The sequence below is a fragment of the Platichthys flesus genome, chromosome 9 (assembly GCF_949316205.1).
Source record: "Platichthys flesus chromosome 9, fPlaFle2.1, whole genome shotgun sequence".
Classification (NCBI taxonomy): Eukaryota; Metazoa; Chordata; class Actinopteri; order Pleuronectiformes; family Pleuronectidae; genus Platichthys; species Platichthys flesus.
Window position 1 is genome coordinate 576641 of NC_084953.1, and position 71562 is coordinate 648202.

The window sequence follows — 71562 nt, forward strand, 5'->3', positions numbered from 1 at the left end:
CGTTGGACGTTTGTGAGCTCACACACATGCGTGTCTCCATTTGTCCACACGTGTCCATATGTTCCAGATCCTTGTGTGTGTGTGTGTGTGTGTGTGTCTGCATGCGATCCACCTCACCAGCAGATCAATAAAAAATGCTGAATGAATAAATGAGGCTGTTTAAGCTGAGTTGTCCATTCAAGTGACAACAGGACCCAAACAGAAACCAGCGTCTCTGGCAACATCTGGACCCCCCCCCCCCCCCCCCTGTTTGCATAATGGATGTGCTGGCTGTGTGAGCGGCCTCAGGTGAGAACAGTTGGCTCTCGTCACTGCGACGCTTTTACCTGACCTGGTTCCTCCTCAGGGTCCCAGGACAGAAACACTGAGCTTAACTGAATCCAACTGTGAGTGTCTCTGTGTTCCATTTATTCTTATACTTTTATATATGTATTTTTTATTGTATTTTTTTTATGTATTTTATTTAATCTTGTTTAAGTTTTTTTTAATTTCTGCCTCTTTTCTTTACCCTGAGTGTTTGATTGTGGGTTGGGGGTGTTCATAAACGTTTGTATGTTCATAAATGTTATGAAGTGTATGTTTCTTATATGTAAAACTCAATAAATATATTGTTAAAAAAAAAAAAGACTCTCTGTGTCAACACACTGAGTTTGTGTTGGGCTACGTAACAACACATATATAACACACAAATGATCCAACACATTATTTAGGTCTTATGATGTTTTGCTGCTTTTATATTGAATCTGTGGAGAAGTAAATGAAATCAAAGTTTCCCCTGGACCCTGATGAAGCCTCTTCTCCTGTGGTCTCTTCCTGATTACAGACCAATCAGGAGCTGTAAACAGAAGTCACATGGGCTGACAGGAAGCTCATCTGTTAGTTCACAGTTGTGACGGAGGCTCTCTCACTAATTCAGTTTATCTTCAGCTGGTTCCTGCTGTTCTCCGACATCCTGACGTTCTGCTGAGGTCAGCAAGAAGTCCACCACGTGCAAAAACATCTCAGGACCAACTTTTGATTATTAATTACAAATACATTTTCTCCTGAAACGAAATACTTAAAAACAGGCCTTCAGGAGCCGATCAGTCACTGAGAGCTGATCTCAGACTGTTATTAGTCTGGGTCACATGTTCTTCAGCCTCCAAACTGACCCCACATCAGTGCAGCCGTTTGTTTTTACAGGATCTGGAGGAAATGGCCTCAGGCTGAAGTTTGACCTGAATCATTAGAGACGATGAAACCAGATCAACTGACGTTAATAATCTGATTGTAACAACGAGCATGTGAATAACATCATACTTACACATGAACAAGAGGGCGGTCACGCGTGTGTGTTTTTGTGTGTGTGTTCGGGCTGTTCAGAGGATTTTTCTTCACATCTCCGCTGTCATCTGAGGTCCATCCAGCAGTGGGGGGGGGGGGGGGGGGGGGTATGCTAGCAACGCTGCAGTACTGTAAATATGAACATTAACGATCAAGAATAATTTCAACTAACTGCTGAAGTATAAGATTTAGAAATAGTATATAATGAGTAAAATACTTTCAAAGAGTTAAATCAGAAAAGAACTTTATAAATTAAATCCCTTAAATCAAGCACAAAATTTTGTTTTCGAAAAATGAAACTATTTCACACATGTCCTAAAAATATGTTTGACTGATAGAATATTTTTCTAAAACCAAATTAAATGTTTTAATGTACTTTAAATTCCAAAACTTTTTAAGCTGATTTCTACATTGAAAACAAAAATTCATTAGAAAAGAGTAAATAAAATCCAACATCCCCATAAAGAGAAGAATTTACTAATTATCATTAATTCTTGATTTCAGTAAATCATCACCTGTGAGACTTGATCAAATCATAACCTGGAGATTTTGAAGAAACATAACTTGTACTGCCGTTTATACTTTTCATTAATGTCTTTCTTAAACAAAGAAAATATAAATATACATAAAGAGGAATAAAAAATATATTTAAAAATAACATTATCCTCATCTTCATTTATTTACCTGCAGGACACAGCTGTTGTTTTACATCCTTATCCAGTCGTCTTATTTTAAATCGATTTATTCTCCTCTTTGTAATAAAGTTCAGTTTTATGATTCCGGTGTTAAAATAAAGTGAAATGGTCGATTCCAAAGAACCAGTTCTATAACTGGGAGGTTTGTTCCGTCAACATCTTCAGAAGTTTATTTCTAATTCACAGAAACTTCAGTGAGAATGAAAAGTTTGTGTTGAACCTCGAGTTAAAGTTAAACGACGACTCAGTCGTCACAGCGAACAAAGAAAGTCTGAGTCGAGCTCGAGGTCATGAAGCCGCTGATGAACACTCCACCAGTAATTGATTAAATTAACAAGCACATTTACATAATCCACAGTTTTTATATTCTCCTCTGTGGGCGAGCAAGGCCCAGAGCTAAAGCCCTCCCTCCCTCTCTCCCCCCCCTCTCTCTCTCTCTCTCCCTCCCTCCCTCACTCTGTAGCATTCATCCATCCATCCGTCCGTCAGTCAGGCAGTCCGCCCTGTCAGTCTCCATCAGTCTCGGTGGCGACGGGATGCTGGTGGTGACCCGCGGTGATGGGAAGCCGCTCTATGTAGAGCAGCCGTCTGGACGCGGCCGAGCTGTCAGCGTCCCGGCTGCCTGTAGCTGCGAGGGAGCCCGCCGCCCGGGTCAGCCCAAATCTATGCTAATTTGACATTTCCAAACTCATTTGCATGTTTACACATCAAAGTTTTTTTCTCTCCTTCCTGTAATCGCTGCTTCTTTAACCTCGCCCCTTCTGCTGCGGCAGCTCGTTAACACACGTACACAACGGGATACACAACATTATACACACAATCATCATCACACAAACACTTTCATTTAAACAAATGACTCGGTTCCAGCTTCCTGGTATATCTTCAGAAGTAGTTCAACATGATATGGACCTGCTTGATGAAGAGGTGTCTTCAGGTCTGAAGTTCTGAAGACACCAGGACCTGGAAGATGGCTCCAGGTCCTGGTGTCTTCAGGTCTGACGTTCTGAAGACACCAGGACCTGGAAGACGGCTCTATGTCCTCCTGTCACGTCTTCCCAGTCTCATCTGTCCTCTTACAGGATTTTACCAGTTAACGTTAATGTTTCACTGATATTTGTAGAAAAAGACAAAAATCATCCAAAGCTTTAATGTTTCTTGATGCTTTTATTTTGGCAGGTCTCTTTTGCAGTATTACTTTGAAAGTAACTAATATTTCAGAATAATTAAATTTCTAGTTTTGTTCACTTTACATTTTAAGTTAATTCATTTCAACCAATGAGTTTAAAGTGAAAACAAGATATTTGACAGTTGTGTTGTTTCCTATTCCAAATATGAAGCCAAAGCCTCTCCATCGCCCCCTGGTGGCTGGATGCACCATCGGCCATGAACCCCTCCTCCTCCATGTTAGCAGGTGGGACCTGTCCATCTGTATTGACAGTCTCTGGAGGTGACGTCGTCTCCTCTTACCCATAAGGCCTTGCTGCAGGAAGCTCCTGTGAGGAAGAGAATCTACATCCAAACCTCGTGTGATTTATTCAAACCTTTATTTTAACTTGTCAGTAAAACACTGATTTGAATGTGACCTGAAACCCCCCCGGTCGTGTTTCTGTAACCTGGAGCGAGACGAGCGACAGTGGACGACTGCATAATGAGCGTGTAGCTCGTGTTTGACCTCCGCCTGGTTGACCTTCAGAGGTTTGTTCTGCTGCGAGACGCCGTGTTAGCCTTCATCAGCATCAGGGTTCTCTCGTGAGGAACCTCAGAACCTCAGAACCTCAGAACCAACAGGAAACTCTCTCCATGTCTGATGTGTTGTTTTCATGGAAACACAGAGGTTAATGTGACAGCTGATCAGTCACTCAGAGGTCACGACCCCTGACCTCTGAGGGTTATTAGATACCAGAGTTTATCTCCAGTTCTCAGCAGGAATCTTGAAAACAGGATGAATTCTGATCAGAGTTTGGTGGATCAGTTACAGCAGCTGTTTGTTTCATGTCCATTATTTCAGTTATAAAGTTGATTTCACACGTTTGTTTTGACTCGATTCACATTTTTCAGTTTTTGCTTCACGTGATGGAACGAGTTCAACACGGAGGATTCAACAGGAACAGAACCACTGGGGATGTGACTGTGACGCTGTGCAGCCGCTGGGCTTCACCGGCCAAACTGTCAGCACGTGACGTTTTCACACCTAAAGATCGTGATCACACACACACACACACACACACACACACAGACACACACACACACACAGACACACACACACACGAGCTGGCACTGTGAGCCTGCAGAGCGGCTGGGGAGGAGCGGTGGACGGACGGGTCACCCAGCACGGTTGGCAGCTCGGCTCCGGTCTTGGCTCGGCTCGCCACCACCGTCTGCATGCACTCATGATGTTGGCAGGTCATACACACACACACACACACACACACACACACACACACACACACACACACACACACACACACACACACTGTATATTCCTCCACCCTCCTGGCTGCAGATTACACACCTACATGTTAGAAGGTGATGAGAGGGGGATGGGGGGGGGGGGGGGGGGGGGGGGTCACAGGGGTAGGGATGCCCCGACTCCCCCAACACCTCCTCCCCCCCCCCCCCCACACACACACTGATGTCAGCTGGCTGTGAAAGGCGGAGGCTGACCTCTCGCTGTGATTAAGCACCAACTGGGCTCCGGCCAGCGGACTGGAGCGTCGCCATGCTGCCCTGTCCTGCTCCTCCACCAGCCAACTACCTCCTGCTTCATCTCCTCCTCCTCCTCCTCCTCCTCCTGCTCCTCCTCCTCCTCCTCCTCCTCCTCTCGACATGCCCCACACAGCTGGCTGGGTTTAAAAGCTCTTCTTCTCTGTTCAGGCCGAGCGTGTTGCAGAGCAGTCGTTCAGTCACTTTCTCCACAGAGGGTAACGTGGCTGTACATCAGATGAATGGATCTTCTCTGGTTCCATCCTGGTGACCCTGGAGGGTTCCACCCCTGGCCTCACCTCACCGGTCTGGGGGGGGAGGGGGGGGGGGGGGGCACATCCACAATAAAAACACACATGACCGTTCACATGCACTGGTCATGTGGTGTCAGTTTCAGAGTGTGTGATCGGAGGCTGTTTCCTGTTTCAGATAAATACGTGTTTCTCTCTGACTTCTGTTGTTCTAACGTTTGTCTCCAGACTCCTGCAGCTGCTGCTTCCTTGAGTCCAGAAGAACCAAACCTCCATGAGTCAGAGGAGCCTGAAGCAAACGCAGGTGAACCGTCAACCTTCTGCAGCTTCCACACAAACATCTGAGTCCAGGTCTCCTGATCTGATATTCAGTCTCTGTCAGATCAGCAGAGAGAAAGATTGCTGCCTGTTCAAAGCACACACACACACACACACACACACACACACACACACACACTCACACACACACTCACACACACACACACACACACACACACACACACACACACACACACACACACACACACACACACACACACACACACACACACACACACACACACACAGGGTTCTGGCTGATGATGCATGAGGTCCGGACTGCAGCCAGCTCCTCTCCAGCCTCACTGGTCTAATCTGAAGCTACTGCTCTCCTGCTGCTTCACTGAGCGCGCTCCCAGGGACACACGCCATCCAGCCGCTCTGCCTGCTCCATGGCCTCCATCCATCCATCCAGCCGCTCTGCCTGCTCCATGGCCTCCACCCATCCAGGCCCACGCCACCGACACACACCATGGAGCGGTTTCACCAGGACCCCCGGCGACGCCACGTCACCAGAGTTTAGAGTTTGTGGCAAAGCGAAGCTTCAAGATGGAGGAACAAGACGGAGAGTTCTACTTTCTGATGTGAGATAAATCATGTGACAGGTTCAACGTGGCTGACGTGATGTCATCAGGATAGAGTCGGATCAAACCCAATGAAGCTTTTTAAAAACTGTTATTTCTATGTGGTTAAAAGATATTTATTGATAGACTCTCAGGATCTGAAGCACCTGGCTGAGACCTGAAGGTGTGAACGGTTCTCTGAGATGATTGGTCCTGACTGAGGAGGACTTTCACAGATGATGTTGAGACGTTTGAATCTATGACAAAGCTCCTCATGGCTCCAACATCACCTGGGGAGGCTGGTGCATTGTGGGTAATGTTGGCACCAGGATGAGGAAGGTTCCGGAGTCTCATGACACTTTGCAGTCGGATCAGACCCAGCAGGTCTCACACAGGCCGGCAGCTACGACCCCAAACCACTTGAATATCATGTGTGTTTGGTTGTGTGCCCAGCTCCTCGTGCCATGTGGCCCTCGTGTGTGTTGGTGAGACTGAGCGCCGCCTGCCAAGGGCCCCTGCAGCCGCCTGTTAGATCACTGCTGCTCTCTAATGGCCCCTGTTCACATATTAATCAGATCCATGGAGGCAGTCATCGTTTACATGAGGGTCGTGTGTGTGTGTGTGTGTGTGTGTGTGTGTGAGGTTGTTGGGTCGATGATTAAGGGGAAAGGTCAAAGGTCATGGCTCAGTAGCAGAGGAGCGGGGGGGGGGGCTCTCCTCATGGCGATGAACGCACCGTCGAGCCGCTTCCTCATTTCATGTGGAAAAAACAACTAATTACGTGGAAATATGATAATGTATAACGCTGGGGGGGGGCGCCCGTCTAGCCCCGCTCATTGCCCACAATGCCTTGCTCCTTCGCTCGCCCTCTCTCACCCTCGCGTCTCCTGGTATTTCTCCCAGGGAGTCTTGCCCTTTCACGACTGGAGAAACATTATCGGCCAGTCCGGTTTGTTTTGCATCAAAACGACGCTTCATTTGCATAATCTGAGGATGAGCTCCGCCCCCCTCATCGCTGCCAGGGTAGGTCAGACCCCTCCACCCCCACCCCCATCTTCTTCAGGAGGTGCCCCCCCCCTCACACGGGGTGGGGGGTGTCAGTCAGTGGTTGTGATGTATTGAAGCTGACAGGTTCCCAGTGAGACTCTCCACTGGTCACCAGTACGACTGTGTAATGGGACAAATGGGCCTGAGAGGAGATGAAGCTCGACACTACACTGATGTGCTACACACACACACAGACACACACTTCAGCTACATCCACACCAAGTTTGAGTTTCTTTCCGTTTTAATCTGATAAACCCATAAACACGCCCACTCACGTGCACTGGGTGTGCACGTGCAGTCATACAAAGATTGCTGTAATAACATCTGGTCTCATGTAAACATCTGTATCGTGGTAAACAGCTGTGAGCAGAGACAACAGTAACAGTGACTCTACTCTGAAGGAGGTCATGTGACAGGAGCCGGACCAATCACAAGAGGCTGTGAGCGTCATCGTTTCCAAGCTTCTCAGTTTCTGCTCGTCCAGAATCAAACTCAGCCAATGGTCCGATGGTTCCAAGAGGATCATGTGACACTAACCCTAACCCTAAACCTACTCACTAACACTAACCCAAGACGTCCCCTGAATCTCTGTCCAGCAGTTTCTACTGGTTCATGATGTTTCTACTGGTTCATGATGTTTCTACTGGTTCATGATGTTTCTACTGGTTCATGATGTTTTCGAGACCAAACGATTCATTTTAAAGATCTTTGATGAACTCTAGTGTTTGGCAGATGAATCAGTGATCGCTGCTCGCTGCAGCTCTACGTGCTCGCTCTTGTAGCTCCAGCTCTTGTAGCTTCAGCTCTGACATATGGAGCCCCAGACGGGAGCAGTAATGATGGAGGGATATTCACGTGTCACTGTGAATCTCTTAATAAAGACGTCTCCTCTCTGTGGGAGGGAGGACGCCGCTCCAGCTCCTCTTGGGCCGGTGCTGCCGAGCTGAAGCGGTGCCACGAGCTGAAGCGGTGCCACGAGGCTGGCAGCGGCCCGCTCTGATTCTCCTGCCAACACGCCGCCGGCGGAGAGGCTGCGGTCGACGGCTCCAAACCCGAGCGGCTTTAATCTCTCACGCTATCTGTGGCTGTAGAGCGGCGCTGCAGAAACTGTAGGGGGGGGGGGGGGGGGTCTGCTTACCTGATAATTACTGAACCCCAGAAAAGTGTCTTTCAAAGCAGAGCCGACTGGTTCTCTCTCTCCGGCCAACAGAGCTGTTAGAAGGTGTCGGCCGCCAGCAGAGGGGAAGCTCCGCCCCTGCAGATTCAGCGCCCAGAGAAGCCGCCGCTCCGTGATCACAAGGACGAAGCGCTCGCAGGATTCATGGCCAACAGAGCAGCTCAGTCCAAAGCAGAATAATTCTCCTTGTTTGTTTCCTGCTCGTCGGAACAGACTGTTCCAGGATTTAATTATGGGTCAGTGAGGAAGGGAAATTAATTTCAGGCGGTGGAGGAGTCACGGCGTCAGGCTGACAGGGGCCTCGGGCCCGGGGGGGTGGGCACCAGGCCAAACGCCGTGGCAAAGTCCAAAGTCACCACGCAAAGGGTAGCAGTCAGAAGTGATCAGGGAGCCGGACAGTCGACTGGAAGTCAAGGCCGAGCCGCAGCGACGTCTCTGGCACCGACGCCTCCGAACGGATCTAAATCCAGAGCGACACACACGCTCCGACTCTAACACAACTTCCTGCGTCTGCTCCGACGAGGTCACGGCAGGAAACTCAAAAGTTTGCTCCACTTTTCTGTCCTGTAACGTTGGTAATTTTAATTATTTTGAATCCTCCAAACAAATTCATTCTTATCAGCGGACTCACACTGAAGCTGATGAAAAAATAAAACCACGACACATGATCTGATGGTTTTATTGATTTATTTCCACTAAAAAAAATTTCATCTTGTTTTGACTCCAAAAAGCATTTGACCATTTTGGTATAAAAACATTTTTTAATGATAAATTTGCTATAAAAATAGTATTTTTGAGTTTTTTTCGTGGAGGAGTTTGAATAATCTGCTGATCTGCAGGAGAAGCTTTGATTTAAAAGTCACAGAATCTTCTTGTGTTTTTGTCGCAGGTCACAGTTCAACATCAGTAACTGATGACAAACGGCCGAGCCTCATCACATTCCTGATTGGCCTCAGCGTCGACCTGACCTCGACCAATCAGCTGAGAGACGTCATCGAGGATCCAGGTTCTGGTTCGGGCTGGAGGTCCAGGTGGGAATGTGCTGCTCCTCAGAGGCTCAGGGAGAAGAAGCAGTTTCCTTCCTGCTGGATGTTTTTCTCAGCGATCAGACCGCCCCCCCCCCCCCCACACACACACACACACACACACACACACACACACACACATGCTGCTCTGTGGTTTCTGACGAACATGTGTTGAAACACTCAAACTCAAACACCAGCTTCACAAGACTCATTCGTCTTCAAGAAACTAATTCTATTTCCTCCGAGCTCATGAACGAGTCCTGAGTTAAAACATTAAAAACATTAAAACATTAAAACAATAAAACAATAAAACAATAAAACATTAAAACATTAAAACAATAAAACAATAAAACATTAAAACATTAAAACATTAAAACAATAAAACAATAAAACATTAAAACAATAAAACAATAAAACATTAAAACATTAAAACATTAAAACAATAAAACAATACAACAATAAAACATTAAAACATTAAAACATTAAAACATGGAACAACTCAGACGTTTCTAATCGATGGATCAGATTTGTGGGCAGATCGAATCCCAGTTTGTGTTTTCAACAGAGCGCTGTGATGTCAGCAGGTCGATCTCCTGCTCGGCCTCCATGTTCCTGTTGCTACCGACACGCGTGACGAGAGAGAGAGAGAGAGAGAGAGAGAGAGATGAGAGAGAGAGAGAGAGAGAGAGAGAGAGAGAGAGAGAGAGAGAGAGAAGTCAAGACGGGGGGGGGGGGGGGCTGTAAAAATGTCCTGGAATCCTCACAGCACATTTCCTGTCTGCTCTCTCTCTCTCTCTCTTTCTCTCTCTCCCCCCCCCCTCTCTCTCTCTCTGTGGTTTTGGCTTTAGGACTCAACCAGTGGAGGGATCTTGCTCGCCCTTTGTTCTCCCTATCTCGCAGTGTGCCCCCCCCCCCCCTGTGTTGTTGGATGCCAGACGTCTCGGGGTGCCGGGGAGCTGTTGAATGGGGGGTGGTGTCAAACGGGGGGTGTGAAGTGTTATGTGTGACAGCCCTCCTCTTCCTCTGAGCGTGCACAGAAGGTGAAGAAGACGGAGGCGAACACAGGAGCTCCACACAACTGGAGGTAGGTGCCAACCAACTTCACACTCACAGACACACACTGGGTTGTTGCTCTCGTGCCGACACACACCTCCAGCAGGCCTGCAGCAGAGAGCGAACACAGACACAAAACGAATGGATCTCCTTCCTTTCATCCCGGTTCTTCCGTCTTTGGCCTCTCTCGTTAAACACTCACACTCCTTCAGTGAAGTGTGTCTCCTCAGCTTTACGGGCGCAGGATGTGATCAGAGCAGCGGGAGTTCAGTGGAAACTTTCTGTGAAGCAACAGCACTGAGCTGCTGCCAACCTGCATCTCAACTCTGCATGAACACAAAGACACAAAGACACACAGGAACTCAGGGAGCGACTCACAGTGAAGCCTGCAGACACACAAACAGACACCTCAACTCAGACCTGCTGAGACTCACTGGAACCTGAGGGTTTATTTCATGTTTAAACACATAAACTCACAAACACACAACTTAACTTTTGTACAAACACAAATAAACTTGTGTACAAGGGTCAGCTTCCTTAGAATTTAGATTTACAGAGAAGTAAACTTGCAGATCCACAGATTCACAGACGAACAAACAGATAAAGGAAACACTTGAGTGAGCGAGTGGACGAGTTGATGAGGTTTCTAACACGTGACGTGAACCTGGGAGAACACAAACATCTCAGGGTGAAGAAGAGGAGCCGCACACGTAGCAGACGAAGACGTCCACTTGGAAAGACAGTTTGTGATGAACCAATAAACTCTGACAGGAACGTGGTATCAAGGCCCCGCCCACACACACTCAACCAATCAGGAGTCAGTCTCAGATGTTTATCATGTTTTAATAACATCAAATAACTGATTCAAACCAAACTGATCAGAAACATCAGAGAGACAAGAACGACCTGAAATGACAGAAACCATCTTCAGACCCTTATTTAACATCTACTTTTAGTTTGGTCCGTGTTCCATCTGCTAACATGGAGGAGGTTAGTGTCCTGCACTGCAGCCAGCCACCAGGGGGCGATTGAGATGATATGGTTTCAGGTTTGGGAGCTGTCATGTCAGGTCTGTGGTTCAGACTGAAACGTCAGTGTTTCTCCGGCTGCTGTTTCTGAGGAAATGAGTGGTTAGCCTCTGTATGTAGCTAATGCTAATGCTAATGCTAGTTCAGTTGTAAAGTAAAGAAACCGTCTGGAGTCCCATTAGCTGTGTCTGAACCCAGGGGCCACATCCTCAGGAGGTTTTCACATGTGGATCCTTCTCGGCCCGAGGTGTCCCAGGATTCATCAGACACCATGTAGAGTTCAGTGTCCTCGGGTTCGTCCTCTGAAGGAGATCTGAGACGTTCAAGGACCGACTGGGTCTGAACCTGAACGTGATGTTCCTGCTTCGCTCAGACTGTGGGACTCTGTGTGGTCCATTCAGCTGAGTCACTTCCAGCCAACGCAGCAGCTGCTGGATCAGTTAACGTCTCCGCTCGTCCAACCTTCATCGTCTGTGCAGAGACATCAGGACGTCCAGGTGAGATCAGCTTCCTCTGCAGTGGAGACGTTTCTCTTCTGCTTCAAGATCCTTCAAGAAACTGAACTAAATTTGTTGTTTGATTAGTAAATAACATCAATTCAGCTTCCACCTTGAACTAAAGTTTGGTCACATGATGGTTTGTTGACTCGAGGTCACATGGTTAAACTCAACCCGGTCTCCAGGAGGACGGGCGTCTCCAGCTGAGTCCGGTTCGATCCCCTGCTCAGTGGGTTTCATCTTCAGCTCTGATCAACAGAACTTTGAAACCTCCGGTCTCGAACCTGCTCTGATAGAGAGTCGAACCCTGAGTGTAACTTCCTGTGAAGCTCCTCGGCTCCGTGTTTTCACCGTGAGGTCGATTCCCTCAGTGTGAAGACGTCTCGCCTAACGAAGCGCCGCTCGTCTGGTCGGATGGGAAGTGACACGCCGGCTCCAGCTGGCGCCCTGCTTTGATCTAGAAGCCCCCCCCCCCCCCCCCCCCGCGCCGCCTGTCCCGCTCACCTCCAGCACCTCGGCCGGGTCACGCAGATTAACCCCGTGCTTCCTGCAGTGGGCTCAGCTCTGAGTGAAATGGAGGGTGAAAGCGTTTCCCGGGCAGGAGGGTGCTGTGGCGTCAGTCAGGTGCATGCTGGGAGCTGGGAGGATTGGAGGAGGTGTGCTGCTGGCTGTGAACAGAAGACGAGTTAAACCTGATCAGGATCCTGTGTATTTATGACGGATGAAGTTGATCAGATTCGGGGTAAAGATCAGAAGATTCTGAGTTTGGAAAAGTCCAAAGGTTCTGAGGAGCTTGACTGGATTTACAATTTAAAGACTTTAAAGACAAGAGAATTATCTTCTTTAACTTCTTTAACCACTGCTCTGTATATCAACGGATGAACTGTGTAATGTGAACAGATCCTAGATCTGAGATCAGCTCGGTTTCTGTTTGTCAGTCGCAGATTTAAACTGAAAACTGGATTTTACTGTGAAAAGGAATCTTTCAGAAACAGTTTGTTCTCTTGTTGGTTTTGGTTTATCAGATTCTTCCTTCAGGTGGAGGTGGAGACCAAACACTGAGTCAACAGCCACAGGTTCTTCTTGAGTGAACCCCAGCAGGTTGTGAGGTCAGATGAGGTCAACTCAGTGAGAGGCTCTCACAACTCTTCAGTTCAATTTGTTAAATTTGTTGACAGATGTAAAGAGAAATGTCTCCTGGTCCTATCGGGGGACGACCCTTGACCCCTGACCCCTGACCCCTGACTCCTGACCCCTGACCCTTGACCCCTGTTTCCCCTGCTCGTCTTTATAACGAACACAGTCACAGTGTCGACACGTTTTGATTCCACACAAACTTGGTTTCAGGTGAAGTGACTCAGTGTTCGTGTGGAAGCAGGTTGATGATCTCTCTCCAGGTGGAGGTGACCTGACGTCCTCTCCGTCCATCACAACTTCTTCTCTCCCCTGTGAACCAGAATCCTAACATCCAACATGGCTGCCCTCGTGCTGCTCGGGCTGCTCGCCGCGGCGGCCTCCTGCACCGGGAGTTTGGTGGAGGTGAACTCGGGCGTGGAGGTCTCCAGGGGTCGCTCGGTGTTCGTCACAGAGAAGCAGCTGAAGATCAGCGTGGACCCGGGTGGAGACTGTAAGGTGGAGGTGGTGATGAACGAAGCCGTCACTCAGAGGGTGGGCCGGCTCACGCCTCAGGTGAGGACCATGTGGTGAAGGCTGGTACCAACAGAACCAGCACAGCTTCAGTGTTCTGAGGGTTCCTCTGTCCCCTGCAGGTGTTCGACTGCAGCTTCCTGGAGGACGAGGTCAGATACGTGCACCACGGGAGTCCCCTGCTGGACGAGGACACGGTGATGCTCAGAGTCTACAGGTGAGTGAGGCTGGAGTCACTCACCGGGAACAACAAGTCATTCAAACACATAATTAATAAATCCTTGATTAATAGAGCAGATGTTTTCAGACATGAACTGAACCACTGACATGTTCCTGTAGTCGTGAACGAGTCGGACCCGACGACCTGCAGACATTCAGAATGAGAATCAGAGTGTGTGTGTGTGTGTGTGTGTGTGTGTGTGTGTGTTTGTGTGTGTGTGTGTGTGTGTGTGTGTGTGTGTGTGTGTGTGTGAAGGTTCACGTCTTCAGACACGCTGGTGGAGACGCTGGTCCTGCATGTGCGGGTCCTGGACTCGGGTTCTGCTGTGGTGGAGCTGGGCCTCGTTCCTCTGGTGGTTCCTCAGTTCTACGCTTTGTCCAACGCCATCGACGGCTCCGTGCTCCGCATCAGGACCAGGGGCGACCTGGTCTGCACCGTCCGGACCACGACCGGCGACACCCGGGTCCCGGCGCTGGGTCAGCTGGTGAGGGAGGAGGACGCCGCGCTGAGGAGAGGTACCACACATCTGGACACATCACGTGCTGCTACACACATCAAGTCACCTGTAAAAACATAATAAACATAAAACTAAAGGTACTTACATTGGGAAAAGTGTAATATTAAAACAGAAAACTGTGAAAGTAAGATGAAGCTGTTTGATTGACACGTTGTTTGATTGACACGTTGTTTGATTGACACGTTGTTTGATTGACACGTTGTTTGATTGACACGTTGTTGAACTCGTGCTCAGGACGAGAGACGGAGACGCTCTGTCCTGGAAACAAACCCTGTCGTCATCACACCACGGAGGTTCGGTTCCTGAAGACCAGCTGCCAGGACTTCCTGAGCTCCGGGCTGAAGTACCAGCACCTCAGTCCTCCATCGCCGGAGATCGACTACATCTCCATCCGGGTGGAGCTGAGGGAGCAGAGCACCCGGGCGCTGCTGGAGGTACGAGACCCAGACACCACCTGGATCCACTCACAGAGGAGATTTGATATTTCTCAGGAGAAAACAGAGCGTTGGAGGAAAATAACTTTCCAGAAGAGATGTGATAAAGTGCTTTAGATGATAAAGTTCATTTCTGTCATATCCAGTCTGAAGTGGATGTTTGAGTTCCTCTCAGACGTTGAGAAGCTCATTGGCAGTCGGAGTGTGACATCCCGCTTCACGTACATCTGTGTTGAAAGTCTTCTGATGTCGAGATGCTGGTGTCACCTCCAACACGTCGGGTGTGTCATCATGTGTTGATTTCTTTGTGACACTTGAGTTTAATGTTCACGTCCTAAAAGAGGTTTTTAAAAGTTTTGCTTTCCTGTGCTCCCAGTCGCAGGCGGTGTGGTTACCGGTTCTGATCCACGGTGCGATGCAGAACCAGCCGCCCCAGGCCGCCTTCATGGCCTCCTTCATCCTGGAGGTGGACCAGTTCATCCTCACCCCCCTCACCACCGCCGCCCTGGACGCCAGCGACCACGAGACGCCGCAGGAGAGGCTGGTTTTCAACGTGACCGCCCCCCCCGCTGAGGGCTACGTCACCCACTTGGACGACCACACCCGGCCCGTCGGCTCCTTCACCTGGCAGGACCTCCACGAGATGAAGGTGGCCTACCAGCCGCCCAACAGCAGCCAATCACATCGCAGGAACTACGAGGTACAGGATCGGTTGAGGAGTCAGAGGCTGAACTTCTTCTTGTCAGTGAACATCTGTTAATGATGATGGAGATGTAGCGGAGCAGCAACAACGTGCATGGACCCTGTTTACATATGTAAAGATTCTCCATCTATGTGATTCAAAATAATATTTCCAGTCATTAACTTCCCCTGGATCTTCTGATAGGCGGAGTTCCAGGTTATAGACGGCTCCTATATGACCAGCCCCCCCATCGTGGTGCACATCTCCATCAGGGTGGCGGAAACAAACGCACCCAGAGTCTCCTGGAACATGGGTAAGAAGCAGATCCTCAGGTCCGTGGTGTTGGACTCTGCAGATTTGATTTATCTACTGATCTCAGGTCTGGACCTGTTGGAGGGTCAGTCTCGACCAATCACCTGGGAGCAGCTGCAGATCGTGGACAACGACAACATCGAGGGCGTCCACCTGGTGGCGGTGGACGGTCCCCTGCACGGTCGGCTCACTGTCAGAGGTGAGGGGTCAGAGGTCACGGGGTCACCAGACAAACATGCAGTACTGCAAATATCCACCAGGTGTTCTGAAGGTTTCTGTGATCCTATCTAGAGCCGATGGAATTTCTTCATCTGTTCAGTTGGATGATCTGTACAGAATTCTGTGGTCAGAGATCAGAGGTCAAAGGTCACCGTGACCTCACATGAGTCTGGGCACAGAACATATGTGGATTGAAACTGGTGTTGGTGGTTTAGTTTCCTTCAAGCAGCTCGTGTGCTCCCAGGTTGAAGAAGGAGAAGAAGGAGAAGAACTGTGGAAGCACAATGATAACGGATTGGGTGGAACGTCCTCTGAGGACGGAGGAGCCTCCTCACCAGGAGGAGACCCGGGAGTTAAACCCGGAACCTCTAATCCTGTGCTGGTATCCGACACGCTCACCGCCCTGGGAATTCCCGGAGAACGTCGTCTGGCCTTTCTGCTCCATGTGTCGCCCCCCCGTCAGGGACCGTGGGTGGCTGGGGAAGCATATGTCTCGTGGCCCTGCATGTGTTTCCTAATCAGGTGTAAAATGGGGCCGGGGCCACGTGGGGGCCGGAGGCGGCTGCCGCTCGTCCACGTCTGTCCCTCCAGCCCAGCGGCCGGGGAGACGTCCTCTTTGTCTCTGACGGGGGCGGCAGCGAGCAGATTGGAGGACTTCTGCTGCTTCATGCCACCGTGCACAGGGAGCAGATGCACTGTCCCCACACAGGTTTCATGCTACCAGCTCTGAGCGGGGGGGGGGCCTGAGGGGCTCAGGCAGGGACTTAACCTTTCTCCTTCAGACGTTTAGAAGCAGGACAGTTCGTCTGCTGCTGATTCTCCGTGGCTCACTGAGCAGCTCCTCTGCTCTGTTTCCAACAGCTGTTTCAGTTTTTTAACCACTGAGAATATGAAAATATGAGAAAATGTTCCTGATGCAAATACAGATAAAATAAAATAAATTTCAATAAATGGAAAAATAGACAAAATCCGACCCACATGGTAAACCTTCCTTCAACTGGGAGGTCACTGGAAAGATAGAAAACCTTTAAACTATTTGACCAACTTGCTTTCTATCACAGCAACACAACAGAATCCTCACAACACAACATGTCAACACAAAGTCAACACAAAGTCAGGTGTAAAGAACATGAGGAATGTGTCCACACAAAATCCATCCCACAAATAATACTTGGATAAAGACAAAGGAAAGTTAAAGTCAGCTGAAGAAACAACGAGATGATGTTGAACATCAGGAGTTTCTTCATCTGCTTTCAAACCTGAAACTCTTTCTGCTGCCGTAACAAACACAGAGCAAGTGATGGAGGTTTAGAATAATACTGTACTTTAATACTAATAATTAACTTTAAATTATTATATTATTCCTCTATTGTTTAATTTTCCCTAACCCTAACCCTAAGCCTGAAGCAAAAAGAAGCAATGAAGTAAAGGCGTTATGACAGAGTGTCAGTAACTCAGAGATCTTTAATTCATTAGAGTCTTTCAAAGTTTGAACCTGGTTACGTTTCTGAACATGAAGAATTGTAAACTTTGTAAAGTTTTTAACTTCGACCATGAACCTAAAATTAAACATATTTACTTTACAGATGTGATGAAGAGAAACAGCTGATTGTTTCTGTTCTACAGTGTTTTAGTGTGAAGTTGTTGAAACTTGTCCCATCAGGCAGGTTTCCACCTTCCTCCTCCTCCTCCTCCTCCTCCTCCTCCTCTTCCTCCCCCTCCTCCTCCTTCTCCTCCTCCTCATCCTCCTCCTCCTCATCCTCCTCCTCCTCCTCCTCCTCCTCCTCCTCCTCTTCCTCCCCCTCCTCCTCCTCCTCCTCCTCCTCCTCCTCCTCTTCGTCCCCTTCCTCCTCCTCCTTCTCCTCATCCTCCCCCTCCTCCTCCTCCTCCTCCTCCTCCTCCTCCTCCTCCTCCTCCTCCTCCTCCTCCTCCTCCCCCTCCTGCTCCTCCTCCTCCTCCTCCCCCTCCTCCTCCTCCTCGGTTCATACTCTGTTCATCTGCTGCTCTCGTTCAGAAGCTGGAAGCCGACAAAAGTTTGGCGGCGCTCTACACACGTGTTGTGCGTGCGGCCTGTAGGAGGCAGTTAGTGGGTCCTCCGGTGGAGTTGTGTCTCCGGGACGAGGACGCTGCTGCTGACCCTCGGTGCTGCGACTCGGGGGCGGGGACGCTGAAGCGTGGGGGGGGGACAGTCACTGCAGGCTCCGTCCAACGCCTTCAGCCAAATGGATGAGTGCCTGTCCCACACACACACACACACACACACACACACAGACACACACCCAGTCGTCCCAGCTCGTCGTCCCTTTATGGGCCTGTTGCCCAACGCCACCTTTGGGCCCAATTACCAAGTCGTTTCCTCACTTGGACCAGGAGCCGGTTCCCTCGGTAAAGAGTCTAATGAGGTTCGGCTCGCGACCGCTCGTCTCTCAATCTGTCAGCTGACCTTGCCCTTCTGTCTCTCTGGCAAACGCAGGGAGACAGGAAGCCCCCCCCCCATCCTGGCACCGGGACGGCCACCGGGAAGGACGCCACATTTTGCCCCACCGGTGTTCACAGCACACGCCGCAGCCAGCGCCCCCCCGCCTCCAGGCGCTAAGAGAAACTTGTTATTTCCAAGTGACAATGGGAGAAACGCAGCGCGTGAGTCGGTAATTGAATCAAAGTGCGAAGCGTCCGCTGACAACAACACATGTCCGCCAGTGGGCCGCCAGTCACATGACGCTCTGCTGCTGTACGGGGGGGGGGGGGGGGGGGGGGGGGGGGGGGCAGCACGCAGCTGACAGATGGACCTGGCCTATATTTCATTTATGTAGGACACACAAGTTTCTAGTTTTTAGTCCAACTCTTCATCCTGACATCGATATCAGATCCAAATAGGACTTTCACAATAAAAGTTATTTTCTCCACAATAAAAGTTATTTTCTCCACAATAAAAGTTATTTTCTCTAAGCAGCTAAAGACACAAAAACTGCATCTACACAATATTTACTCATAAATTAAAACCTTTTATATTGACAGATAAAAAAGAATCCTTGAGATAACGTATACCATGATGTGGCGCCACACAGATAAAAGAAAAAAATTACACTGGTGTGTTGCTCTTGTATAATAATTATAATTTTAGAATGTGAAGTTAATTATAATTCATATTAAGCCTTAGTCAGTTGTTGTTTCTGTTTCACACTCTGTGTCCGGCAGGAAGTTTGAAAGCTCTGATTGTTCTGATCATCTCGTGTGTTCACATCCTGATGAGGTTCTCATGAAGAGAACATGAGAACCTCATCAGGAGGTTCTCATGTTCTCTTCATGAGAACAAACCCCCACAGACACACACACGTGTTCCTGGACGTGTGAAGATGTTCTGCTGGTTGTGCGTTTGTATAATCCTCTGTGGGATTGTTTGGAGCTTTTCATTTGTTATCATACGAACAGAATTGAGATTTATCTGCTACACAATCTCCATTTGCCCAAAACGTGATGTGTGTTTCCTGTTTGAGTTCCTCTGTGTTCTCCTGCGTTCCCCAGACAGGAAGGCGTTCATGTTCCGGGTGCAGGACCTCCGGGACGGCGTGGTGGTCTACCATCACTCTGACAGCGACACCACCCGCGACCACGTCGTCTTCCGCATCAGCGACGGCCGTCACAGCGTCCGACACAAGTTCCCCATCAACATCCTGCCCAAGGACGACGCCCCCCCGTTCCTCATCAACAACGTGGCGGTGGAGGTGCAGGAGGGCGGCGCCGTGAGGCTGGAGGAGATGATGCTGCTGGCCTCCGACCTGGACTCCAGCGACGACTACATCCTGTACCAGGTGGTGTCCCCCCCCCGGGCGGGGCAGCTGGTCAGGAAGACGTCCGCCCAGGAGGCAGGTGAGGGAGGGACACAGACACACACCATCACCACCAAGAACATGGATACATGTGGGAGGAGCCCAGGTCAAAGGTCACGAGTTCAGACAAAAGACAGAAATACTGAAAGTCCCAAAAAAATCAGAAGTTTCAAAAGATGATTTCAGAAATTAGATCTGAAGTTTAAACTTCTTCACAGATTTTTAAATGTTTCACTTCACAAAAATCAAACATCTTCATATTGACGCCAGAAAAAGTAATTTTAAATAAAGAAAACCAAAAATAAATAACTAAATTATAATAATGCAATAATAATACAATTTATTAATATAGATAACACACAGGTCCAAGATGCTTTGCAAGTTAAAAGTAAAGAATTGAACGTAACAGTTCTGTCAGACAACTCACGTTTGATCATGTAATATATTTATTACAACAGATTTAGTGTTTGGCGTCTAGGCTCCAACTTAATCACTCCCCTATATGATTACACAGGAATGATGGGAGTGATGAGCAAATACTTGTAACCCCCCGTTTGGAGCCTACAGGTGGATGCTGGGCCTACAGGTGGATGCTGGGGTGGTGGAGGGACTGAAGCAACAGGTAGCAATACTGCAGCAGCAGTGCGAGAAAGAGGGGCTGATGGGAAATGTCTCTCTGGTTAAATAGACCACCTGATAAGGTGGGTGTGTATTATAGCTGGTTGTGGAGATTGAGGTATGTCACATGATGTATGTCACGTGATGTATGTCACGTGATTGGCGCCGCGCAGCTCGAGTTGCCTGCCAGAACTAGCTCGCAGGCGTCGCCATATTTCTGTCAGACAACTCACGTTTGATCATGTAATATATTTATTACAACAGATTTAGTGTTTGGCGTCTAGGCTCCAACTTAATCACTCCCCTATATGATTACACAGGAATGATGGGAGTGATGAGCAAATACTTGTAACCCCCCAAAACTGCACATAGTCGGAGCCTGACGTACGGATCGGTATCTGCTATGTGTGCGCCATTCACCGCCGCGGTGTGGCCATTCTCCGTAGGGGCATTAGCCTGCAGGAAAATATGCTAACTAGTGAACCTGTTATGTGAGCCATTCACCGCCGCGGTGTGGCCATTCTCCCTAGGCGCATTGCCTGCAGGAGAATATGCCACCTAGTGAACTGTTATGTGTGCCATTCACCGCTGCGGCGTGGTCATTCGCTGTAGCCAAATTGTCTGCGGGGGAATATACTACCTGGTGAGGTTCCCTATACGGGAATATAGTGAACTTGGCACATGGCAACATATGCACCGGAATTTCACCTTTAAGCCCAGCAAACCACCTGAAATGCAATAAAATAATCAGTCTGCAAAACACATACAAATTATTCATTCACATGTTTGTTTGTATCGCCAATATCCAAAACATGATTCGTTTCATCGGGCTTAACAAATGCGACATCCTGTCCTTAACCCTCGACAAGAGTAAGGAAAAACTACCAAAAAACCCCCATAAACAGGGGAAAAAGTAGAAACCTCAGAGAGAGCCACATGTGAGGGATCCCTCTCCCAGGATGGACAGGAACAGATGTATGCCATGGCAAGGGTGCAATGAATCCCTTGGCATCGTTCGCATTGTATCGTCACCATTTGAGGGGATAAAGGCGCGCCGAAACATGCCTGTGACTACCCCGGACGCGGATACGTGATGGATCCCGAGATCTGACATGCAACAAAGGATTTATGCAGCGGAGATTACACATTAAAACATCAAGGCTGCAGATGATGTTTGAGAGTCAATATTCCTTCTTGTGGTGTCCAACATAGCATGAGTAGCATTGATGATGGAGTGTTGCAGTCATAGTGGTGCAACATCTTAGTGAGTGCGGGGACAGCATCCAGGTGTTAGGCCTCAGCTCTGGCAGGGATGGCGAAGCTTTGAGGAGATCTCGTCATGCATTTTCGACCATTGTTGGTAGGCAAGGGTGTCGTCAGATGGGTTGAAGAGGGATGCAAGCGTTTGATCATAGAGCAGAAAGAACAGAAAGCAGTATTATTCTTAGCAATGATAATTCAGAAGTCTCGACAAGATCTATCAGACTTGTTGTGAACATGTGTTCTTCTAATACTAGAGAGGATAAGGTCATGTAGAGGATTAAAATAAGCGTCCTTGTCAGATTCCCTATTATACTGCTTCCGTTATCGTATACTCTGACTCACCTTGACAACAATTCCGTAATAAGGAAATATAAAGCCAAGGTAAATGTTAGGTAAGACTGTCATCATTGAGGATTCATAGCTTTCTATTGTAGCAGCATGCAAGTGAAGTATGTCACCTGATATATGTCACATGATTTATGTCACCTGATGTATGGCACATGACTGAAGCAGCGCAGCTCGAGTTGCCTGCCAGAACTAGCTCGCTGGCTTCGCTCCATTTCAGTCAGACAACTTACGTTTGATTATTTATCTTATTTATTACGATATTTATTATTCATAGTAGAACAGGTTTGTGTTTGGCGTCTAGGCTCCAACTTAATCACTCCCATATGTTAACACAGGAATGATGGGAGTGATGAGCTAACACTGTAGCCCCCCAACACTGCACAGATTTGGAGCCTGACGGAGGAATCGGTATCTGCTATGTGTGTGTCATACACCGCCGCGGTGTGGCCATTCTCAATAGGCGCATGCCTGCCAGAGAAAATGCTACCTAATGAGCCTGTTATGTGTTCCATGCCACTGCAGTGTGGCTATTCTCCATAGGCCCATGCCTGCAGGAGAATATGCTACCTAGTGAGCCTGTTATGTGTTCCATGCCACTGCAGTGTGGCTATTCTCCATAGGCCCATGCCTGCAGGAGAATATGCTACCTAGTGAGCCTGTTATGTGTTCCATGCCACTGCAGTGTGGCTATTCTCCATAGGCCCATGCCTGCAGGAGAATATGCTACCTAGTGAGCCTGTTATGTGTTCCATGCCACTGCAGTGTGGCTATTCTCCATAGGCCCATGCCTGCAGGAGAATATGCTACCTAGTGAGCCTGTTATGTGTTCCATGCCACTGCAGTGTGGCATTCTCCATAGGCACATGCCTGCAGGAGAATATGCTACCTAGTGAGCCTGTTATGTGTTCCATGCCACTGCGGTGTGGCTATTCTCCATAGGCGCATGCCTGCTGGAGAATATGCTACCTAGTGAGCCTGTTATGTGTTCCATGCCACTGCGGTGTGGCATTCTCCATAGGCGCATGCCTGCTGGAGAATATGCTACCTAGTGAGCCTGTTATGTGTTCCATGCCACTGCGGTGTGGCATTCTCCATAGGCGCATGCCTGCTGGAGAATATGCTACCTAGTGAGCCTGTTATGTGTGCCATGCCACTGCCACTGCAGGCATTCTTCATAGGCGCATGCCTGCAGGAGAATATGCTACCTGTGAAACTGTGATGCTTACCATGCACCCCTGTGGTGTGGTCATTCGCTGTAGGCACATTGTCGCGAGAGAATATATACTACCTGGTGAGGTTCCCCCCAACTGCCCTGGCTGTAGGAGAATATATTGTGAACTTGGCACGTGGCAACCTATACCCCAGAATTGAACACTCTAAGTCCAGCAAACCACCTGAAATGCAACAATTTATTTTTTTTTCCTCTGCTTCAACTTCTACAGACCTCAGAGTGACAATGGGAGCCACAACAACTAGGGCTGCACAATTAATCGAATTGCATGATCGTCAGCAATATTGACATTTAAAATGCGTGATTTGCTACAAGCGCTTTTTCGACTAACATACGCTAACCACCAGAGGGAGAACAAGATGGGAGTTGTCATGCACGCACCATGCAGCGGTAACCAGAACAAACGTTTTGTCTGCAGCCAGTTCCGGTATTTCTTAGAAGAGTAGAGACAGAGAGTAGCCAGTCACGGTGTCGTGTGAAAGGTAAATCAATTATCAGGAGCAGAAGGCGAGGAGCAAGTCCTTCGAAAAGGATCATCATCCATTGTTTGGTAGTTTTGGAATTTAGGGCAAGTGATGATAACCAAGAACAAATCATGCCAGAGTGCGTTTAGAGTTGTGTTTGCGCCGCATAGCAATACAACTACCTTGTTTAACCACCTGAAAAAAAAACAACCCACAAACCATAGTACAACAAGTGCATCAAGGCCAAAGCTAACATTACCTCCCTGAATCTACGTCCATGTCCAACGTCAACATATAGCGTATCCATCCCCATTCCCAAAGACACACTGGAATAACGGATGCGATCGCATTTCATTTGGCCAAAGACAGGTGTCCCATAAATACTGTGAGCAATGATCAAGCACAACAATGGAGCCGTACATGTCCCTGACAATTCACTGCATCGATTGTAATTTGCAATGAAGAGTCGATGCTTACAGACGTCATTTTTTCCATAAGAACCGACAGGAGAGTCGATTGCCCAGGACCTAATGAAAGATGTGTACATTAGCTGGAATGTAGCACAACATGGGAGTGAAAGCAGTGTTCTTGTGCATTTAAACATAAAAACGCTATATAAAAAAAAAAAAGATGTTGTTCCTAAGATGTATTAATAATCATGATATTAATATTGATCTAAATAATCGTAATTATGATTTTGGCCATAATCATGCAGGCCTTACGACAACGCTGCGCACAGAAGTGTTGTGGTGTCTTGACACAACAGTAAACCACCACTCTCTCACATCCAATGAAAGATGTTCAGAAATTTTCAAAGAAGGTTTCCCGAGACGGACATCGCCAAGACGTTAATATGCGGAAAGGAAAACCCGGGTACTGCTCAGTGTGTCTATGAACTGTTTCTCACACCACAAGTAGATTATGACCACCAACAGTAGATTCTGACATATTTACTTCCTCAAAGTGCACCAGATTGTAGTCGACAATCCGAAGACAAAATAGTTGCCCGTGAATTTAATATTCGATCATTCGTTAGTTACCTCATAGCGCGTGTTATTCGCGCAGCTGTAATAGACTTTGTTTTACCGGAGGTGCTGATGGAAGTAGCTGAGGAGTGAGCCATCTCGCTCCCTTCCTATCCCTGAAACTCGGGCATGTGCAATGGGACAAATATAGCACATGGCACGTCCGTTGCGAAATCATCGCATGCCAGAAGTCATAAGAAAGTCATATATACAAGTTATTTACAATTATTGCATTCAACATCTATGAGGGCCCATTTGAGGGTTCAGTATCTTGCACAAGATTGAACCCCAACCTTTGGTTGGAGGAAGACCACTCTACCCACATATATATTATATTATATAATTGAATTTTCAGGAATAACAAAACATTTTACCTGCAGCATTTGATACCTTTGGGAAAGGTACTGTTGTCAGGAGACAGGAGCTTCAAACCCATGGCTGGAGATTAGACTACAACTCCCATAATCCTGCTGGAGTGACGTACCAGGAAGTACTATAGCACAAGCCGGTACCGTTGTTTACATCACGTGCAGGGAAGATGGCGTGTGATTCGAGACTGAATTGTTTCATTCATAACGTTCAGTGCAGACTTCATTCAGCAGAGGAGACAGGATGAAAGCCCCAGCGGATCCAGGCGCGCTTCCTCTGCCTCCGAGGGACAACATCCCGCGGTGAGGGAGAAGTTGGTAGAGCAGAGATGTCCCGGGAAGAATCCGTCAGCGAAGCTGCCGTCAGTGACGCTGCCACCGGCGTTTGTTCGGCCTCGCGGAACCGCCTTCAGTCAAGAAGTAGTTGAAACTAACTCGTGGCTCAGACCGGATGAATTAAACGCTTCGGGTGCGCAGCTCCTCCAAGATGTGGTGCGCGCTGAGAGGCCCGCGGGAGTCGTGGTGCAGACGCTTGACGTCCGTTTCACACGTAGTGAATCTTAAAGGACCGAGCCGAAATTACGGAAATAATGCGAACTTTTCCGGAGGAGGAATCACGGATTGAGAGAGACAACGACCCACGGAGGAACAACGATCACTTGGTCAACAACTGAGACGCTGAAGCAACAGGTAGCAATACTGCAGCAGCAGTGCGAGAAAGAGGGGCTGATGGGAAATGTCTCTCTGGTTAAATAGACCACCTGATAAGGTGGGTGTGTATTATAGCTGGTTGTGGAGATTGAGGTATGTCACATGATGTATGTCACGTGATGTATGTCACGTGATGTATGTCACGTGATTGGCGCCGCGCAGCTCGAGTTGCCTGCCAGAACTAGCTCGCAGGCGTCGCCATATTTAAAAGTTTAAACGTTAGATGGGCATAAAGCTTTCGAGCAGAAATATAAGAATAAAAAACTAAATGAATATTATATATTATAATATTATAAAATGATTCAGTCTCTCAGATCAGAGCTCGATCAAAAGTAAATCAATAAACAGCTGATCACTTATTCCACAATAGTATTCATGATAATATGTTAATAACATAGACAAGAGAAGATTCTGTAGATATAGTAAGAGTTTTATAATAATGAGCTTGTTGCTGCAGCTCCTCTAACGTCTCCTCGTGGTCGTGCAGTTGTTAACACTGGAGTGTGTTGTGTGAGTGTGTTGTGAGTGTGTTGCTGCTCACGAGGTGTAGTGTCGGCGCTGGTCATCGTGATGTCACTTCCTGTGCAGGAGTTCCTGTGGACAGCTTCCTGCAGAGGGACGTGCTGCAGGGTCACATGTTCTACCTGCACTCGGGAGACGAGCTGTTCGAGGACGTCTTCGACCTCACGCTGTCCGACAGCCACCAGCCGCCCAACCTCTCTCAGACATATGTGAGTCCAACACATGACACCACCAGGACAGACACACACAGCCTCCGTCTCACCTTGTGTCCCTGCTACAGACGGTGGTGGTCCACGTGTTCCCGGTGAAGGACCAGGTCCCGGTGGAGGTGCCCGGCAGCGTCCGCTCTCTGACGGTGAAGGAGACGGAGGTGGTGTACGTCTCTCAGTCCCACCTCCACTTCACAGACAGAGAGCATCCGTCCTCCGACCTGAGCTACACCGTCACACAGCCCTGCTTCAGCCCAATGCATCCTGGGTAAACACGGGACCTTCTCCTCAGGCTCCTGGAGACAAACAGCGTCTCACTGTCCTCTGTGTTTCAGGCTGATGGACGCAGGACGTCTGTTCTACACAGACACCGCCAGCGCCATGAGGAGGGACCACATGGTGCCGGTGTTAAAGTCCTTCACACAGGTCTGCAGCACACACACACACACACACACACACACACACACAATCCTTTAACACAGAAGCCCCCCCCCGTTCTCCCAGCATGCAGTGAACCACATGAAAGTGGCCTTCATGCCTCCTGTGGAGGACATCGGCCCGGCTCCGCTCTTCGTCCAGTTCGTCTTCTCCGTCAGCGACCAGCAGGGCGGCAGCGTCTCCGGAGTCCTCTTCAACATCACCGTGACCCCCGTGGACGACCAGGCCCCAGAGGTCAGAGGTCACACTGTACCACACGGCATAGAGTTAGTGTGAAGATCCAGGTTCTGACCCTGCTGTGGACCTGCAGGCCTTCACCAACCTGCTGCGGGTGGAGGAGGGCGGAGAAGCCTTCCTGACCGAGGAGCACCTCCTGGTCCGGGACCGGGACAGCAGCGAGGACGCGCTGAGGGCGGAGCTCCAGAGGACGACTCGCCACGGCCGACTGGAGCTGCAGGGACGGACGCTGCTGCAGGGGGACGCCTTCAGTCTGCAGGACCTCAGAGGACTTCGACTCAGGTGGGACCCTGTGTGAAGGACAGAGGTCTTCTGTCCACCTGAGGACCTGCTCGGGGGACAGATCTGTATCTACACCTCTGATCCGTCCCTGTGTCAGTAGCTGGTCTGTAGCTCTCTAATGAGGTTCGATGCTGCAGGTACATCCACGATGACTCAGAGACCACGGGGGACGAGGTGGGTCTGAAGGTGACGGACGGTCTGAACTGGGCTCAGGTGGTTTTACCGATACAGGTGAGTCCACTAGGAACAGGGACACACGACCAAACCATAGTGACCATGTGACCACAGTGACCCCCCCCCCCCCCCTCCTCAGGTCCTGCCGATGAACGACGAGCCTCCCCAGCTGGGAGGAGGTCTGCGGGGGGAGCTGATCTGTGAGGAGGGGGGGCGGGTCCAGGTGACGCTGGACTACCTGTCGGCCACGGACCGGGACAGCGAGGACTCCAGACTGACCTACATGCTGGCCCGGACCCCGGGGCGAGGCGAGCTGCAGAGAGCCGGACTGACGGTGGACAGGTTCTCCCAGCAGGACCTGCTGCAGGGACACGTGTACTACGTCCACACAGGTGACCCCGCGTCACGTGACCCCGGGTCACATGACCACGCCTCCTCTTGTTTTTGCTGAGTCACACGTTTCCTTCATCATTCTGAATGTCCTGACCCAGTTGCTTGGTGTGCAGGAGGAGAGGTGGGACCCGAGCTGGTGCTGGACACCGTCACCCTCATCGTCTCAGACGGCGAGGCCGGAGGGACAGACGGCTGCTGCCACGGGGACGCCCCCCCCCCACCTGTCCCCCTCCACGGCACGCTTCCTGTGTACGACCTCAACATCGCCGTCCTCCCCGTCAACAACCGAGTCCCCGCCATCACGCTGGGTGAGCCGTCCCTCTCTCTGTGACCTCGTGACCTTCAGTGGACGAAGCTCCAACACGTTTAATCCATTCATCCAGATTCCTTTATTGATTATTATTTATTATTTATGATCATTAGAAAAATCTCTTTAAACTTATGTAAAGAAGAACAGTCGACCTGAGGAAGTGCAGAGTCAGCTGCTTTAATATGTGAGCGTTCAAAGCTACAGAAACAGACGTGTCTCAGTTCAGCCACTGCAGTGTGCGTGTGTGTGTGTGTGTGTGTGTGTGTGTGTGTCTGTGTGTGTGTGTCTGTGTGTGTGTGTCTGTGTGTGGATGCCAACACCTCCTGGTCTTCACTACTGACAATCCTCTTAATGCAGCAGAGCAGCTCTGACCCCGACGACACCTATCAGTCCAACACACACACTGCAAGGGGGGGTACGCACACACAGACACACACACACACACACACTCTCTCTCTCTCTCTCCTGGGGGGGGAGATAGTTCTCAATGGAGTCGGAGCCAAGAAGAGGGATTGAAGGAGCTCTGTGGTTATCAATGGAGAACAGTGACCACTGGGACACACTGGGATGACTGACTGTGTGTGCGTGTGTGTGTTTGTGTGTGTGTGTGTGTGTCTGGACTCTAAGATCCAGATTTACAAAACAAAGACTAAACCATCGGGCCAACATCATCCAGATGAACACGTTACGTTTAATATAATATATTATATTTTCAAACATAATCCTCTAAAGTAAATCCTGTTGTTTTTCTGTGCAGCTGAAACATAAGTTTTCAATTCTTGAGATTTGATTATTTGATTATTAATAACAGTGAAGTATTCTCTTTGTAGCGTTTGTGTCATCAGATGAAATAATTTAGTTTGGATTATTCCTGCTCTTCATATTGTTAATTTGTTAAGTTTTATAAAACAAAATAATAACCCAATATATAAATACATTATGAAAATTCTTGATTTTAGGACAGAGAATAGAAATGGGTTCCTGCTGATGTTCCTCATCCTGCATTCATACATGTTTATATGTGTAAAGTAAGTATTTAGGATTAAAGTTTACATAAGTATATAAGTTTAACAAGTGATTCTGCAAAATGACTTTATACATTTCATTTGACTAATTGTTCTATGAATGAATTTAATTCTGCAGCTGATGAAGATGAAACTGATTCTGTTGACTTTATAAAAACAGAACCGATTAAATAAGAGTAATTTTATTATTCCAGGGAAATTAGTTTAAATAAAGTTTGAAGAAACACAGTGAACCAAATATATATTATATGAAAGTGTGTGTGTGTATGTGTGTGTGTGTGTGTGTGTGTGTGTGTTGGCATTGATGTGTTTAAGTGAAATCTGTGTATTGTTTGCTGGCAGCCTATTGGGTGAGATAATCATGTCCCTGTGAGTGTGTGTGTGGACAGTGGACAATGAATGTCTTTAGAAAGTGAAAGAGAAAAGAAGCTTCCCTCGGTCACAACAGCCGACGTGCCCCCCCCCCCCCCCCCCCCCCGCTCGCCGGATTACTGCGACCAGGAGAACTCTCTAATCCGGCAGGCACACCTCGCCATTCAATCAACGCCGGCTCCGCCAGACACAGCCGGGGTTGGTGGTTTGTGTTAGGGTGTGTGTGTGTGTGTGTGTGTGTGTGTGTGCGGGGGGGTTCTTGGTGTAATTAATTAGCAGTGAATAAAGACGCAGAGTAAGAGCATTACCGCAGAGAGACGAGGAATCCTGCTTCTTGTGTCCTGTGGACGCAGCACGCTGGTTTATCAGCTGGATCCAGGACTGTCTGTCATTAATAATAACACAATGTATACACACACACATTTCTATACATTGAGCCCATAAACATGTTGTGAGGTTCAGATGTGTTTACTAATTTACAAGATGGTGCCTATTCATTATCAGCTGAGAGACGCAGGGACAAAACATTCAGTTTGAAAAGTCACAGACGGTTTGACTCGTTTCCAAAGTTTCATTTTCTCGTTATGAAAACATTGAATTAAATAGTTTTCTCTTTTAGAACGGGGACAATCTGAGAAAGACTCCAGGAAGCTGCCGTTTGTGAACTGTCCTCATGTCACTGAGCAGCTTGTGTCTTGTCCCAGGTGAGTCCCTGCTGGTCGTGGACGAGGGCTCCTCAGCATGCCTGTGTGGGGGGGTCCTGGGGGCCTCAGACCCCGACAGCCCCGGGGACCAGCTGACCTTTCACCTGGAGACGCCGCCGCTGCACGGCTTCCTGGAGAACACGCTGCCGACGCCGGGATCTGAGAAGAGCAACGCCGGCGTCCGAGTCGGTCAGTGGTGTCTCTGTTTGTGAGGACATGTTCTCTGGTCCTCTGTTTGAAGGTTGAGGGTTCGAGGCTGAGAATCCATCATGTGTCCTCACTAGAATAGAACGTGTGTTTGGGGTAAACGTGACCTGACCATGGACTTTTTTCCCAGAATCCTTCAGTCTCGTGCATCTGACCTCTGGTTTCATCAACTACGTCCAATCTGAACACAAAGGGGTGGAGCCAACAGTTGACCAGCTGTCTATTAGTGTGAGTGATGGCTTGCATCGCTCCGCCCACGTCCCCTTCTACATCATCATCAATCCAACCAATGATGAGACGCCTTCTCTGCTGCTCGCCAACTTCACCGTACGTCCACTTTCCCTTCAGCGGTAAAGCTCTGAGAAAATCAGGGTGTTCTGGTGTGTAATACTCATGACGCCCTCCTGGGGGCGCCGCACAGTTGTACAGTTCTTGTTGTTGTCCTCCTGCAGGTGAAGGAGGGGGGGATCAGGGAGCTGACTCCGTCCATACTGAGCGGTTTGGACCTGGACGCCCCTCAGGACCTCCTCAGCTTCACCGTGCTGCAGCCGCCGGCTCACGGGCGCCTGGTCACCGGCGCCGAGATGAGCCGCTCCAAAGAGACGGGAGCCGACCTCCTGCAGGGGAGCCTCCCCGTCACCTCCTTCACCCTGGAGGAGCTGCGACAGGGTGAGGAACCAACAACCTTCATTTCTGAGAGTGTGGGACCAGTAATGGACGTAGACGATGCAGAAGAGCCTGACACGTGTCTTCTGTGAACTGACCAGCAGGGGGCGACTCCCCTGGTAGTTTCTATAGGAAGTGACTTCTCACTTTAAACATCAGTAACATTCAGGAGTTCATGTCTCAGTCTCTAGTTTCACTTCTTCAAACAGCTGATGATCATTTAGAGTCAAACAGATCATAAAGCTCCAGATGTGGTGTTTCACTTTTCTTCCTCTACGTTCATTTATTGTCCAGTTTCAACAAAGATAAAGTATACGTTCTGATTTCTTATATATAGTTATATTTAGATAATAAACCAGAACATCACTCTGCACAGATCTCACCTCCAACAACAACTCTCCCCACTTCCTGTTCAGGCAGGAAGCACCTGGTTTATAACTCACTATATGTTATTATCTCTCTCCTCCTTTTCCTCTCCTCTTCTACTCAATGCCAAATATCTTTGCCCTCACTCTCACCTGCCTCTTCATCCTCACCCTCCTCCTCCTCCTCCCTCCACAGGCATGAAGATCATGTACATGCACGATGACACAGAAACCCTGGAGGACGCCGTGGCTCTGCAGCTGACAGATGGCGTCCACACCGTCCGGGGGACGGCTCAGGTCACCGTGCTGCCGGTCAACGACGAGAAACCACAACTGCTCAAGTACACACACTGGCACACGCGCACACACACACGCAGAGACAAACACACACACACAAACAGATTTGAGAGAGATGATATGAGGATTTATTGTTAAATAGTTTGTTAATGTGACGTTTGAGGAGACGTGTGTGTGTGAGCACTTTCTCACGATGACCACACGGCTCCATTTCACAAGTCAGTGTCAGCTGTCAATCATCACGTCTCAGGTTTGATGTCATCAAAGAACTGATCAGAACCATCTTTGACTTTCATCATGGCAACCATAGATATATATATAAAGGCTAGATGTCTCATCCGCTTTCCGGTCAATGGAGTCGAACGTCCGCACATGGCGGCCATCTTGCCACAGGCAGCTCGCCCCCCCATAACATTGCGCTGGTAGTGGTAAATGTTCTTTTTAAATAAAAAAAATAAAAAACAATTCTCGATGTATATTTATAAAGGGAAATCTTGTACCTATATAGAACATTATTCTATTTTTAAGTATGCAGTGTCATAACTACATCTCTGACGTTTGTAACAAACCGAGCAGTTTAAAAATCGGTTGAGAATTTAGCAAGTTATGGTTATTTAAAAAGTACGTTCCACTACAACACAATGTTATGGGGGGGCGGATGGGGGAGGATGAGGAGGAGGATGAGGAGGAGGATGAGGAGGAGGATGAGGAGAAGGGGGGGGGGTGACCTGGTGTTTACAGAGGACGACAGAAGAGTGAACGAGTGATTGGGACTTTGCATCCTTCACTGGGTTCCTCATGTCCCCCCCCCCCCCCCCCACCTCCACACTGTCCCCAGATCAGTGGTCGGCGTGCGGGGGGGCGGTGCCAGGCCGAGCTGGTACTGTAAAGGCCACCGAGGCAGAAGCAACACGGAGACTTGGCAGATGCCGGCCTCTTGTTGTGTGTTCCTGCCGGACGGACGTGCTTCTGTCCTGCGTGGATTTTACTTCCGAGTGAAGAAGCAGCCAGACGGTTTCTGATGTTACCCCCCCCACCCCCCCACCCCCCCACCCCACCTCCTGTCCCAACACCACGTCCACCAGCACCACCGCAGATCTCCCATGATCCCTCCTGCTCTCCTGCTCTCACGCAAGTTGGAAACTTCGTCAGAGTCTTTGTCCGTCTCGTGCAGGAAGACGATTCTGACACGTTTACATCCTGAGGCTAAAACCACATGTCATTAGGCTCCGCCCTCTACCTGGACAGGTGGAGGAGACCAAACACAGAGATGAAGTAAACACTGGACGTAGATCGACGACAGAGAGTAAAGATGGACGACACGACAGCTCCCACAGTGAGACCAAACCACGTGGATTGACCCCTGGTGTCCTCCTCCATGTTAGCAGACGGGACACGGACCAAACTAAAGAATCAAAGACATTAAATAAATGTTTGTTAAGATGTTTCTGTCGTTTCAGCTCGTTCTTCTCTTTCTGATGTTTGTTCAAATGTTTCTGATCAGTTTGGTTTCAACCAGTTATTTGATGATATGAAAACAGGCTGAGATTGACAGCTGGCACTGACTCCTGATTGGTCGAACGTGGTCATCACCACACGATGGCAGCGTTTGTATCTGAGATATTTGTTGTTTTTTTGTTTCCCAGTGGAGACGTGTCTTCATCTTTATTTACTTCTTGGACAAACAGGAATAAAAGTCTGAAGCTTGTGAATATTACAGTTTCTTCTTCGTTGGTGTCCAGGAACACTGGGCTGGAGGTGGACTCTGGAGAGCGGAGGGTGGTTTCCAGTGTAGCTCTGGAAGCCGAGGACATGGACACGCCCCCAAACCAGGTGTTCTTCTTCATCAACGCTGCACCGCGGTTTGGAACCCTGCAGCTCAAGGTGTGTCTGTGTGTGTGTGTGTGTGTGTGTGTGTGTGTGTGGTTGTTGAACAGGTGACGCCTCAGGACTTGTTGTCTGTAACGTTGTGTGTCTCTGCAGACGGACTCGGGTTGGACCGAGCTGTCGGCCGCTCAGAACTTCACTCAGCTCGACGTGGAGCTGAACCGTCTGTGGTACCAACACAACGCCAACGCCGCTGGGTTCAAAGGTCACGACAGCTTCCGCTTCACCCTCAGCGACCTGGAGAACGAGGCTCCGGCTCAGAGCTTCTTCATCTCCGTCCAGACTGTGCACAAAGGTCAGAGGTCAACTCTCACTGATCCCTCACCTGTATGACACCTGAGACGATGGAGCTAGATGCTCAGATGTAATGAAGTCTCACATGTTCCTCTGTCCGAGCACGTTAGTGAGGAACCTAAAAACTGAGGCTGATTGAAAAGTTAATTCCTGAAACATCTGATGTCCAGCTGCTTTTAGGACGAGGAAGAGGAGCAGGAGGAAGAGGAGCAGGAGGAAGAGGAGCAGGAGGAAGAGGAGCAGGAGGAAGAGGAGGAGGTGCTCAGATCATAAAATGTCTGAAGTAACAAAGTTCTTCACGTGACATCCACAGTAGCGTCCTGGCACACTAACAAATGTCCGTGTTTACACCTTCACACACCTCGGCCCTCTGTGGCCCCGGCCGGGCTTCGTACATTATTGAGGCCCCCCCCCCAGCCTCTTTGCCAGTCGGGTGAACACGGTGCTCCGCGGCCCTTCTGGCTCCGGGCCCTCTGATCCTGGAGGAGCCGAGGTGAGAAAGGACCGGCCTCCTCAGCCGGTGAATAATTAACAGAGGAGAGGTGGAGCAGCTGTGGAGGGGCGTTGGCTCATCTCCTCTGGGGGGTGCTGCTGCTGCTCCTCCTCCTCCTGCTCCTCCTCCTCCTCCTCCTGCTCCTCCTCCTCCTCCTCCTCCTCCTCCTCCTCCTGCTCCTCCTCCTCCTCCTCCTCCTCCTCCTCCTCCTCCTCCTCCAGCACCACTCCATGGACCTGCTTCAGATGATGTGTGCAGTTTCAGGTTCATGTCTCGTCATGTTCTATATTTCTATATATATGAAATTGGTCTGTATGTTTATGATTCTCTTCTCGTCCTGATGTCACTCACAACTCTTTACAGACACTTTCACATTCACACACATTCACACACATTCACACACATTCACACACATTCACACACACGTCTTTGCTCAGCATCTTTCCCAAGGACACCTGGGCATGTGAAGCCCCCCCCCCCACCAGGGATTCCCCCCCCCACCAGTGACACTTGTGTGTGTGAATCTGAAAAGCTGCTCATTGAAACTATCGTCTACACCAGCACATTGTCGACCAATCAGAGACGTCCATGTCCTCTCCATCCCCCCCATCACGGCATCCACTCATTGGCATAACACATATAATACATTCCCTAAACCCCTAACCCCAACATAGACCCAACATAGACCTAACCCAGACCTAACCCAGATCCAACCCAGACCCAACCCAGACCCAACCCAGACCTAACCCAGATCCAACCCAGACCCAACCCAGACCCAACCCAGACCTAACCCAGACCTAACCCAGACCCAACCCAGACCTAACCCAGACCCAACCCAGATCCAACCCACACCCAACCCAGACCTAACCCAGACCTAACCCTGACCCAACCCAGACCTAACCCAGACCTAACCCAGATCCAACCCAGACCTAACCCAGACCCAACCCAGACCCAACCCAGACCCAACCCAGATCCAACCCACACCCAACCCAGACCTAACCCAGACCTAACCCAGACCCAACCCAGACCTAACCCAGACCTAACCCAGTCCTAACCCAGACCTAACCCAGACCCAACCCAGACCCAACCGTGACCCAACCCAGACCTAACCCAGACCCAACCCAGACCTAACCCAGACCCAACCCAGACCCAACCCTGACCCAACCCAGACCTAACCCAGACCTAACCCAGACCTAACCCAGACCCAACCCAGACCTAACCCAGACCTAACCCAGACCCAACCCAGACCTAACCCAGACCTAACCCAGACCTAACCCAGACCCAACCCAGACCCAACCCAGACCTAACCCAGACCCAACCCAGACCCAACCCAGACCCAACCCAGACCTAACCCAGACCCAAACCAGACCTAACCCAGACCCAACCCAGACCCAACCCAGACCAAACCCAGACCTAACCCAGACCCAACCCAGTCCCAACCCTGACCCAACCCAGACCCAACCCAGACCTAACCCAGACCTAACCCAGACCCAACCCAGACCCAACCCAGACCTAACCCAGACCCAACCCAGACCTAACCCAGACCCAACCCAGACCCAACCCAGACCTAACCCAGACCTAACCCAGACCCAACCCAGTCCCAACCCTGACCCAACCCAGACCTAACCCAGACCTAACCCAGACCCAACCAAGACCTAACCCAGACCTAACCCAGACCCAACCCAGACCCAACCCTGACCCAACCCAGACCTAACCCAGACCTAACCCAGACCCAACCAAGACCTAACCCAGACCTAACCCAGACCCAACCCAGACCTAACCCAGACCTAACCCAGTCCTAACCCAGACCTAACCCAGACCCAACCCAGACCTAACCCAGACCCAACCCAGACCTAACCCAGACCCAACCCAGACCCAACCGTGACCCAACCCAGACCTAACCCAGACCCAACCCAGACCTAACCCAGACCCAACCCAGACCCAACCCTGACCCAACCCAGACCTAACCCAGACCTAACCCAGACCTAACCCAGACCCAACCCAGACCTAACCCAGACCTAACCCAGACCCAACCCAGACCTAACCCAGACCTAACCCAGACCCAACCCAGACCTAACCCAGACCTAACCCAGACCCAACCCAGACCCAACCCAGACCTAACCCAGACCCAACCCAGACCTAACCCAGACCCAACCCAGACCCAACCCAGACCTAACCCAGACCTAACCCAGACCCAACCCAGTCCCAACCCTGACCCAACCCAGACCTAACCCAGACCTAACCCAGACCCAACCAAGACCTAACCCAGACCTAACCCAGACCCAACCCAGACCCAACCCTGACCCAACCCAGACCTAACCCAGACCTAACCCAGACCTAACCCAGACCCAACCAAGACCTAACCCAGACCTAACCCAGACCCAACCCAGACCTAACCCAGACCTAACCCAGTCCTAACCCAGACCTAACCCAGACCCAACCCAGACCTAACCCAGACCCAACCCAGACCTAACCCAGACCCAACCCAGACCCAACCGTGACCCAACCCAGACCTAACCCAGACCCAACCCAGACCTAACCCAGACCCAACCCAGACCCAACCCTGACCCAACCCAGACCTAACCCAGACCTAACCCAGACCTAACCCAGACCCAACCCAGACCTAACCCAGACCCAACCCAGACCTAACCCAGACCTAACCCAGACCCAACCCAGACCTAACCCAGACCTAACCCAGACCTAACCCAGACCCAACCCAGACCTAACCCAGACCTAACCCAGACCCAACCCAGACCCAACCCTAAAGTCTTGACCCTCAGTTCAATCCTGACTAAATGTCCTCCCCCTGTAGGTCGGTCCTCACATGTGTATAAGTACAGGAACACAAAAACACGTATCAACCACATTTTCCATCAATTCACAAATGAACAGAAAGATTAAAGCTGCAGATAAGTTTCATTTAGCTCCTCTGACGCTCTGACCTTTGCCCTCTGTCGGCCTCCAGGTGACATCGTGCTACTGAGCAAGGCAGTGCATCTGAGGGAGGGGCAGCGGGTCGTCCTCAACACCGACATCCTGCTGGCGTCGGACACGGCCGGTCGTCCGGAGGAGCTTGTTTACACCGTGTCGCTGCCCCCCCGACACGGCCTCGTCCACGCCGTGCGGCGGCCGGGCGTCCCGCTGACCAGCTTCACACAACTGGACGTCACCGCACACAGAGTGTGTTACACACACGACAACAGCCACGACGGAGAGGCCGACTCCTTCAGGTGAGGACACGCACAGCCACACTCACTTCAGTCTTCATGGGGACATCTCAGCTACGTGGTCATTGTTCTGGAAGTTTCCCGGAAGTTTTCGGAAGTTTCCCGGAAGTTTCCTGGAAGTTTCCTGGAAGTTTCCTGGAAGTTTCCTAGCAGCTGGTGGAAGGAGAACTCAGGCAGCAGCTGAAGGTTTTAATGTAGGAGGTGAAACAATACACAAACACTAACAGAGCAGCTGTCTCCACCCAGTCTGAAGACGTCTCCCACAGCCTCCCAGTACATCTCCTCACCCATCCCAGCAGCACATGGAGGTCCCTCTCTCTGTCTCATGGAGGTGTTTGCATCCTGTTGGACAGTTCAGTGTAAAGTGTGTGTTCATGAATCACATTGTGTGCTCACGTCTGGGGAGACACACAAAGAGTTAGACACGTCCCTGAGTGTCTAACCTGACCTGGGATCTGTGGAACGGGACAGGCTCTGTTCTCCTGTACAGTGACAATACACACTACACATAATATATAGTGACAATACACACTACACATAATATATAGTGACAACACAGTGTGTGGGAGGATGTCAACAACAGCTCAACAGTCATGTGACGCCTCGATGACAGAACAACATGGAGCCACAGTGATTCACTGATCAGGTCCCAGTCACCTGTCAATCATTCATGATGTTTGATTCAATCAACTGTCTTTAATCTTTAACTTTCACTTGTGTCCACACACACACACACACACACACACACACACACACACACACACACACACACACACACACACACACACACACACACACACACACACACACACACACACACACACACACACACACACACCTGAGCACCGTGGGATGACACAGGATGATGAATGAGCTTTATCAGGAAAGAACCACAGAGCGGCCACGGGCAAACATGGCCGACAACAGGCCAGATGTTACACCAGGCCTGTGTGTGTGTGTGTGTGTGTGTGTGTGTGTGTGCGTGTGTGTGTGTGTGTGTGGTGGCCGGTGTGCTGAGGCCCGGGGCAGTTTGTCAGCTGCAGGGCTCAGAGGCAGATTGTGTTGGCAGACGACTGAGAGGACGACAAAATACACACATGTACAAACACACACAGCTCGTTTTCAGGTCCAGTGCTCTGTCAGTTGTCACCAGTGTGTGTGTGTGTGTGTGTGTGTCTGTGTGTGTACAGATATCTTTGTAAGGACATTCTGACATTCACTTCCTGACCCACTTTGAATGGACTTGGTTTTAGGGTCAGAATGTGTCCCCACTAAGATAGAGAAGTACAAACGTGTGTGATGATGAAGCTAATGATCGAATTGGACTTAACCAAGTTTCTTCTTCTTCTTCTTCTTCTTCTTCTTCTTCTTCTTCTTCTTCTTCTTCTTCTTCTTCTTCTTCTTCTTCTTCTTCTTCTTCTTCTTCTTCTTCTTCTTCTTCTTCTTCTTCTTCTTCTTCTTCTTCTTCTGATTGGACGCTGCTTCAGACGTGTAGCAAAGATTAATATCTATATCTTTTACATTGGATAAAGAAATCGTTTCTCTCTGTATATAAGTGTTGATTTTCAGGTTATTTAAAGGCTGTAACTATATGATTTTTAAAATGCGACAGCGTAAAATCTGGTCCTATTTATGTATTAACATCATATCTCATATTAGAGAAGCTGGTTGACGCCTCTGGTTTGTGTTCCAGCTTCGTGGTCAGTAATGGCGTCTGGTCGCGCAGCGGCAGCCTCCACCTCAGCATCGAACACGGGGACCGCATCCCCCCCACCCTCAGCCTCAACGCGGGCCTCCGGCTGCAGGACGGGGCCACAGAGGTCATCCCCCCCGAGCGGCTGCAGCTCACCGACCCCGACACCCCCCCCGCCAACCTGAGCTACATCATCACGCAGCCCCCCCGCTACGGTAAGCTGCTGCTGAGAGGAGCCCCCCTGACCCCCCCGCTCAGGTTCACCCAGATGGACGTGGACCGGCGGGACCTGGCTTACCGGCACGACCCGGGCAGCCCGGCCCAGATCGACAGGTTCCACTTCCTGTCCACTGACGGAACCAACAGAGGGTACCTGGAGTTCGGACAACTGAGAGAAGAGCCTGCTGTGTTCAACATACAGGTGCACACACACACACAACACAAGCACAACACACAAGCACAACACACAACACACACTCACAACACACGCACACACAACACAAGCACAACACACAACACTAGCACACACAACACACACGCACACACAACACAAGCACACACAACACAAGCACAACACACAACACTAGCACACACAACACACGCACAACACACAACACACACTCACAACACACGCACACACAACACACACACACAACACACGCACAACACACGCACAACACAAGAACAACACACGCAAAACACAAGAACAACACACGCACAACACACGCACAACACACACAACACACGCAACACAACAGGACAACACATGCACGCACACACGACACGCACAACACATGCACAACGCACAACACACAACAGACACACACACAACACGCACACCACAAAACACACGCACACAACACACGCACACACAACACACGCACACACAACATGCACACACAACAGGACAACACACAACACGCACAAACACACAACACACACAAACACGCACAAACACACAACACGCACAAACACACAACACGCACGCGTAACTTTCACGGTTATGACATATTGGAAACTAAGACAAGTATACATATATTAAAGGTAAATTATTAATATTTAACTAATCTTTTCTCAAAAACATAACGGTTTAGGAGGATAAATGATAAATAGATAGAGAGAGAGAGAGAGTGATAAAATATATAAATAATGGTAATTATGGTTATAGTCATCATCATCATCATCATCATAATACTCTGGTCAGAACACAACCTTAGCTCAAGCTGAGCAGTACAATACTGCCACCTTGTGGACAAAAGTGGACAGTGAAGGAGCAATCTCTATGTTTTATCAATTACTATAATGTATAGTATAAATATATATATATATATTTGTTATATTTTTTTTTTCTAGGAACAGTTCAACAACGGTTGGGCTTTTTAGTGGAACTGGTACATATTCACATATATGAACGTCCTCACAGGTCCGGACTGGTTCTGGTTCTGGTTCTGCTTCTCTCTGCTTGTGAAATGAAACGAGGTCCGGTCCCGGAGAATTCATATATGTGAATATGAATATATATATTCATAATATTCATAATATGAATATATATATTCATATTCACATATATGAATATGTGAGGGATTTAAAGGATCTGAACAGATCCCAGATCAGTGTGTGCGCAGTGACGCTGACCCGCTGCACGTGCCGGTGGGTAGTGGGCGTGGTTCGGAGCCGTCTCTCACCCTGGGCTCTCTGGGTTCCTCTGGTTTCAGGTGGACCAGGTGGACCGGACTCCTCCCAGTCTGACCACCAGATGCAGCCCCAGCACGGTGGTGGATTTGGGGGCGGGACGTTTCGGGATCTTCATCACCAGCCGACACCTGCAGGGGTCGGACCCGGACAGCCCCACCGAGGAGCTGGAGTTCTCCATCAGCAGGCCTCCTCACTTCGGCTACCTGGAGAACGTCCTCACAGGTCCGGACTGGTTCTGGTTCTGGTTCTCTCTGCTTGTGATAATGAAACGAGGTCCGGTCCCGGAGTGTTGAGCTGCTGTGTCCTCTCGTCCCACCAGGGGGCTACATCCGGGGTCGCTTCACCCAGCGGGACGTGGACCAGCGGGCCGTGGTGTTCGTCCTCCCGGCCGACGTGGAGGTGACGGCGGACAGCTTCGAGTTCCGCCTCACGGACCCGGCGGGGAACGCCATGCTGCCGGAAGTGTAGGTGGAGCTGCTGCTGAGGGACACACACTAATGTCCTCGACCTCATTGACCCTTCAGTCTCCACACGATCACAACGTGGGACTTTAACCTTTGTTCCACTTCCTGTTTGTGCTCCTTCATATAACACACATCATCATAATGTGTGTACACATATACTTTAAAAACTACTGTGACAAAGTACTACACAAAGAAGAGAAAACATCAGACACACAAAGTGAATGAAAACAGTAACATTTAAATCATTGACAACTAATGACTTCCTGTATACCACCATATATTGTGTGTATACATTGTGTGTTTGTGTGTCCCCTGTAGATTAGAGCTGTTCTGGTCTCGGGTGGACTTGTCTGCGACCTGCTACAGGACCTGTGAGACCTCGGGGACTCTTCAGATCCAGATCACACGCAGTGGGCGGAGCTTGGACCCGGCGTTCGTTGGGATTCAGGTACGACTTCGCGGCGCGGCAGAGGACGTGTCACACACACAGAACCAATCAGAGCTCAGGGTTTGTGTGTGTGTGTGTGTGTGTGTGTGTGTGTGTGTGTGTGTGTGTGTGTGTGTGTGTAGGTGGAGGAAGGTTCGGCCAAACTCGGAAGAGACTTCACTCACAGCTCAGCGTCTCTCATCCAGTTTGACCCAGGTCTGAAGTTCTGTGTTATTATGATATCTATAATCCATAAATCAGAGAACTGGTCCTGAGTCTGTTTCCTGTTTGGTTTCAGGCGTCAGTGTGAAAACCTGGAACATCTACCTGATGGACGACGGCCTGGAGGAGAACCACGAGACCTTCACCGTGGTCCTGAAGAACCCGAGGAACGCCGTCCTGGGCCAGAGGAGGTCAGCGAGCGTGGAGGTCATCGACCCCCGAGGAGGTCAGAGGTCGAGCTGTCACTGAAATGTCTTCAGCACTCAGGGAAGACGGAGACTGACAGGTTTGAGTCTCGTCTGTTGTCTCAGGAAGGTGCGACCCCGAGGAACTGGTGGTGGACGAGGGCGGGAAGACTCCGCCCCCTCGCCTCCCTGACCCCCCCACGCCGAAGGAGGGCGAGGACCCCGTCACCGACATCGAGGCGGAGCTGATGTGGGACAACCAGCCTCACCCTCCCAGAGGAGACGTCCCCGACCGCCGGCCCTACCTGGACTACGGAGACCGGGAGCCCCAGGACCAGGCGGGGCCCGGCCACGCCCCCCCCCACAGCAGGAGGCTGCCAGGGACGAGCGCGGCGGCGAGCGAGGTCGGACGTGGAGGGGTAAAGGTCAGAGACGTCTGTCTGTCCCACGTCCCTTAGTTCAGGACTCACTGATCACATTACATCAGGTTTGTGGACTGTAAATAAAGATGGACGACATGAGAGCTCCCTGAAAGTGAAGCCAAATCCTCAGGATCGCCCCCTGGTGTCTGGCTGCAGTACAGCTCCTAAACCTCCTCCTTTAACGAGTCGGCCCTCGATACCTCGGCTCCGCCCACGATCACGGCTGCACACTCAGACTCCAACACTAGATGGCAGCGTTCACATCGGAGACATGTAGTCTGTCTTTCTGGAGGAAGTGGAGACGAGTCGCCATCTTTGTTTTCAGTTCATGGTTAAAACACAAGGTTCCATTTTAATAAACATGTTTCTCAAGTTCTTCATGATCCTGAAACGTCTTCTGAGAAAAGACATTTGATTAATGTGCTGAATTAATAATCAATGTTTCAACCATGTTCAGGTTCATCTGTCAGGAGAGAGGACGCCTGGAGACAGAGTGTGGACAGTGAGACACACACAACACAGACACACAACACACAAACACATGAATGAATGAACGAACGTGATGTGTTGATGTCCCCCTCTTCTTCCTCCTCCTCCTCCTCCTCCTCTTCCTCAGTTCCACAGTCTGACTCCTCTTCGTCTGGAGGAACTGAAGCCGGAGGACTCTGGGTCGAGCTGGCCTCACAGTCGCCCCCTGCAGGAGGGGAGAGGTGCCGACACTCCTCAGATGGATCATCCAGCACCAGAGCTACGGCAGCACAAGGTGCACATGGCACACACACACAAACACACACACAGTTGCCTGGTCCTGTTGTGTGTCTGAAGTGTGTGTCTCTGTGTCCTCAGTCGTTCAGCAGCTCGTGTCCTGAAGGTTGGACTCACTACAGGAGACGTTGTTACATCATCAGCTCGTCTGTGGCCACCTGGGCCAGCGCTGAGAGAACCTGCTCACTGCGGTAACACACACAGACACACACATGAATACACACAGACACACACATGAATACACACAGTGATACACACAGACACACAGACACACACATGAATACACAGTGATACACACAGACACACACACATGAATACTCACAATCACAGTCAAACACAAAGACACACACGTGAATACACACAAACACACATGAATACACACAGTGATACACACAGACACACACATGAATACTCACAATCACAGTCAAACACAAAGACACACACATGAATACTCACAATCATGGTCAAACACAAAGACACACACGTGAATACACACAAACACACATGAATACACAGTAAAACACAGTGTGACACACAGTAATACGTTGTGTTAGTTAAAGGGGACATGTTGTGCTCATTTCACCTCAGTTGATATGGCTCCTGGGGTCTTCATGAAATGTCTTCAACATATTTTGGTCAAAACACCACAAGGATCATTTAAAACCTTTCACCCAGTCTGAATCAGCCCTCCTCAGATTCACCTGTTTGAGTGCCGCGCCCTAGGGAGCTAGGCTCCCTGGCTAGCGTTAGCTCGCAAGCTAACCGGGCCGGTGGACCCCGCTAGCATTAGCTCGCTTGTCCATGCCCATGTAGCGAGACTCCCAACATGGGCATGGTGTGACTATGACGTTTATTTCGGTCTAATCCCATTGGACGCACTCTAGCGTACTGTTTCTGAAATAGAGGAACCACCAGAAATCACAGGACTTGTTGTTTTTTTTTCGTGAAGAAGCACAACACAAGAGGAATTTTCATAATATGTCCCCTTTGAAGTTGTTTAACTTTTCACTTCACGTTTCTTCTGGAAACTCAAAATATTAGTTTGACAAACGTGTGAGAAGTCCCGGGGTTGCCATGGGAGCTAATTGGTTACTGGTGATTTGCTGCAGGTGGAACAGCAGCTTGACGGGGGTGCGCTCCAGCAGAGACGAGGCGTGGCTGTGGAGGTTCTCCAGGAAGCAGCCGTTCTGGATCGGTGAGTGACGCAGCACCTTCAGGCCTCCAGCCTCCAGCTGGAGCAGCTGCTGATCCGTCCCCTGCTCGTCCTCAGGTCTGTCTGCAGGTCCCAGGGGCTGGACGTGGGCGGACGGACGCTCGGTGTCCTTCTCCAGGCTGAGGGGGGCGCTGCCGAGCCGCACCGGCTCCAGGGACGACTGTGTGCTGGTTGAAAACCCCGGCAGCTGGATCTCCACGAGCTGTTCGGCAGAAACTCAACACGCATTCATCTGTTCGTCTCCGTCTCTGAGACACGGAGGACACGGGGGACACGGGGGACACGGAGGACACGGGGGACACTGAGGACACTGAGGACACTGAGGACACGGGGGACACTGAGGACACGGGGGACACTGAGGACACGGGGGACACGGAGGACACTCACAGCCTCACAGTTAACATCACAACGCTGCTCTGAACATTCGTTTTCATATTCTTATCACAATAAAGATGCTGTAGAAACAAACATAACTAAAAACTGTGAGACAAATAATTTAAAAACATTTTACAAACACTTTTTTATTATCATTTAAAGAAAGAATTAACAATCAGTCGCTATTTTTAAATTCACTTGAACTGAAAATGTAATGAAGATGTGGGATTATCTTGATGTCAAACTCGTCGTCCGCCTCAACAACAGATTCACACAGTTCATCAGTTTCTGTTCAGATCTACACATTGAAATAAGTGAACATTACAGAGGGATCATGTGACCCGAGGCATCGTGCTGCGTTCACTGCACCTGGGAAAATCTCATTTCACAGATCCACCACTCGTCACGTTGCTGCCGTTTTAATGTTTCAATATTTTAATAACTCTTGTTCCAGCTTCTTCAGTCAGAAGTTTTATTGATAGTCTTTGTTTATCTTTTTGATCATAAATTTGTTCAACTGTGACGTACGCTTCAATTAAAAGTTTCCACAAATTATTATAAATAATAATAGTTAAAATAAGGGTTTGTCACAGACTTGGTTTAATTTGGGTTTAAGGTCAAAGTTCAAACTTTTACACTGAGGTCTCAACAACAGACTGTAACTAAAGATGGCCGACATGAAGAAGCCTCTGTATCGCCCCCTGGTGGCTGGCTGCAGTACAGGTGATAAACCTCCATGTTAACAGATTGAATCGTTGTATGATGATGAGGTCAGATTACACTCTGACTGTAAATGACGTCACCACCACAAGATGGCAGCGTTTGTATCTGAGATATTTTCACTTCATTCTGGAGGAGGTGGAGGCGTGTCGTCCATTTTTATTTACGGCCGATGAACTCGACATCAAAGTGTAAAGAGCCTTGAGATTATGAAAGTTGTGTCTTGGTGAGAATTATGATTTATCAATAAGAAGCTCAGATCTACATTTTCCTCCAGGACATGAACACATCATCATCACATAAAGAAGAGAACTAACATTTCTGAAACGTTTCTGGGTTCGTGTCCTAAACTCGACCTCTTGACCTGTGTGATTACGAGTGCTAGTCACCGCCATGGTTAGTGAGTCAGTCTTCAGTGGGAGGGGCCTAGCTGAGGATTTTGTGGTAGGGGTGCAGGGGGAGGGAGGAGGTGAACGCTCTGATGTCGCTGATGAGCGTGGCGTCCTGGAGCGACGGCGAGGAGGCCGACAGGAAGCTCAGCTCGCTGACTTCCCCGTAGGACGAGGTGGGGGGGTTGTCCGAGCCGTCTGAGCCGCAGGCGACGCCCTGATCCGCGGGGTCGTTCTCCTCGACCCCGAAACCCACCACCTGACCAGAGACAGACCACACACCAGTTAGAGAACCACCTCACATCTTCTGGAGCTTCGATCATCACACGAAAGATCCTGAAACCAACTGACACTCGTTTTCTGATCATGTGTTCGTTCCATATAGAAATGATTTAGAACCAAACACAGAAGAGATCAGATCCAACTCACGTGAACACTGAGCTTCCTGCTGCTGGTGTTTCTGTGCTCCAGGAACCAGGAGACCAGCTCCTCCTGAGTGAAGTGCTTCAGAACCTCGATCTGCAACAGAGACCACAGCAGGTTACAACCACAGACACACAAAATAAAGCTCCTGAGCCTCTGGATGCATTTTGTTTAACGTTTAAAACAGGAAATCAAGAGAGGAATGTCCTGTGTGTGAACATGTCTGTGTCTCACCTCCTTGTTGAGCCGGTTGAAGACGTACTGCTGGGTGACCACCTCAAACCAGTTGCGGTCCACTTCCTCCCCCAGGTGAGCGTCCTCGCACTCCTTCAGCTTGATGAGAGCCGTCACCTGGGTCCTGAAGGCCTCCTCGCTCAGGCTCGCCAGGCGCTCCCCGAAACTGACCAGGAACTCCTCGATCTTCGCCTCCACGAACTCGGTGCTGCGAGGAGAAGAAGACGTTCTGTAACGGCTCGGAGCGGTCACCTGCTCTGGAGCTCCACCCTCACAAAGTCACCTCACCTGAACTTGGTGGCCTGTGTCTCCACCGTGACGGAGAAGCCCAGCACTCCTGAGGTGTTCCTGCAGGTCGGGTACACCTGGTACCTGGAGGTCGTGGGGTCAGAGGGTGGTTGGGGATGGGTCGAGAAAACATCATCGCTCAGTTGAACTCAGTGCAAATAAAACACCACTCACCCCAGGGTCTCCTTCGTCCTGAGGAAGTCGAAGCAGGGCTCCTCCATGTGCATCTGAGAGGACAGGAGGACATGAGGACATGAGGACATTAGGACACGAGGACATTAGGACACGAGGACACAAGTCACATTGACAGGAACCCACAATACTTTTGTTCAGCAGCACAACAGACGAGTGAGAGGGAGGAGTTTCGAGGTTGACGTCATTTTGGCTCAAATCTTTGCCCAAGGTTCGTTTCCTCTGGTTCGGGGGGCGTGTCAGAGGTGTTGTCCAATCAGCAGTGACGTGTATATAAACCCCGCCTCATTAAAGACACAGTGACACTGCTGATTGTGAAGCTCTCTACAGATGACCGAAACATAAGGTGTATTTTATTAAAGACGTAGTTAAACTCTTCCACAAGAAGAAGAAGAGTGACCTCCTCCTCTTCGTCACTAGTGCTGGTGAGTTAGTGTGAAAGGTGTGGACACTCACCACCATCAGCTCCATGAGGGCGTGGTCTCTGAGGTTCTTCAGCCCCGACTGAAACAGACACATTCAACTTTTAATACAAAACAAGGGCCGTTCAGGACGAGAGGAGACACGTGACCTGATGATCCTCAGGGCACCTAAATATGGATCTATGCATTTAATATGATCCAGTTCCTCATTTCTTTGTTTAGTGCTTCTTTTATATACTTTGTTCTATTGCCTATATTACTGTTTAATCCAAATTTAATAAAATGACGTCTTTCTTTTTAAAATTTGTATTTGCTGAAGTTCAGTGCAACTGGGAATTTATCTGTGACTCAAACTAGAAACAGTTGTTGAGTCTGTGGATTGTTTTCTGTGCTTTGAGCTGAAGACGACTTTCAGGACAGAAATGAAGAGGACAGCGTTTCTCACCTGGTAGTAGACGGTGACCTCAGAGTTGGCGTCTCCCTTATTGAGAGACTTGACTTTACAGAGATGATTCTTCTGAGGCAGCTCCACCACCCGGAACAACACGGGGACCTCTGCAGACAGAGGCTGGTACTGCAGCTTCCTGTGGACACACACACCAAGTCAGGCTGTGATGTTTAATTCAACTTCTCTATCGTCCTCATCATGAGGTTTGTTTCTTCTGGTAAATAATATAAACTCAATGGATGGATCTTTACATCTTCAACACTGTAACTTAATGACGTTTAGAGAATTGTGTGAATACTTTGTCAGATGAAAGAAATCTCACTTGAACAGAATGTAAATCTTTCATGTAAAGTTTTAGATGATTAGATTAGATTCAACTTTATTGTCATTGCACAGTACAAGTACTTATACAACGAAATGCAGTTTAGCTTCTAACCAGACGTGCAAAAAACAGTTAGAGTGCAGCGTATTGTGCGTATATGAAATGTAAATAAATAAGATATGTACAGTACATTAATATGTGAAGCAGGATACTCACTGGGTGAAGGCCTGCAGAAAGCCCCTGGACTCCTGGAGGAAACATCGAGCGACAGATTAAAACAGAACTAGATGTGAACTAGAAGGACCATCCCCCCACCAGGAGTACTGGTGACGTGAGGTTCTGTGTGGGTCTCACCGTGCTGGTGAAGTTCCCCTGCACCAGCCCCTCAGTGTACAGCTCCGCCTTCAGCCCGGCGACAAACGCCAGGAGGTCGTCCACGGTCAGACCTTTGACCACGGCCTGATACTTCTGAATGACCGACCAGCGACAGTGCTCCAGGATCATCAGACGGACGTCTCTGCAGAGGGACAGAGGGACAGAGAGACAGAGGGACAGAGGGACAGAGGGTCAGAGAGACCGGCAGAGAGACAGAGGGACAGAGGGACAGAGAGACAGAGAGACAGAGAGACAGAGGGACAGAGGGTCAGAGAGACAGAGAGACAGAGAGACAGAGAGACAGAGAGACAGAGGGACAGAGGGACAGAGGGACAGAGAGACCGGCAGAGAGACAGAGGGACAGAGGGACAGAGGGACAGAGAGACAGAGAGACAGAGAGACAGAGGGTCAGAGAGACCGGCAGAGGGACAGAGAGACAGAGGGACAGAGAGACAGAGGGACAGAGAGACAGAGAGACAGAGAGACAGAGGGTCAGAGAGACCGGCAGAGGGACAGAGAGACAGAGAGACAGAGAGACAGAGAGACAGAGGGACAGAGGGACAGAGGGACAGAGAGACAGAGGGACAGAGGGACAGAGAGACAGAGAGACAGAGGGACAGAGAGACAGAGAGACAGAGGGACAGAGGGACAGAGGGACAGAGAGACAGAGGGACAGAGGGACAGAGAGACCGGCAGAGAGACAGAGGGACAGAGGGACAGAGGGACAGAGAGACAGAGAGACAGAGAGACAGAGGGTCAGAGAGACCGGCAGAGGGACAGAGAGACAGAGGGACAGAGAGACAGAGGGACAGAGAGACCGGCAGAGAGACAGAGGGACAGAGGGACAGAGAGACAGAGAGACAGAGAGACAGAGGGACAGAGGGACAGAGGGACAGAGGGACAGAGAGACCGGCAGAGGGACAGAGGGACAGAGGGACAGAGAGACAGAGAGACAGAGAGACAGAGGGACAGAGGGTCAGAGAGACCGGCAGAGAGACAGAGGGACAGAGGGACAGAGGGACAGAGAGACAGAGAGACCGGCAGAGAGACAGAGGGACAGAGGGACAGAGAGACAGAGAGACAGAGAGACAGAGGGACAGAGGGACAGAGGGTCAGAGAGACCGGCAGAGGGACAGAGGGACAGAGGGACAGAGGGACAGAGGGTCAGAGAGACCGGCAGAGGGACAGAGGGACAGAGGGACAGAGAGACAGAGAGACAGAGGGTCAGAGGGACAGAGGGACAGAGGAACAGAGGGACAGAGGGACAGAGAGACAGAGGGACAGAGAGACAGAGAGACAGAGACACAGAGGGACAGAGGGACAGAGGGACAGAGGGTCAGAGGGTCAGAGAGACAGAGGGACAGAGGGACAGAGAGACAGAGGGACAGAGGGACAGAGAGACAGAGGGACAGAGGGACAGAGGGACAGAGGGACAGAGGGACAGAGGGACAGAGGGACAGAGAGACAGAGGGACAGAGAGACAGAGGGACAGAGGGACAGAGAGACAGAGAGACAGAGAGACAGAGGGACAGAGGGACAGAGGGACAGAGAGACAGAGGGACAGAGAGACATAGGGACAGAGGGACAGAGAGACAGAGGGACAGAGGGACAGAGGGACAGAGAGACAGAGGGACAGAGGGACAGAGGGACAGAGGGACAGAGCGTTGGTTCTTACAGTCGAGCTGGAGAGTTCAATGTTCAGTTTAGTTCCTCCCCCACGCCCGCTGCTTAGCTTAGCATAAAGACTGGAAACAGAGGGAAACGATTAGCTTGGCTCTGCCCAAAGGAACCAGAGCCTCTCACTGGGACGTTCCCAAAGGTTCCAGCCCGAGACAAGTTCTCAGCTTCCTGGTTCAGTCTGAACCTACACACCAGCTGTGAGAGGCCCCCGGTGATCTGGATCAGACAGAACCACGTCTGTGTGCGTCACTACTGTGATGGACAGGTAAACCCCGCCTCTTGCCCATTGCCAGCTGGGCCTGGCTCCACCCACCCCCCCGACCCTCAGCAGGTTGTGTGACGTACTTCCCGAGTCGCTCCGGTTTGATGAGGATGTTGAAGTAGGTTTTCTTCAGCTGCTCTGAGAACATGGTGAAGACGCCCGGCTCGGCGCTGAAGTCCGCCAGGTGATCCACGATCAGCGTCAGCAGCAGCTGCACAGACCAGGGAAGAGGCGCGGGTTTGAATCTCTCACCGCTCACTGAGCAGGAAGACGTCTCTGAGCAGCTCACGTGTTAAACATTAGTGGAGACAGATTTCTGACAACACACGTGGTTCAGTGTCTTTGTTGTTTCCACGTTCTGACGTCTAAGCACATGAACAAACTGAAGAACCGGCACTAAACTGATGTGTCAGAGGTTAAAGAATCTAAATATGATATTTCCTCATCATCCGCAGCGAGCTCCTCCTCACCGGCAGTTTGTGGTTGAAGCCCTTCAGCCGGATCACCAGTCCGTGCTCGCTGGCCACCAGTTTGTACTCGAGCTGCGCCACGTCGGCCTCATACGCCGGCTCCGCCAGGTTGTGAGCCAGGATGTTGACGAAGATGTCGAACAGAACCAGACTGCAGGACGAAGAACAACAACATCGTTTGCACTGGTTGGATTTCAAATGGCGTGTTTGTGGTGTTTGCTGTGTGGTGACGGTGAAGTCTCTCACTTCTCCGGGCTCCTCTGTATCACCGGGGAGATCAAGTTGAAACGAATATAAGCTGAAACACACAAACAGACGTGGTCAGGAATTTACCTGAACAGGAGGAAACACAGAGATTACTGAAGCATCAGAAATCACATCCAATCATCTGATGGTTCAGCTTTTCACCGGACGGCTCCTCGACCAATCAGACGGCTGACGCACCTTTGGGGATCTTGAACTTGTTGTCCTTCTTGTACCACAGACAGCCGCGCTCGTTGTTCACGATCCGGACGGGGAACTCCGTGTCGGCACAGTCAAACGTCTTCAGGGCGAAGTCCGTCGCTGCAGAAGAAGAATCAGAAGGAAATCCAGAGACTGAGCATGTTGAACATCTGGTCGCTGCCTGATGGGACTCAGGACACGAGGTCACTCAGACGGTCACCGTCCAATCAGATGTTCGGGACCAATGCTGATTACCATACATCAGCCAATGATCTCATTAGTCCTGCCACGGTGTCATAATTAATCTAAATGTGTTTTTACACTTCTCACAGTAACACAGGAGATCTGTAACTTGGTGTTTGTGAGATCGAGTCAAAGTGATGGACTGACCGATGAACTTGTTCTCAGCAGGAAGCTGGAGATCAGGGTTGAGTTCAAAGTCTGTCGCCCAGCGCTGAGCCCACGTCTCTGGGATATCTGAGGAGACCAGAGAAACACGTCAAGTTCAAAAGTTGTGTTTGAGAGGACCAGTGTGTGTGTGTGTGTGTGTGTGTGTGTGTGTGTGTGTGTGTGTGTGTGTGTGTGTGTGTGTGTGTGTGTGCGTCGTACCCTCCATGCTGTAGCAGGTTCCAAACCATTTCTCTCTGAGTGAACAGCGACCTTCGTTTTCTGGTGACAACAGCAGCAGGTTCGCTCTGTCTGGAGTCAGCAGGGACAGAGCAGCACTGATCACCTACACACACACACACAGACACACACACACACAGACACACACAGACACACACAGACACACACACAGACACACAGGTGTCAGAGGTCAGACACTCTTTTAAAAGGTGGAAGTTAGAGTGAATGGTCTACATGGTAAATAAGAGGTGATTCTGGACACAGATTGTGGATCAGATCTGAATCTCTCTGCTCACTGTTACCTGAGGGTCATACTCGAACATGAGCTGGTCCCCAGTCAGGAAGTCGTCCTTGGGAAACAGCTGCATGTTCTCACAGATGTTCTCCACAAACTCGATGGGATCCGTCTGTTGATGAACACACAAAGACCCTCAGAGGTCGACAGGCACTCCACCAAATCAAATCTGTTCTATAGTTTGTGTGTCATCCTGCTGACGAACAAACAAGACCCCCCCCCCCTGTTGTTTTCAGCGATTTCTCAGCGAATAATTCATCTTGATGAAAAGTTCAAACACTCGACTCTACTAACTCTGCTGAGATATTCATTAGGAACATGTTTATGGTTACAGAGGCGGAAAACCCTCATATTAGTGTTGATATGTGGTTGTAAACAGGTGTGTGTGTGTGTGTCTGTGTGTGTCTGTGTGTGTGTGTGTGTGTGTGTGTGTGTGTGTCCTGCAGTACCTGCTCCTGATAGTGGAACTCATTGGCTTCTATCTTCTGAATTTCCTCATAGATCCTTTAAGAAAGAGAACATGATGTGGTCATGTGTTCTTTAGAATCAAATAATGACTTCACTCGAGAGAAACACATTAAACACACAATGTGCAACAAAGCAAACTAACACACTGCTCATGCAGCAGAATGAAGAGAAGATGGTTCCTGTAGTGGAGCTAACTAAACCATTAAAGAATAATATGAATATAATTATTTCTCAGACTGACCTCTGCTGGGGGCCCAGAGTCTGGAGCATCTTCAGATACTGGAACACAAAATCGACCACCTGCAGAGAAAGACAACAACGTGTGAGGATGTGTGAGAGTTACGATGTTGCATGTACGAAACATTCCAGCATCAATAACACAAACGATGAAACATTCAAGATCACTAGAATGAAGTTGAGTGTTGTTGTTGTTCAGAATTCTGTCTTTTTGGTTTCAGTGTTTTTGTTCAGGAGACACAACAGAAGATTGTGAACACTAACATTTCCACTTTCTCACTTTCTATACTTAAAAAGCAAATAAACAAATAAATCTTCATCTTTTTAGTCTCAACATTTCTACTCATTCTTTTCATTCAGACTTTCATCATGAAACACTCGGCTCTCAGTATTCTCCAAACGCAAGAGGAAAACAAAGTTCCTCCTCTCACAGGCTAGTTTGTGTGTGTGTGTGTGTGTGTGTGTGTGTGTGTCTGTGTGCATGGACCTGGTAGAAGTTCTGGTAGCCCTGGTCGGTGAGGGTGATAGAGATGGAGAAGATGGAGTAGGTAGTGTTTTGATCGAAGCCCGTCTCACTGTTTCCTCCAAACAGAGCCAGAGCCCAGCACCTGAACACAGACACACAAAGACACAGAAAGACACACACACACACACAGTACAGTGAGTGTCCTGCATTTATCTACACTTCTTATCTACACATTTATTATTTATCCGGACTCACTTCTTCCTGAGCAGAGACAAGATGCTCCCGGTTCCTTCGTGTCCGATGAGCCAGGACATGTAGTGAAGCGGCTTCACTCTGACAGGAAACACAAACACACACACAAACACACAAGCCTCTTTTTACAGATGAAGGAACAATTGATCTGAGCAGGAAAAGTCAAACACTCTGTGACTGTGTCTCACCTGTAGTGTCTTCCCTGTGGAGGGACGGCCCAGCTGATAGTCAGAGCATGAACCTTCCTCACAGGGATCACTGAACGACACACACACACACACACACACACACACACACACACACACACACACACACACACACACACACACACACACACACACACACACACACACACACACACACACACACACACACACACACACACACACACACACACACACACACACACACACACACACACACACACACACACACACACACACACACACACACACACACACAGAGATAATCAATATGTGTATTATGGCTGCCCTCTGAAACATTGCTGCAGGTTTCCAGTGCACAATGTTCATTAAATACACAAATAAAGTAAATTTTTTCAATTATTGTTGATTACAACACTACAAAAACTATGACTTTATAACATTTAACAACATAAGTGGAGCAGTGCACCGGTCCGAACCAAACAGGCAAACAAAAGCAACACTTCAAAAAGTGATCAACTCTCATTTGACCCCTCGGACCAGAAGATAAACTCTGCACCCGTTTGTGAGGAGCTGGTTTGACATGATGAACTAAAAATGATTTCTACCACAACAGACATAATGATAACATTCCCCACAGCAGTGTCTGACCTCGGTAGAGTTTGTTGAAGGCCGGTGTGTCGAACGGCTGCTGCAGGTGAGAGAAGTCCGGTCGAGGTTCACGACTGAAACAAACAGAAGTTCAGTCACTTACCGGATTTAGTTCATCTTCTTCTGTAATGTTGTTGTTATTATTATTTTACAATACTTGTTTTAAAGCTCACAGTGAGGTAGACTGCATTTAGTACTGATGGGAGTTGGTGCAAAGTGTGGAGATAGTCATCTATAGATATAGATCTATATCTAAATATATATACACATGTCTTACTTGTTGGGAACTTTAAGGAAGATCTCCCTCACCCACTGCTCCAGAGTGTCCAGAGTCTCTGCAGAATCAAATCACCTTTTGTTAACGTGTCCTGCTCATAAGTCAAGTTGAATATTAACATTATCATAACGATGCTAAAATCCAATCCTGGTTCACATGTTAGCATTGGCTCTGGGCTCACAGGCTGCGTACCTTTGGACTGAACAGTGAGCGTCATGTAGTGAGCAGAGTAATATCTCCTCCAGAAGTCTCGGAGCCGCTGGTACGTGTTGATCTGTTTCTCTCTGGGCTCCACTTTTAATGTCTGAGCGTTACCTGATGGGAACAACAACACATCCGTTAAACATCACAGATAATCAAACTGTGTGATTCTGAACGGAGTAGATTCAGCTTCAGAGCGACCAGAATGGAACACGAGTTTCATAACATGTAAGAGGGGAGCCCCCTGCTGGTCATCCAGAGAACACAGCTTTCAGGCACTTGCACATCGGCTTCACTTTCTGGCCTGGAGTCAGTTTTTATAACATTTTATGGTGATTCTGCACAAAAGTCATGTTTGAGTTTTATCTTCTTCCAGCTGTGACTGCTTCCTCTGAGCTGCGGTGAACAATGAGTCACACAGCGAGAAACCAGCAGGAAACTGTTCGAGTTCAAATCTAGAATCTAGTTTTAAACAACGGAAGCTCATATCTACATCATCGTCTACGATATCAAACACAAAATAATGTGAAATGATCACTGACGACAGCAGAGCTAGTGTTCGACTGTGTGTGTGTGTGTGTGTGTGTGTGTGTGTGTTGTGCCCACCCCAGCAGAACTTGCTCATAGGGTGTCCAGGTTTAGCGAGGCTCCCGAACAGCATCTCCTTCCGATGAGAGTCTGACGGCCTCGCCAGCTGGTACTCTGACGACACAGGGAAATGAGAGAGAGAAGTTCAGGCCCCTCCCATTTGTTTATCAGGATTACACAACAACTACTGAACAAGTCTGACACAATCTCCTTCATATGTGAAAGACAAACACGTGACCCATGAGTTCCTGTGTGAGAGACTTACCGCTGTCCACAGCCTCCACCTCTCGGTCGATGGCGTCCTCAATCATCAGAGGACAGATGAAGAACTGAGCCCACCTGGGACACACACAACCCACAGCTCTGCTCAACACTCAATCAACACATGATTAATCTGCAACTATTTTGAAAACTGATTAATAAAGTATTTTTTCATGTAATGTTCATGAGCCTCATCGGAGTAAACTAATGATCTTCAAAACTGTTGATCTCACAAATCCAAACATCTGCAACGTCACAACATCATTTTATAATATTATCAACTCCCTGATTAACATATACATAACAAACTGAAAACTCAATATCTCATATCCTCACTTTGCACAATGCGAAGTGAGGATATGATTGAAAAAAGGAAGAGAAGTGATTAAAGACTTTATTTACCAAAATAAGAAGGCAACAATAACTGAAAACCTTCAAATGGAATTTAAAGTGAGTTGCTGGTGAAATAAGAAAGCGAGGTCACAGAAGTCGTGGTTCCTGCCTCACCTGTCCAGCGCCTCTCTGAAGTACTTCCTCTGCACATCGAACTGAAAGATGGTTCTCTCACAGTCGGTGGAGGCGTTGTCACTTCCTCCGTGCTTCTTCAAGAAGGCGTCAAAGCCGTTCTCTGCTGGATACTTCTCACTGCCCATAAACACCACTGGACATCAGGGAAAAGAGAAGATACTAAGAGGATGAATCCAGTAAAGGACACAGGACAAGTTCTCAGGAGCAGTTCGTCATTTCTCACAAAACGTGAAATAACTTTTCAAGCATCAAGACTTTAGATTCTTTCAGGATCAGGAGATTCTCAGCTTTTCAAGGAAACTTGACATCCAGTGAACAGACGTTTACTGGATGTCAACACACTCCTGTGTTGGTCAGAGCTTGTGCGTGTATTACTGGACCTTTAGTCGACAACTGCGCCTCCTGGTGTCTTAATACGGAACTCACTGAGGAAAAGGATCGCTACTGAACTTCAAAGGTCACCATCATGGAGGATGTATTGTTTTAAGTTTCCCTCTTTCTCTGCTGAGTTAATTTCGCTGATCTCACACTTTACTTTTTATTCCCTGACTGCCCCACAGTGTCTTTTCTGCCTGAACTCACTGTGTTCCAGGAAGTGGGCGAGGCCGGGCAGGTCTTCCGGGTCACTGAAGCTCCCCACACTGATGCACAGAGCAGCTGCAGCCTGGAGGCACACACAATAACACAACACACACTAAATCAGCATCCACCAGACCACTGAGGGATATGAACGACAACTCTGCAATGGAGATGATCAAGTGTTCTTCATGTGACCAATAAAGTCCAATGACAACATGATTAACAGAGACTCCAACAAAGCTTTGTTAATGAGTCCGATTGTTCTTAGTTCAAGACTCGATTGAGAGAAACAGTGATTCTATCCCACAGAAGGAGTTGAATTTCAAACTCTGCCCTGATTGGTTTGTTAGTTTGTGATATTTAGATTTAAGTATGGATTAGGGAATCACATCCACTACCTGTTTCTCAGAGCTCCCTTTCTTCTTCCCTGCGCTCTCCTCGTCCAGCTCCTCAAAGTCGCTGTCCTCCTCTGCCTCTTCGTCCTCCTCCTCGTCCTCCTCTGAGCCCTCACCGGAATCCCTTTCATCTTCCTCTTCCTCCTCGCCCTGGGCCTCAGCCTCAGCCATGTCCTCTCCGTCTTCACCACAGCCCTTCGAGTCGGACCCACTGAAGTCGGAGATCAGGAGAGCTCGGAGGCCGTTAGTCAGCTCGATGTACCTGCAGAGAAAAGAGATCAACAAGCACTGATCAGTCCAGGTCAACGATCAGTCCTCTCATCCATAAGTCGACCCTCAGAAACAATGTTCAGCTTTTATTCTGATAATCAAAGTGATCATTAAAGGTACCAACAAATCTCTGGATTCTCACCTGTCAATGTGATGAGATACTAAAGTGACTTATCTGAAGATATTAACGAATGAATGAACTTAATCAGTGATTGGCTGACAGGTCTGTGAACTAGTGTTCATTCATTATGATCCCCTTCCTTTAAGATTTGAGAAATCCACCTCATCCAAATGTCAGTTTCCTTTAGTGAGTCAGCGTCTCATGTGCAGCTGTCTGCTCACATTCAAACCAGACCCCTCCTTCTCCCACCTGTATTTCTTTGGGTCACTGGGTGATTTGATGATCTCCGCGTCTCCCTCGTCTCCTGCACCGACTCCTGCGCCTCCTTCGCCAGCAGCCACCTGGGCCCTGGCGTCTGCTGAGGCCGGTGGCGGCTCGCCCTGGTCCGGGGCAGATGCCTGTCCTGGCACACAGCCCCCGCTCTGCGACTTGTTGGTCTGAGGCATTTTCTTAGAATCGTCTGGAGCGACATGAAGAACAACATGAATGTTCATGAGTATAAATATTGCAGATCATTCAGCCACGACTGGATTCTGCAGAAAACATGTCCAATAATGTGTATTACAGGAACTCTATGTGGCCAGAAGTATGTGGACACGACAGCAGGGCTCTTCAAACATTGAGTCGGACTCTGAGCGTCCATCTTTTTTTTCTGGTCGTCGCCCCCCCGCCCCCCCACGACAATGCGACACATCTTATCAAGCAGCGTCCACTCAGCTGGAGACAAATGTCCAAACCCCAAAAGAGTAGTCGATAATCTTTCAGCTGATTGACAGGAAGTCACTTAAGTTATGATAAGTTAAGTTAAGATAAGTTAAGAAAAGTAAGATGATAAGATAAGTTAAGATAAGTTAAGAAAAGTAAGATAAGTTAAGTTAGGTTAAGATAAGTTAATAAAAGAAAGATAAGTTAAGATAAGAAAAGTAAGATAAGTAAAGATAAGATAAGTTGAGATAAGTTGAGATAAGACAATCCTTTATTGGTCCCACATTGGGGAAATGTGCAGTATCACATCAGTAAGTAATAACACTAACGTGTGATGAATATAATGAACATGAATGTAATTAAACTTCTGTAAACTGTGTAAAGCAGGAAGCATGTGCAGAGTGAGGACCTGTCCAGTGACCGGGGGACACATGAGGACATACTGAGTGTGTCCCTGAGGACAGAGGAGCCAGCAGAGCTTCAGGTCCTCTACTCCTTCGGAACCGACCTGACACGTGATGTTGTTGGATCGAGATGAAGTCTGGTGTCACAGTGTGAACCGTCCGCCCGGAAGTAAACACCGGATTTAAACTGTCGCGTTAACGTCAAGTATTCCGGAGTATAGTCAGTGCCTGAGTTAGACGGTTTAACCTGGTATTTAACCCGGTGGTTAACCCGGTGGTTAACCCGGTAGTTAACCCGGTGGTTAACCCGGTAGTTAACCTGGTAGTTGACCTGGTAGTTGACCTGGTAGTTGACCCGGTTAGCCGGACATTAGCTCTGGCTAATCCTGTGGTTCTGAGCCACATCCCAGCGGCTGAGCTGCGGCCGGTTGAACCGGGTCTGTGGCTCCTCGGGTCCCACGGCCTCAGAAGGAGACGCGGGTACTGGTTCAGTGTGAACTGGTTCAGTGTGAACTGGTTCCAGTGGATCCGGATCAAAGCTTCTCACCTGTGACCGTCTTCCGCGCTGCTGCAGTTTGAAGAGTCACATCCGCAGCGGCAGCCTAGCATAACCCCGTTAGCCAAAACAAAGCCAGTGATTGGCTGACAGCGCGTCAATCACTCTCTCACAGCGCGTCTGATTGGTCCATATCTTCTTCTCTGTTTTTCATCGCAGCCAGACGGAGCGTTACCGCCCCCTGCTGCTGTGGTGTTGTAGCGCAACCTCAGCCTCTTTCAAATCAGACTCAATTTTATAATATATTATATATTTACCTGGAATTCTTCTGTTTATATGTTTGGGAAGTACTTTGTTAAATGTATAAGTGCTTTCAAAACAGTTTTTTGTTGTTATTTATTATGATTGACGGCTGAGACTGACTCAATATCTACAGCACAGAGGTCACTGTGACCTTTGACCCTTGTCCACTAAAATTGAATCATTTAATATTTGAGTTTAGGTTAACATTTGTGCTCAATTTGAAGACATTTTCTCAAAATAAGGCATTCACAAGGCTAAAAGAGGGATTGTGAGGTCACAGTGACCTTGGCCTTTGACCTCTAAATTCTAATCAGATAATCTCTGAGTAAAACTGAACATTTGCACCAAATTTGAAGAAATTCCCTCAAGGCATTCTTGAGATATTGTGTTCACAACAGATGGATGGATGAACAACCTGAAGTCAAAACGTCTCCGGCCTCTGGGTGTCGCTGTCATGGAGACATAAAGACCAGACACGTTATTAAGATTGTGACTTTTATTATACTAAATTGCATCTATAATATACAAACATTCACAATATTTTGTACAATCACTTTGTGCTTCTCCCCGTAGAGGAGTGAACTGTAAGACAACAGGTTTACATAAACTCTATATATAATTTGTCCATGGTATACACAGCATAAAAATAAATTCATAAATTCATACAACACCATTATACTTTCTAATTCTATCATTTACACATTCACTTAAAAATAATCATATGAAGACAATGTCAATATTATTGTATGTTTTTATCGCTATGAAGTCATGTTTGTGAGTCACACACAGAAACGTGCGCTGTGGGAGCTATCAAACAATTTGGCAGGATATCGTTTTTTAATATCGAATAATAAATGCAATTTTTTTCCCTCCAAAATCTCGTTCATGTGCACGCACACTATTTCTCCGCTGACATGACATTATCAAAATATCACACTTCCATCAAAGCTACTGTACACAAACACAAAAACCCTTACAACTGAACACGCAATAAATATCATTACCATATGCCACAATAGAACGTTGGCTATAATATCACACACACATCATACACACACACACACACACACACACACACACACTACGTCCATGTAGGAAACACTGCACACATGACGGCTACGTGACAACACCTGCTAACGGGGAAGGAGAGAACCGTGTGTGAGTATAAAACACCACCAGGCGTCGGGTTGTGTCGTTCGGTGCACAAGCGGTGAGCCACCATGAAGTCGAGAGGGTTCGACCTGGGACCAGATCACTGGAACGTTATTTATTCTCGGGAAACACCAGAAAACTTTACATAGAAGTTTGTCAATTTACAAAACCACAAGAGCCAGAGACAGCAAAAGAGATTTTAGATCCAGGTTTGAGGAACCGCTTCCTGCCGCCGCCGACTGACCATAAATCACTGGAACAATCATTTGTGTGTTTGTGTTATTTGAACAAACACTTAATGAGGAATAAGTTGCAGGTTTTAAAAACTAGAGTCACAGATTGAACTTGAACAGAATTTACTAACTGATCACATTTCCACAACCAGTGGAGACTGAAGAATCTGTGGAATTGATTTGAAGACAAACTAAAGGTTTTGTCGTATGAGCTGGTGAAGGAATTTACTAATCACTGCTCCTCTCAGAACAATCGAGACAAAACAATAAGCTCAGTTTTTTCTGATGTTTATGTCACGTTCACTGAGGGTCTGGGTCTCTGGTGCCCCCTGCAGGTGTCCTCCAGTAAAACCAGCCGCACACAGGTAAGAGAATATTAAGTTCATAACACTTGATTAATGTCCTGATGAAGAAACCGTGAGTGTTACTTATAGATTAGTTGTATTCACGACTTATGATTTATTACTAAGCTTATGATTAAATGATTTGACTCTTGTCAGAGATATGACTGGTTCCATAGTTACAAGGAAAAGTCTCCTATTTGGTCTTTGGTGAATTCATTGTGCTTCTTTTCATTTATGTTTGTTTATGTAAATTCACTGGTTTCATGGTCACATTGTGCTGTGGTCGGTCTCTGGTGTCTCACCAGTGAAGCTGTTTCCCTCGTTCACTTCATGCTTCTTCATGAATAGTGCAACTCAAACGCTGTTACTGTGGTTCCAGTACAAATACTGTGGGATATTGATTTGTCTCATCTGTCGACCTGATAACAATCTGCAGGAACCCTGTTAAAACATCACAATAGGCACAATCATCTCAACTGTTGGTGCAGAACCACTGTGCAGGAGCATCTCAGACTGGACCAGACTGGGACTCGACCCCCTCCTCCCACGGACTCACATGATCTCAGCTGCAGCCCTGCTGGAGAGCTGTGGTGGTGGAGCCCTGAAGCCAGAACCCAGCTCTGAGTAAGACCAGTAACAGTTAAAGGCATGTTGAAGTAGAGTGGACCGACTATCACCAGCGATCTGAGAAGCAGCGGACGACTCGGGGAACGACTGCGACCTGTGAACCTGTGATCGTGAGCAGCTGCAGGGGGGGGGGGGTCAGTGCCGTGATGACCTGTGGAGCCGGCGCTCCGACAGATTCTGAAGGAGTCATGATCAAAGTGTGGAACCGACGTGAGAGGTTGAGTCTTCTGCTCAACCTCTTTAATGAGGACGCGTGTTAGCTTCAATGAACTAGCCTATAGCAACGTGAGCATTCCGCTAGGTTTTCTGGGAACTGAGGCGACCGGGCCTTGAACCTCACCTTCAGTTTCTATTCACAGCTGGAACTTGCGTGTCGTCACGGGAGCGTAATCAATCTTTAAGCTTTTCAAACACAACAAATCAGGTTTTGTTTGGAGTCGTTGTGTGTCTGTGTGAGGTCGATTGCAGACACTCAGGGACGGGGGGGACGGGGGGGGACTGGCGAGCCGATAGAAACGCAGTGGGGACAATTGACCGCTCACAGACATGGACCGAAGCAGAGAGTGTTTTGAGGAATGTGACGATAGTTGAGCTGTATTTGTATTTTTTTTTTCTGGAGGGGGCGGGGGGGGGGGGGGGGGGGGGTGGTTGGCAGAGGGGAGGCGACAGGCCACAGACGATCAGCAGCACTTCTGAGGCAGCTGGGCCGGCTTGTCGGTCAGTCTGGTGGTCTTGGCGCCGGCGGCCGTGGGCACCTCCACGTCCACGCGCTCCGACATCTTCACGCAGATGATGTCCACCAGGCGCTCGAACACCTGCCGCACGTTGATGTTCTCCTTCGCACTCGCCTCGAAGTACTCGAAGCCTGCGGAGCAAACAGGAAGTCAGGGTTAGTTCCTAAACTAACTTTTCAAACCTTTTCCCAGAAGCCCCTTTTCCACCAACGTCTTTCGTCTGCGATGTGAATGAGTCGATCATTGTTCACTTATGGGTCAAGCTTCTGATTAGAGGGAAAGGTTTTGATTGGCTCCGATCGGCAGTGACAGAACCGTGACCCCTGGGTGAACATGCTGCTCTGGAGAGAGCTCTTCTTCTGCCAACAGGAAGTCCAACCTGTTCTTAACAGTTTGACTTTTGGTGTAAAACAGAGATCGTGTTTTGTTACTAGTTTATTTACATTTCTGTGACTTAAAGGGAAATGAAGTCGTTTTCTTGAGCAGGGCTTATGGATCAGATCCATTAAAGTGGACGGGGCTGGGTGTGGTGTCACCAGGGTGTGGTTGCTGTCTTCAGGGTTTTCTTCCCACTTCACAAATATCTAAATCCCTGAAGGACTTCTATCAGATCCAGACTCCAGCTCTCGCTGCGAGCAGCCGGAGGCGTGGACATCTCTCTGGTGCAGTGAGGAAACAGCTCCCAGCAGCTGAAACCAGTTTGTAATTGAAACGTCTCCTTGGCCCTGGGACACAGGGAGCTTGTCTGAGCTGTCTCGTGGTGTCTCTCTGTGCACACAAGCTGAGGTGACCTCCTTCTCTCCTGGGGGGGGGGGGGGGGTCGCACTGGTTCTTACAGGTTTTAGTCAGAATCCAGTTGAAGTTCCCACAGCTCTCTCTGGAACCCTGACTCCTGACGGGTTGTGAGTGGAACACGTGGTTCTTCTCTCACGAGTGCTATGTACACAAGAAACCTACATACACATAATAATACACATTTTTCTATTTAAAAAAAGTATTATGTATCTATAATATATATAATATAATATAATATGAGATAACAGGCTTTAGAAGGAAAAGTTTAGTTATAACAATATATGAAACAATAATATCTATTTATATAACAAACCGGGGCGGTGTGGCCTAGGGGGTAGAGTGGTCGTCCCCCAACAAGAAGGTTGTCGGTTCAATCCTCATTCTTCCCCATCTACATGCCGAAGTGTCCTTGGGCAAGATACTGAACCCCTAACTGGCCCCTCATAGATTTTGAATGCACTCATTGGAAGTCGCTTTGGATGAAAGAGCCTATAATGTAATGTATTGTAACTTAATTCTACGATGGCCAGAATATGCAACATAATAAGTATAAATATAATAACACGATAATAAGTATAAATTAGTAATTAAAAAAACTATGTCTACAGTAACTGAGGTGACATTACCATGTCCTTGCAGAGGTTGCTGTTTATGGTACCCAGAGTTTGGAGGTTTGATGTAGTATTTCTGGTTCTGACATGAGTATTGAAGTCTTTAGAAAATAAAAAGTGATTTATCAGAAACACAAGATGAAATAAATATTATCTCTGAGATTCACTAAACTACAAAGTGATGTTCTGAATCAGGCTCCTCGGCCCTGAGCCTCTGAGCCTCTGAGCCTCAGCTCACGGGTCAGAGTTCTGTCAGAAACACGAGCTGATGAGTTCTGTTCGCTCGGCTCCTGAAATCCAGAGCAGCGAGTGGCTCCTCACCCAGCTGCTCGGAGAGATGTCTTCCTTTCTCCGGGGGCACGACCCGCTCCTCGTCCATGTCGCACTTGTTGCCCACCATGATCACCTGGGCGTTATCCCAGGAGTACGTCTTAATCTGAGTGGCCCTGGAGACACACACACACACACACACACACACACACACACACACACAGGAACATTAAGCATCAGATTTATCTGACGTGAGTTTCCCGTCTTTATTTGAATGAGCTCTCGTCCAATCACACACCAGTCCTGGACGGCGTTGAAGGAATCCTCGTTGGTGATGTCATACATGAGGATGAAGCCCATGGCGCCGCGGTAGTAGGCCGTGGTGATGGTGCGGTATCGCTCCTGGCCGGCCGTGTCCTGGAGACAGAAACTTATATTTAGACATTAGAACTCCGAGCTGATTGGTCCAGGTTCCAGATCACGCATCCTGTGTCATCCGATCCTGTGATTGGTGTTAACGTGTTGAACACGTGTTTCATTCTGAACCCAACAACTTCAACATATGACGCTTGTGACACGGACGCCCTCCATCGATTCAGACCCCCCCCCCACCCCTCACACACACACACCACAGACAGAACAGCCTGTCGATACATGATAACACAAGTTTCAAACATCTTGCTGTTGAATTGTGTGTCTACACTTCCTATCAGTTAGTTGTGTCTTCATCACAACTGAAACCAGAAGCACAACCTGGACAGATCATCACAATCATTGGGCTTCGTCCTCTGGGGACCGAGGACATCTACAGTCTCTGTCAGGACAGACGTGTCCACCCTCTGGACACTGGGGTCTGTTGACAGTGAGTGAGGATCAGCCCTTAGGCCGACATGCTAAGCTACGCTAATAAAGCAGCGTTCACACTGTTTGATTTGACTACAGCAGCTCAGGTTGAAACCATGTGACCACTCTGAAAACAAGGAGCACAGCTGGTCAGTTGATTCATGTTAAAAACATTCATGTATAAAGCAAAACTAGAAAAAACCATGAAGCTCATAACTCCACCAAGAGTGAAAAGAATCTTATCTTATCAAAGGAGAAATACAAATAAAAACAAAGCAAACCTGGATCTCTTGTCCCTGCTTTGCTCTGGAGAAGCGTTATTTCTGAAAGGACACAGGTTCGATTCCTGTCACACTCTGACTGGAGGAGCTATCAGTGTTAGCGTAGCCAACATGGAGGCTGTGCAACTCAGCTCGTTCATATATTTGTGTCATTGTTGATGTGTGTCTGTTTATACTCATCACTGTGCTTTCAATTTGACACACAAACAGACACACAAACACATATACAGACACACACGCACACACACACGCACACACACACAAACAGACACACACAGTACTGTCTTCATTGGCAATTAAAGAGACCTCTTGGGGCGAAGGGGTTGAGACCAGGCAGGGGACAGAGAAGCCTGGAGGGGGAGGGTGTGTGTGTGTGTGTGTGTGTGTGTGTGTGTGTGTGTGTGTGTGTGTGTGTGTGTGTGTGTGTGTCAGCGAGAGACTGAGTGAGCGTGGAGAGCTGCTGCCATGGCAACACCATCACACTGATGATGAGGTCTTTTCTTCCTCAGCAGCTCGTTGTCGATCGAGAGCAGAACATCATGTGACACTGCTTCACTCTCGTGTCTTCTACTGTGGTACACTATAATATACTGTAACACAATGTATCACATGGCAACACAACATACTGTCCATCCTCACCCAGATCTGCAGCTTGATCCTCTTGTCGTTGCGGTACACCGTCTTCACCTTGAAGTCGATTCCCACGGTGCTGACGAAGGAGTTGCTGAAGGAGTCGTCGGCGTAGCGGAACAGGAAGGACGTCTTCCCCACGCTGCTGTTTCCGATGATCAGCAGCTTGAACATGTAGTCAAAGTTCTGGTCGGAGCCGTCCCGCTGGCCGAAACGCTGATCTGCCTTCGCCATCTGAGGGAAACAGGGTGAGTCATGTGATCATCCATCTGAACCAGTGTCCTCTCACTGTGGACACATCTCGGCCATCTTGTGCTGATGACGTCATCGTGACATTCAAACCAAGCTGATCGGAAACACCTGAGCAAACATCGGTGAGATGAGAACGACCTGAAACGTCAGAAACATTTATTTAACGTCTACGTAGATTGTGTTGTTTAGTCCATCTGCTAACATGGAGGAGGTGCAGCCAGCCACCAGGGGGCGGTCATGTTGTCCATCTCTATTTACAGTTGAGGCGGATACGTTCATTTCAGAGCTCCAGCTCACTCTCAGTTACTACAGGTTTTCCATATTGGACAGATTCAAGTGTTGACCTGATGGGGGCGCTAGATGTAAAGTCCAAGGATCTTCAGAGCCATCCCAGTTCTTCCCAAAGGGGAACGTGAAGGTCAGAACCAGCTCTTCTGATGAACGCTGCAGGTTTCATGAACCTCTCAGCCCTGGGTTCTGTCTCTCAGGTCAGCCTGGGCTCCTGATTGGTCGATTCATCCTCGACTGCACGATCTGAGAAGACGAGGCTGATGCTCGGGGACAGTTTCAGTGAGAAGATCAACAGGGAACTTCCTCTTTGGGTGAACTCTCCCTTTAAGATCCAGGTCAGCCGTCACCTCGGTGTTGATGTAGTGAACAGATCATGTGTGTAAAAGCTGCGTGGACCCACTGACCTCAGACCAGCTCTTTGTTGTTCAACATATGAACAAGTCTGAGCCCAGCTCACTGAGGTCAGACTCGTGCTGGAAGATTCCGAGAGCTGGTGAGTTTTCAGACGGGGTCTTTGAATTTGACTCATATCTCTGCCTCTGTTATCTATCAGTGAAACTAAATGTTACATCAGTGTCGTAAACAAAATGCACGTAAAAGCATAAATCTATTTCTATGTGGGTTTTTAATTGAAGCATTTACCAGTTGAAGGAAACTGCACCAATCTGTTCCTCCTCACTGGGACATTTCAGTTTTCCCTGGACGAGCTGCAGTCAGGTATGATTCAGCAGAAGAAGCTGAACACAGAAAACCACCATCACATGACACTTCACCCGTCCAGGCAAACGAGGCCAGAGACCGGAGCGTGACCTTGCCGCCAGGTGGAGGTCGCCGTGTGGGGTCAGTGGATGAGTCAGAGCTGAGGATCCTGCTGGGTTCAATCTAGCATGGATGGGACCGAGGGAGGAAGAATAAATCTGAATTATGATTCAAGCTGAGTGGACGTGGCTGACCTGTGGAGTCGTGTGCACTGTCATCCCCGGACTCATTGTGACACCATCAGGTGGAGAATCACTGAGCACCTCGTCAGAACAGTCAGTTGATGCAGTCAGACGGAAAACGATGTGCTGCTGCTTCCCATTCAGGACCTGTCATGTTATCTATTGTTCATGAGACGGAGGAGCCGAGGCCCCGAGCACCAACCTCAGCCACGGCTTGAATCCTTCAGCACAATCACAGAACTGTCAAAACGGAGAACACTGAGGAACGTCAGCTCGTCCACTCAGATCCTCAGACCCAGTGGAGAATGTTCCAGCCTCACATGAACCCACAGAAAAGATCACAGACTCGTTTTCAAACTGCTAGTTTTGGACCTGTTTGGTTAATCTGGTCTCAGTTGATCCCTCAAACTAATAACTCATTGTCCTGGACCTCGACAGACAGACTGAACCAGGATCAGTCTCCAGCAGCTAAAGAGCCTGAAGACACCAGGCAGACAAACCAGAGGCAGCAACAATCCAACAGGGACAAACCACAGCAGCTGCAGGGATGTGAAAGTCAAACCTGTTTTGGCCCAGATTAGGTCCAGATTAGGTCCAGATTAGGTCCAGATTAGGTCCAGATTAGGTCCAGACTCGCGCACCGGGTGGAATGATGGCTCGTTCCTGGTCGTCTCTACACCACCACCTGTCAGCCGAGGGGCCAGTTGGGCCACTAGAAGGACAGAGGGGCCACATCTGTAAACAAGCTGGTTGTAGCTTGGGTTCTGTTCATGACCTCTGACCTTTCTGAAACCTCTGCAGAGTTCAACAGCTGGAGCTGCCACTGAAGTTCATTTTCATTGGATGGCTTTTTACCATACTGTCATTTCATTCTGAGAGACTCTTTCTTTGTAGTTCTCCACCATGTCTGAGGGAACTGTTGCTCTTCAACCATGTTTCTATCGGTACGTTAGCTGCTAGCTTAGCCACTGCAGCTCTCAGACAGTAACGTTGGTATTAGCGTCCGTGGTCCTGTTGCCTGGCAGCAGTGTTACGGTTTAACCATGAGTTTGACCTCCCACATGGTCACCAGGAGCTCCATCCCAGAGCTGCTAGCAGGGCCCAACAATCAAATCAGCTTTTATAATCCTAACGAGCATCATCTCCAGATGATCCACAACACGCAGCTCTAACTCTGTGATGGAGCTGGTGATGCTGCAGAACAGGAACATGGACAGATGAGATGAGAGAATCATATCAAATATGAATAAAAAGCAGCTCATTCAACTCAGATACAGAACTCCCTGACAGCCAGACACACAACATCCTAACACAATGATCCAACCACAGCCTCACACTGTAAATAGAGACGTGAGCGAGATAGAAGTGAACACACAGGACCAGTGTCACATGACAGCTGTGTACAAACACACTGACATGCAACTGAATTCAGTGATTATATGATATTTATTATGGCTCATTACATTTCATCAGGGCTCCCTGTGGAGCACACACACATTCCTGAGGAACCACAGCAGCTGAGCCCAGAGGAGGCTCGGCTGCACCGGCACCTTCTCATGACGCTGATCACCGCTCCCCTTACATACACATATTTATATTCATATTAATATAGAGTACAGGCAGGTGGTGATGAGATATGTGACGAATCACTGGGATGTGATGGATTCATGTGATGACGGTGCTCAGTGTCTTACCTCTGCTGGATCTGAAGCTCTCTCTCTCTCTCTCTCTCTCTCTCTCTCTCTCTCTCTCTCTCTCTCTCTCTCTCTCTCTCTCTCTCTCTCTCTCTCTCTCCGGATGGACACAGCTCGGTCTCGTCGCTTCCAGCAGATTTGGTTCTAATGATGATAATAAAACAAATGTCTTCCCAGCATCGATCTTCTCCACTGACGATCAGCGGCTGTTTGCGCAGAGCGGATTGAGGTGAAGCGGCTGGAGACGTCTCAGCTCCGACGCACGCAGCCTCTTCACGCAGCCTCTTCACGCAGATTCACGCGGCTTCACGCAGATTCACGCGGCTTCACGCACACACCCTGCGAGGTGGAGGCATGAGGAGAACACGTCTGCGAACCGTCAGCTCCTCCTGCTCCTAAAATAACACACAGCCGCGTCCCTGTGAATGAGCGGCTCCTCCGCCCGGTCACACACAGACACACACTAACACATACACACACTAACACAGACACACACTAACACAAACATGCATACACCTGCTCACACACTAACACAGAGACAAACAGAGAGACACACAGACATACACACATCTGCTCCATATGACTCACAACTGAGGAGGTGAAGCAAATGATTAGTGCAGAGAGAGAGAGACATCATCATGCTACAACACACAGACACACACTAGCACACATAGACAGACACACATATTCACACGAACAAACACACACATATATGTAATCTAGTAAACAAGACTTGTATAAAGACTAGAAGAATTGTATAAAGTAATCTATTACAGATTAGAGTACTGATACAATAAAAACAGTATTTTCCTCTTTACAATTTAAAATAGGTTTTATTTTTTTGAGTTGGAGATATGATTTTCTAAATAAGGGAACACAATTTACAGAAGGGTCTCAACACCAGTGACTCACAGTTTACAGTAGGTGGTTGTGTTGAGTTATGACCACACCCACCCACAGCGTTATATACAATGGTTATATAGAGTCACATCGAAGCATCCAAAGAATTTAAAATCTATAACTCACTTCAGAGATCTGCTCCTCCTCACTGTGACCAGGAGAGGGAGCTGTAGCTTCACGTGTGAGTAAACATGTCACAACATGACACAAACATTATTTGCATTGAGTCTTTCTCAGTTTGGTCCATGTCCCATCTGCTAGCATGGAGGAGGCAGGGTTTCTGACCTATACTGCAGCCAGCCACCAGGGGGCGAGGAAGTCTCCCTGTAGCTCTCTGTGCTGCGCTTCCTCTCTAACTATGATATCAATGATCAAATATCAATCAATCAATCAATCAAATTTTATTTGTATAGCCCATATTCACAAATTACAATTCATCTCATAGGGCTTTAACAGGGTGTGACATCCTCTGTCCTTAACCCTCAGCAAGAGTAAGGAAAAACTACAAAAAACCCTTTTAACAGGGTAAAAATATGTAGAAACCTCAGAGAGAGCCACATGTGAGGGATCCCTCTCCCAGGACGGACAGAAGTGCAATAGATGCCACGTGCAGGAGAACATCATCAATAATCAAAGTCTCTAGCAGCATTGATGAAGCACAGTCCATGCTCAGCAACCATCTAGACCACGATCCACCATCCAGACCAGACGCCACTTCAGTCCTCAGTCACCGTCCACCGCCGCCCACCAGGAGGACCCATCACAAGCCACCACTGCGGTCCTGGTCCACCGCCCGTGCCCAATGCCAACGCGACACAGGGTCCGCCACCAGCACCACGATCAGCCCACATGACTCAGAATCCGCCACACTGGAT

At 48.8% G+C, this 71562-nt stretch overlaps 3 protein-coding genes across 4 annotated transcripts; 1 reads left to right on the plus strand and 2 right to left on the minus strand.

The window, feature by feature from the left end:
• Nucleotides 1-13153: 13153 nt before the first annotated feature.
• On the plus strand, nucleotides 13154-45258 carry frem1b (Fras1 related extracellular matrix 1b). The gene is given in 34 exon segments (XM_062394855.1): nucleotides 13154-13369; nucleotides 13450-13544; nucleotides 13803-14062; nucleotides 14299-14498; nucleotides 14875-15198; nucleotides 15385-15493; nucleotides 15560-15691; nucleotides 19237-19581; nucleotides 26158-26300; nucleotides 26372-26568; nucleotides 26636-26972; nucleotides 27049-27257; nucleotides 27395-27488; nucleotides 27571-27823; nucleotides 27938-28132; nucleotides 30236-30424; nucleotides 30573-30769; nucleotides 30895-31111; nucleotides 31670-31814; nucleotides 33513-33654; nucleotides 33754-33952; nucleotides 37410-37674; nucleotides 39365-39785; nucleotides 41080-41281; nucleotides 41379-41523; nucleotides 41842-41971; nucleotides 42094-42166; nucleotides 42249-42398; nucleotides 42484-42782; nucleotides 43237-43281; nucleotides 43396-43542; nucleotides 43626-43735; nucleotides 44654-44739; nucleotides 44815-45258. Coding segments are annotated over 34 exon segments (6519 nt in total). The 3' UTR covers nucleotides 45063-45258.
• Nucleotides 45259-59906, minus strand: nrd1b (nardilysin b (N-arginine dibasic convertase)). Of its 2 annotated transcripts, none has more exons than XM_062394857.1 (31): nucleotides 59838-59906; nucleotides 58431-58641; nucleotides 57794-58052; nucleotides 57399-57480; nucleotides 56796-56949; nucleotides 56293-56366; nucleotides 56046-56141; nucleotides 55431-55553; nucleotides 55239-55296; nucleotides 54962-55035; nucleotides 54335-54404; nucleotides 54150-54227; nucleotides 53916-54036; nucleotides 53433-53491; nucleotides 53173-53227; nucleotides 52731-52835; nucleotides 52411-52534; nucleotides 52192-52278; nucleotides 51802-51921; nucleotides 51604-51655; nucleotides 51358-51508; nucleotides 50971-51098; nucleotides 48925-49087; nucleotides 48787-48818; nucleotides 48246-48384; nucleotides 47835-47882; nucleotides 47361-47413; nucleotides 47187-47270; nucleotides 46899-47106; nucleotides 46671-46760; nucleotides 45259-46500 (listed from the first exon to the last, which is right to left on the minus strand). In XM_062394857.1, exons 2-31 carry the CDS (start codon nucleotides 58625-58627, stop codon nucleotides 46279-46281), a joined length of 3306 nt encoding a protein of 1101 aa, XP_062250841.1. In that variant the 5' UTR covers nucleotides 58628-58641; nucleotides 59838-59906; the 3' UTR covers nucleotides 45259-46278. The 2 variants fall into 2 exon arrangements, with proteins under 2 accessions (XP_062250841.1, XP_062250840.1); XM_062394856.1 differs by lacking the exon at nucleotides 59838-59906 and adding an exon at nucleotides 59395-59580.
• Nucleotides 59907-63086: 3180 nt separating this feature from the next.
• Nucleotides 63087-70183, minus strand: rab3b (RAB3B, member RAS oncogene family). The gene is made up of 5 exons (XM_062394858.1): nucleotides 69788-70183; nucleotides 66619-66843; nucleotides 65154-65272; nucleotides 64907-65031; nucleotides 63087-63310 (listed from the first exon to the last, which is right to left on the minus strand). Exons 2-5 carry the CDS (start codon nucleotides 66841-66843, stop codon nucleotides 63126-63128), a joined length of 654 nt encoding a protein of 217 aa, XP_062250842.1. The 5' UTR covers nucleotides 69788-70183; the 3' UTR covers nucleotides 63087-63125.
• Between the last annotated feature and the right edge of the window lie 1379 nt (nucleotides 70184-71562).

What these genes read in the sequence shown, in the direction of transcription:
- rab3b (XM_062394858.1), bottom strand. Translation starts at nt 66,843, where the DNA reads ATGGCGAAGGCAGATCAGCGTTTCGGCCAGCGGGACGGCTCCGACCAG. An exon ending in TTCAACGCCGTCCAGGACTG is followed by an intron (nt 65,032 to 65,153) that starts GTGTGTGATTGG and finishes GTGTGTCTCCAG; the next exon opens with GGCCACTCAGATTAAGACGT. An exon ending in ACATCTCTCCGAGCAGCTGG is followed by an intron (nt 63,311 to 64,906) that starts GTGAGGAGCCAC and finishes TTTGCTCCGCAG; the next exon opens with GCTTCGAGTACTTCGAGGCG.
- nrd1b (XM_062394857.1), bottom strand. Translation starts at nt 58,627, where the DNA reads ATGCCTCAGACCAACAAGTCGCAGAGCGGGGGCTGTGTGCCAGGACAG. An exon ending in TTGTCTCTGCTCAGGAAGAA is followed by an intron (nt 54,037 to 54,149) that starts GTGAGTCCGGAT and finishes GTCTGTGTTCAG; the next exon opens with GTGCTGGGCTCTGGCTCTGT. An exon ending in AACCTGCTACAGCATGGAGG is followed by an intron (nt 52,279 to 52,410) that starts GTACGACGCACA and finishes TGGTCTCCTCAG; the next exon opens with ATATCCCAGAGACGTGGGCT.